The sequence below is a fragment of the Cygnus atratus genome, chromosome 23 (assembly GCF_013377495.2).
Source record: "Cygnus atratus isolate AKBS03 ecotype Queensland, Australia chromosome 23, CAtr_DNAZoo_HiC_assembly, whole genome shotgun sequence".
NCBI classification, from domain to species: domain Eukaryota; kingdom Metazoa; phylum Chordata; class Aves; order Anseriformes; family Anatidae; genus Cygnus; species Cygnus atratus.
The window spans coordinates 4,562,894-4,629,462 of NC_066384.1; the positions used below are offsets into that span (position 1 = coordinate 4,562,894).

The 66,569-nt window shown below is 57.5% G+C and overlaps 6 protein-coding genes, 1 long non-coding RNA gene and 5 other non-coding genes across 17 annotated transcripts in view; 2 read left to right on the top strand and 10 right to left on the bottom strand.

Moving 5' to 3' along the window:
• Positions 1–5,936, bottom strand: part of YTHDF2 (YTH N6-methyladenosine RNA binding protein F2) — a 19,586-nt gene extending 13,650 nt beyond the window's left edge. Inside the window, exons 1-4 of the mRNA XM_035562380.2 lie at positions 5,837–5,936; positions 5,664–5,688; positions 4,760–4,839; positions 1–441 (exon numbers count right to left, since the gene is read on the bottom strand). The exon at positions 1–441 is cut by the window's left edge and continues 1,152 nt beyond it. Coding sequence (XP_035418273.1) covers positions 1–441; positions 4,760–4,839; positions 5,664–5,688; positions 5,837–5,863 — 573 coding nt within the window. The 5' untranslated portion in view covers positions 5,864–5,936. The remainder of the gene's footprint in view (positions 442–4,759; positions 4,840–5,663; positions 5,689–5,836) is intronic.
• Positions 5,937–7,792: 1,856 nt separating this feature from the next.
• GMEB1 (glucocorticoid modulatory element binding protein 1) lies at positions 7,793–17,414 on the bottom strand. The gene is given in 11 exon segments (XM_050715256.1): positions 7,793–9,320; positions 10,323–10,445; positions 11,359–11,496; positions 12,210–12,338; positions 13,445–13,599; positions 14,052–14,155; positions 15,095–15,145; positions 15,147–15,229; positions 16,147–16,198; positions 16,200–16,231; positions 17,180–17,414. Coding segments are annotated over 11 exon segments (1,809 nt in total). The 3' UTR covers positions 7,793–8,613.
• Positions 17,415–19,721: 2,307 nt separating this feature from the next.
• LOC118257291 (discoidin, CUB and LCCL domain-containing protein 1-like) lies at positions 19,722–28,093 on the top strand (the record flags this gene model as incomplete). Its single annotated transcript, XM_035565084.2, has 15 exons — positions 19,722–19,806; positions 21,643–21,864; positions 23,615–23,752; positions 24,210–24,261; positions 24,492–24,564; positions 24,714–24,847; positions 24,989–25,026; positions 25,137–25,331; positions 25,870–25,988; positions 26,071–26,239; positions 26,321–26,407; positions 26,564–26,654; positions 26,789–26,826; positions 26,984–27,106; positions 27,528–28,093. Coding segments are annotated over 15 exons (1,995 nt in total), but the record flags the coding sequence as incomplete, so codon positions are not given.
• Positions 28,094–28,288: 195 nt separating this feature from the next.
• Positions 28,289–28,416, bottom strand: LOC118257327 (U11 spliceosomal RNA). The gene has a single exon (XR_004781519.1). It is a non-coding gene; the product is annotated as a U11 spliceosomal RNA (small nuclear RNA).
• Positions 28,417–28,684: 268 nt separating this feature from the next.
• TAF12 (TATA-box binding protein associated factor 12) lies at positions 28,685–35,289 on the top strand. The gene is made up of 6 exons (XM_035565152.2): positions 28,685–28,791; positions 31,186–31,437; positions 32,458–32,535; positions 32,826–32,940; positions 33,359–33,447; positions 34,820–35,289. The coding sequence occupies exons 2-6, from the start codon at positions 31,270–31,272 to the stop codon at positions 34,853–34,855; spliced, it is 486 nt and encodes a 161-aa protein (XP_035421045.1). The 5' UTR covers positions 28,685–28,791; positions 31,186–31,269; the 3' UTR covers positions 34,856–35,289.
• A 1,026-nt stretch (positions 35,290–36,315) lies between these two features.
• RAB42 (RAB42, member RAS oncogene family) lies at positions 36,316–39,317 on the bottom strand. Its single transcript, XM_050715257.1, is given in 5 exon segments — positions 36,316–36,748; positions 37,299–37,601; positions 38,045–38,452; positions 39,039–39,155; positions 39,157–39,317. Coding segments are annotated over 5 exon segments (1,422 nt in total).
• An 813-nt stretch (positions 39,318–40,130) lies between these two features.
• Positions 40,131–46,904, bottom strand: LOC126913558 (uncharacterized). Of its 4 annotated transcripts, XR_007709120.1 has the most exons (8): positions 46,794–46,904; positions 45,459–45,670; positions 45,157–45,225; positions 43,297–43,419; positions 42,159–42,235; positions 41,392–41,451; positions 40,907–41,016; positions 40,131–40,506 (listed from the first exon to the last, which is right to left on the bottom strand). It is a non-coding gene; the product is annotated as an uncharacterized LOC126913558 (long non-coding RNA). The 4 variants fall into 4 exon arrangements; XR_007709121.1 differs by lacking the exons at positions 43,297–43,419; positions 45,157–45,225; positions 45,459–45,670; positions 46,794–46,904 and adding an exon at positions 42,546–42,742; XR_007709119.1 differs by lacking the exons at positions 43,297–43,419; positions 45,157–45,225; positions 45,459–45,670; positions 46,794–46,904 and adding an exon at positions 42,541–42,742.
• Positions 40,584–40,654, bottom strand: LOC118257329 (small nucleolar RNA SNORD99). The gene has a single exon (XR_004781521.1). It is a non-coding gene; the product is annotated as a small nucleolar RNA SNORD99 (small nucleolar RNA).
• LOC118257333 (small nucleolar RNA SNORA61) lies at positions 41,237–41,355 on the bottom strand. The gene has a single exon (XR_004781525.1). It is a non-coding gene; the product is annotated as a small nucleolar RNA SNORA61 (small nucleolar RNA).
• On the bottom strand, positions 41,589–41,717 carry LOC118257332 (small nucleolar RNA SNORA44). Its single transcript, XR_004781524.1, has one exon. It is a non-coding gene; the product is annotated as a small nucleolar RNA SNORA44 (small nucleolar RNA).
• LOC118257331 (small nucleolar RNA SNORA16B/SNORA16A family) lies at positions 42,357–42,500 on the bottom strand. The gene has a single exon (XR_004781523.1). It is a non-coding gene; the product is annotated as a small nucleolar RNA SNORA16B/SNORA16A family (small nucleolar RNA).
• A 138-nt stretch (positions 46,905–47,042) lies between the features above and the next one.
• Positions 47,043–63,550, bottom strand: TRNAU1AP (tRNA selenocysteine 1 associated protein 1). Of its 3 annotated transcripts, XM_035565140.2 has the most exons (11): positions 63,452–63,550; positions 61,060–61,136; positions 60,852–60,949; positions 59,971–60,070; positions 57,120–57,172; positions 55,758–55,889; positions 54,999–55,079; positions 52,606–52,725; positions 51,022–51,184; positions 50,416–50,449; positions 47,044–48,627 (listed from the first exon to the last, which is right to left on the bottom strand). In XM_035565140.2, exons 3-11 carry the CDS (start codon positions 60,935–60,937, stop codon positions 48,491–48,493), a joined length of 906 nt encoding a protein of 301 aa, XP_035421033.1. In that variant the 5' UTR covers positions 60,938–60,949; positions 61,060–61,136; positions 63,452–63,550; the 3' UTR covers positions 47,044–48,490. The 3 variants fall into 3 exon arrangements, with proteins under 3 accessions (XP_035421032.1, XP_035421033.1, XP_035421034.1); XM_035565139.2 differs by lacking the exon at positions 61,060–61,136 and having other exon boundaries at positions 47,043–48,627; positions 63,452–63,536; XM_035565141.2 differs by lacking the exons at positions 54,999–55,079; positions 61,060–61,136 and having other exon boundaries at positions 47,048–48,627; positions 63,452–63,528.
• Between the last annotated feature and the right edge of the window lie 3,019 nt (positions 63,551–66,569).

The window sequence follows — 66,569 nt, forward strand, 5'->3', positions numbered from 1 at the left end:
GGCCGCCATCCCCTGGTCGATGGTGTTCATGCCCGGAGCCTTGTTCAGGGTCTCGCTGGCGAAGGCGGACTGGCCGTCGATCATGGCTCCACCCAGCGAGCTCGGGGCGTAGGCGTAATTGCTGCTGTAGCCGGAGCTCTGAGTGGATTGTCCCTGAGAACTGTTATTCCCCCAAGCCGAGAAGTCGATCCCGCTCGGGAAGAAGTTAAAGCCGTGCTGCCCGAGGAACGGGGTGCTGCCGAGGGCCCCCGGCTGCCCGAACATGGCGTCGGGGAGGAAGTGGGGCTCCCCGTTGCTCAGCTGTCCGTACGAGGTCAGGTAGGGCATGGGGGGGTCGCCCCCCGTGGACCAGGCAGCCTCGCCCAGGGAGTAGGAGAACCCGATGGAGGGGCTGTAGTAGTTGGGTAGGTAGGAATCGGACATTGCAGTGTACGCATTGTTCTGCGAAACAAAAAACAAGCACTGAACGGTTAGGATGAGCAGAACAAGTTTCCAGGGACCAGGACTAAAAGCCGTTCCGCCTTCCCGCGCCCGACCCTCCCTGCCCTGGGGCCGGGCAGGCAAACAGGCCCGGCCCCAGAGCACCTCCAGCAGCAGCTTCGCTGCCAGACAGATTAAGCACGAAGGCTTCGCCAGCTCCTGCCAGGACGAGAGCGCACAGTGCTCCCGATGCACGGTACGGACAGGACGCTGGGCTGCCTCAGAGCTCCTGCGCGGGCTGTGAAAGCAGTACCTTACCTAGCATACGAGTGTTACCTTCTGCTTCTCCTATCTGCTCGGAAAGAGGGATTTTCTCACCTGGGAACACACGTGTCTGAGCTTATTCTGCCGCTTGTTTGATGCGGGGTTTGGGGGAAGGAGACAGAAGTGGAATACACAGGGTGAAGGGTGCTGCTGAAATCACAAACGTCCCTCGCTGCTTCTAGCACAAGTCCCTTCCTTAAACATACCGCCCAGGAGAAGCGCTTTATCCCAACAATTCAAACTGCTAAGAGTTTGAAACATTCCAACAACTTGCAAACAAACCAGGATTTAATGCCTCATCTTCGAAATACCAGCTGCTCCGGTGCTGCGAGCACATACTAAAAAACACCTGGAGATGGGGAGTGATCAATAACACCTCATCGGGAGCCCTTCGTGGCGTGGTGACCACAACGAGCGAGCAGGCTGCAGAGCAGAAAAAAGCAGCTCTGTGCTCTGGTCTCCCTTTTAACATCCAAACAGCCTTTAGGTTATGAAAACAAATGCTTAATTTTACAATTAGGAAACTCTCAGACATGACTAAGATTTGCTTACACGAACAACATCTGTCATTTCGTATTCAAAGCCGCGTGTCCGTCCCCCCCCCCCCCTCGGGGAGCTGTTAAAGCCACGCTAATGGACATTATCAGCTGGTAATCTGAACCTGGGTGCAGACGGCCTGGTGCTACGCAGCAGCTCACATGCCAACCCAACGCAGACGAGATGAGAAGCTCAGTTCCCATTTAAAAGCTTGGCTTGCAGCAGGCTCTACTCCGTTTTTCGTTGAATCATGTTTCCGTGTGCCAAGCGGCTCCCCCAGGACTTCATGCCGTGCCCAAATCCACGGAGGCTCTCAAGATGGCTCTGGCATCCCCCAGAAACAGCAGCTTCGCCGCTGCACCTTCCGCGGAGTTGAACGGAAGCAACAGGTTTGGGGCTAACCGGCTCAGCCCCAACTTCCCCCAAATCGACAGGAATTAAACTACCCCTGCTTTCACAGTGTTTGGGGTGGAAGGGGCCTCTGAAGGTCCCCGGTTCCAGCCCCTGCCGTGGGCAGGGACCCCTCCCACCAGCCCAGGTGCCCGAAGCCCCATCCAGCCCGGCCTCGAGCTCTTCCAGGGACGGGGCAGCCACAGCTCCTCTGAGCAGCCTGCTCAGCGCCTCACAAACCTGCTAGTGAGGAATTGCTTCCTGGTGCCTGATCTGCACCTCCCCTCTTTTAGTTTAAAGCCATTTGCAGAGACAAAGTTTGTTTCGCTGTGTAAAACTAGAAAACTTTCCGTGCTGCCTCACAGTGTGACCGCACGGAAGCTCAGAGACAGTCACTCCTGCCTGTTCGCCCGGAAAGGCGGGAAAGGACATTAATACCGAAATTAACTCCTATCCCAGGTACAGCTTTAATAATTGGGGAACTCAGTCCTGCTAAACCAAACCACCCAACGGTCTCGAAGGCTCAATCTGTCCAAAAACACAGACGGCAGCACTGACTCTAAGGGGCAGTTTGCAAGGCAAATGAAGGAACTTCACAAATAATTATTTTGAACCGGCGAAGTGCCTTGCCCTCACCTAAAACCTGCAGCCAGCAGGCAGAGCACAGCTCCCTCTCTGCAGGCTCCTCCTTCAGCTGCCACATGGACACCCGGCCCCTTGTCCCCTCAAAACATTTCCTCGTGTGCCGCTCGACGTTGAACTTGAAGGCAGCCCGCTCCAGCCTAGGTTGGAACAGCACCTGCAGAATATTCACCAGCCGGCCTCACGCAGCACGGCTGGAGCAGAGGAGTTAATTACCTCCTAATTAGCAGGTGAGAGCTGGCAGCTCGGTGCATTTGCGACAGGCCCGCTGCTGCTCACTGCCTCGATTTCCACAGCCGTGCTTCGCCATCAAGCAGCACCTCGCTCGGCTGCACTGCACTTGCACAACTGACACTGATTAGCATGCAAATAAAGCCTCATCAGCTTTTAATTCTCTCCGATGACTAAGACTTCGTGTACAGTTATTTCCTCAAATTCGCTATCCCTCTGCATCCCCACCTCAGACCAGAGGCAGGGCTAGAGCTTATTTACTGCTGCTGCTCAGCTTTCGGGGCTGGTTTTTGAAATGAAGTCACCGACCACGTACCTGAGCTCTAAAACACGCAGTAACATCACGTACCAGGCTGACAAGGCAGCAACGGTCGCACCTGAAACAGCAGCTCCGCAGTTACAGGCCAGGAAACTTTACAACGTGGTTACCTCGTGCTGGTGGGGAGGGCTCAGAAAGCAGAGCGCCCGTGCTGCGCTGCAGCAGCTGGCTGAATTTGATTCGTTTCTCAGCCTCAGCTCCCTTCCCACCTTCAGAGGAGGGGCGCACACGTTCCTGCTTCTCTATCAGGAGCCTGGCTCAGCAGCTCCAGTCGCCTCCAGACTCACCCCCGGGTTCTGGATTTTTATTATAAGGAGCATCACGACACAGGTGAGAGGCGACAAGAGGTGACAAGCATCACAGCACAGCAAAAAAAAAAAAAAGAACCAACAACTTAAACTCGCCTAAAGTTTCATTCAAAATTAACACAGAGGCTTTACCTCACTCCTGCTGAGTGTCTAGGACAACAGCTCTGGTTCAGCTCCCCACTTTTAAAAAATAACTTTACCAGTTTGTGACACAAGAGGGACTTTCAGATAGGTACCAAGCACACAAAATAGAGTAAAATATCACTTTGCTTCTAATATTACAGTATCTGTCATGCTTTTTAGGAAAGTTAAATAAAACTGTGCTCTGTAGGGAATACTCCCATGTCCAGAAAGTCAGAAATTGGTGATGCTGGTTTTGGGGCCAAAAAAAAAAAAAAAAGACTACCACCATTAAATGACAGGGCAAGGAAAATAGCTAATTTTAGTCAAGGCTTGAAAAAGTCACCGCACTCCCTCACCCTACGCAGTTCAAATTCAGGCTTGTAACTTTTTAGGGAGCTGAACGCAGCGAGTTACCTTCACGGACAGGCCGAGTGCTGAAGGGGACTTACAGGGAGTTTGGCCTCATGTTTTTAGAGCAACTAGGAAAATACCTGTTGAATATTTAACTGGGCTAGAAACCTGTTCCTGTGTTCCAACAAAACATGTGGCACCTTTATCTGAAAAAAAAACACACTGACTAGTAAATATGATTAGAAAAACAGAGAAAGGGAGAACCGAAGCAGCTTATTTTCACTAATCACAACAGGAGAGGGAAAAGAAGCCAAGGGAACGAACTCAGGGCTCCGGCCTTACTACAGATGTTTATCCGTAATGCTCACGTCTAATCAGCTGAACTCCATCTGCTGTGTGTCACTCCCCTCCTGCTCCTAAGACAGACCAGTTCACAACGGAGCTAATCTGAAGGAACAAGGGAAGAGGAGAAGTATCGGGAAGGCCGACTTTCCAAAGCCGGTCACAGAGTCTGGAGCCCAACTTTAACTCAAGCTCTAACAAAGTCTTCACAGCTTTTATCACAAGAAGGTTCTGCGGGCTTTTTTTTTGGTGAAAATTTAAAAAAAAAAAACAAAAACCCTTGACGTGCATTTTCAGTTTACTTGGCAGAGATAAGAGCACCGATAGTATCCTCCCAAAGCCTTCAGAGCACAGCAGCGTTTTGTGAAGCAGTTTCACAATGCAGCAGAGTGCATCTGCTCGTAGGGGATAAAGAGCCACACACAAGCAAGGAAACAAGGTCAAAACAGTAAAACTGAAAGATCAGAAACGCTAACTTGGAGACAGTTGATCACTGCTGTTAAAAAAAAAAAAAGAGCTGAATCCAACCGTAGGGGGTCCCAACACCCCGAAATATTGCTATCACCTTTATTCCTCGCCCACCGTGGGCTATTTTTTTATTTTTTATTTTTTTGCCTGGCGAGCTGCAGGTATAAAAACCGCGTTATCTGGCGAGCAGAACGCGGCGGGGACGGCAGACACGAGGATGCCAGCTCTGCCTCGGCAGCCAGGCAGCAGCAGGAAACCGCCAGGCTCCCGGCGCTTCCTGCCCGCTGCAGGTACTCTTACTCACCGGCCTGGCCTGGGGGCTCAAGTAGGGCTCAAAGTCATCATCGTTTAAGCCATCCTTCTGGTGCACGGAGCCGTTTTGCACTGGGGGAGAGATTCAGGGCGTTACGGAGCTCTGCCAGCGGCCCCGCCGGGCGCTACGAGGCCGCCCTGCTGCCACAGCACCGGCTGGGAGCTTCCCCACCTCACAACCCCTGCCTGAGAACTTCCCCCAGCCCCACACACAGCGACCGCCTTCACGCTTCTGCAGCAGGCCAGCTCTTCTGTCATTCATTTTTACTCGTTCAACAGCACTTTTTTCCTTTCCCGGGGGGTTTTCCTCCTCCCCCCAACCCTTCAGCTCACGGCCACGCTGCCCGGGGCTGTTTTGGCCGAACGCTTCCCATCCACGCCGCCCCCCCCCGAGCCCCAAGTCTCCCATGGGACGCCCGCTCCCGAGTGGACCCCGGTACCCCCCCGGTGTCCCCCTGCACCCCCCGGTGTCCCGGGTACCCCCCGCACCCCCAGCATCCCCCCATAACGGCAGTACCACCGGGTGCCCCCCGTACTCTCAGTACCCCCCCCGGCGTTCCCAGTACCCCCCATGCCCCTGGTACCCCCGGTACCCCCCGGTGCCCCGGGTCCCCCCCAGCGCTCCCAGTACCCCCACAGCCCCGGTACCCTCGGGTCCCCCCGGTTCTCCCCATACCCCCCCGTACCCTCCGGTGTCCCCCCATGCCCCCGGTACCCCCCCGTACCCCCCGGTGCCCCAGGCCCCCCCCCCCCCACTACTCCCAGCAGCCCCACGGCCCCGTCACTCCCCCGGTGCTCCCCCACGGCCCCGTTCCCCTCCGGTGCCCCCGGTGCTCCCCTTCCCCCCCGTACCCCCCGGTGCCCCCCGTTTCCCACCTCCCCCCCCCCCCCCTCACCTTTATTCCCCTGGCCCTTGGGTCTCTGCGGGAAAGAAGAGAGCAGCGCAGCCCGGTGAGCGGGGCCGGGCCGGGCCGCACCACGCCGCGGGGAGGCCGCCGCTAGGCCCCACCGGGCCGCGGCCTCCTACGGGGGAAAGGGGGGAAAGGGGGGGGGTCGGCGAGGCCCCTACCTGCTCCAGGAGGCTGCTGGCCGACATGGCGGCTCCGCGGCGGGGCTGCGGGCGGGGCGGGGCGGGGCGGCGGCGGCTTTGTCCGGGAGCGGGGCTCGGGGCGCGGCCGCCTTGGAGGACTCCGGGCCGGCGGCGGCGGGGGCTGCTGGGGGCGACGCTCTAGGCGAGCAGCCCCCTCCTCGCCTGCCCTCCCCGCCCTCCCCCCCCCTGCCCCTCTGGCCTCTCTCTTCCGGTCCCCGTCTCTATGGCCCCGGGCCCGCCGCGCTCGCGCCCACACACGCGCGCGCGCGCGCGCTCCCTCCTCCTCCTCCTCCTCCCTCCCCCCCCCCCCAACCCGGCGTCACGCGGCACCGCGCGCGCAGGCACAATGGCGGGAGGGGAGGGGAGGGGAGGGGAGGGGGGAGGAGGGGGGCGTGGTGCATGCCGGGCCGGCGGCGGACCGCAGGGCGGGAGGACCCAGCGCCCCCTGGCGGGAGGGGGGCGCTCTTAAAGGGCCACGCGCCCCGTTAGCGAGCTGGGTTTTTTTTATTTTTTATTTTTTTTAGGTGAAAAACGGCGAATTTTAGGCCCGCCCCGCCCCCCCCCCCCCCCCCCGACAGCGATACGCTGCGGCTCGCCGCTGTTTGAGCCCCCCACGGTTTGGCTCGCTCCCGGGGGCGAGGGGATCGCCCCCAGCCCCGATGCCCCCCGGTGTCCCCCATAGGGATCAATGGGGCCGGGGTCCCCGCAGGGCCGGGGGCTGCGGGACGAGGCCCCGGGGGGCCGTGTTGGGGTGGTGGTGTAGGGCTGGGGGCTGCACGAGGCCGGCAGAGCCCCCACGGACGCAGTGTTTGCACCCAAGGGGGGCACAGTGCGGGCACGCAGGCTCCAACCCCAAAACGAACCCCCCAAACCAACCCCAACACCAAAACCAGCCCCCAAAATCACCCCAAAACCACCCCCAAAACAACCCAAAAACCAGCCCCAAAACCACCCCCAAAACAACCCAAAAAACAGCCCCAAAACCACCCCCAAAACAACCCAAAAACCAGCCCCAAACCAGCCCCAAAACCACCCCAAAACCACCCTGAAAACCAGCCCCCAAAACAGCCCCAAAACCACCCCAAAACCAGCCCCCAAAACAATCCCAACCCCAAAACCACCCCAAAGCCAAACCCAGCGGTGCTAGAGCTTCAGCCCCCAGCCCCTGTGTTTTTGGGGCCGTCAGCCGGGGCAGGGAGCCCTGGCAGGACGGGGAGCACCGCCAGGATGGCTCATGGGGGAAAGGAGGCGCTGACAGGGGCCAGGCCTCAGAGCCGGGGTGGCTGCCCCAAAACCTGGCCCCGTACCCCCCCAGCCCAGGCCCGGCTCCTGGGGGGGCTCCGGTGAAAAGCAGCGGGGTCCCCGCTCGCCCTGCGCTGCCCCTCACCCCCCTGTGAAGAAACCCTTCAAGGCCGGTCCGATTTTTTTTTTTTTCCTTTTAATGCAAAAAATAGCCAAACACATCTGCCGCCCCCCCGCCCACCCCCCTCCCCAGGTGTGTTTCCTTTGCTGTTGTTTTTTTGCTTAATATTTCCAGCCAAGCAGCTCCCCCCCCACCCCCCCCAAACCTCCCAAACCTCCGCAGCTCTACCGGCGCCCCCCCCGGCTCCCCCCTTTTTTTTCCCCCCGGGGGTCCCCGAGGGCAGGAGGGACCCCGGAGGGGCGCTCGATGACTTCAGCGCCCGTGCCAGCTCTAATCCTGCGGAGAGATCCTAGGAAGAAAGAAGAAGAAACAATAGAAAAATAAAACCACCAGACGAGTAGCGACAAGCAGGGAGCAGCCCCGGCACGCAGTGTAAACGGGAGGCGCCCCCGATCCGGAGTCCGGCTCTCCTGGGAAGCGACAGCACGACATGCTTTGTACACCCCGCCGGCACGCGGGGAGGCTGCGGGACGAAGCTCGAGCTGCTCTTTTTTTTTTTTTTTTTTTGTCTTTACGCACCAGGCTGAAGGGATCTCGGAGTCTCCAAGCGGCGGCGGTTGCGGCACCGAGCCCGGCCAGGCGGGGAAAAGGGAAGGGGGAAAAGTGCTGCGGGGAGAGAGCGGGTCCGGGGCTTGGCAGCTGGCAAACGGGGACACGGGAAGGGAGAGCAAAAGAAATACAAAAAAAAAAATTAGAGATATAAAAACCAACTGGTGTGGAGGAGGAGGAGAATACGGACAGCGAAGTCGGGGTTGCTGTCTTCTTCCCCAAAGCAAAAATAAGAATTAAAAAAAAAATCCCAGTTGCGGTGACAGTGAAGAGTCCAGCAGAATTCCCTTCCCTGGGCAAAAAAAAAATAAAAATACAAATGAGGTACCTGTTCCACCCCATAGCCATCGCCCCTTCCCACAGTCCCATCAAGCTCCAGCCACTGGTTATTGTCTCTCTGAAATAAAACCGCCCGGGCCGCGGCAGGCCCGGGGGGGAAGCACCATGCCCGCGGCGGGGCCGCAGCGCGCTCAGCGTCGGGAGCCCCGGCCCGGTTCCTCCCGGCCGGGTTGTTCAGCAGAGATCCAGTCTCTCCTCGGCCCTGCAGACAGGCAGGATTGTTCAGTGCTCCACGGAGACGGAGCCTTTTCCAGGTCTCGCGTGTTTCTCCAGCTTTTTTTGTTTGTTTGTTTTAAAAAAAAAATTATATATATATATATTTTATATACAGTACAATGCAAATATCCATGGAAACAAATGGGGTGGCCGGTAAGGATGCTTAACCAAAAAGCCCAAAAGAAAACGGATTCCCAGCTCTTCCCCAAACCGACGCTCGCCTTCCCCGCTAGTCCTCCAGGACCACAATCTCCACGTTATGGACCTGGTGCTGGTGGTCCTCCACGTCTCCCACCACCTTCTCCTCAGTCCTCAGCTCCGTCTCCAGGATCACCGCCTTGCCCTCCGCCTCGTCCGCGTCCGCCTCGGGGTCCGGCGCCGGGTCGATCTCTATGATGGTCTGCCCGTCGTCCGAGGTGCCCTCCACGGCTTGGATGGTGGAGGTGAGGCCCGACTCCATGGCCACCAGTTCCACGGGGTTCACCACGGCCGCCACGTTGGCCAAGGCGCCGCTGTCCTGCATGGCCGCCGAGCTGAGCAGCGCCAGGCTGGAGGACGGGTGGAGGGTCACCGTGTCGGAGGAGCTGGTCTTGGACGAGGACACCACGGTGGCGTATCGGAAGAGCTGGGAGCCGGACGGCAAGGTGTGGACGGTCACCGGGCTGGAGCCTTGGCTAATGGTGGCCACCGGGATGTTGCCCACGGAGAACTGCTGTCCGACGGGCGCGATAGCGATGGGCGAGATGACGGTGAACTGAGGCTGCTGGATGGGGGTGGAGGGGCTGAGGACGGTGGCGGAGGCCGGGCGCTGCAGCCGGGGTCTCTTGGGGGGTTTGGGGGCGCTGACGGGCATCAGCACCACGTTCTGGATGGTTTGGGACTTCGCCTTCTGGTCCTTGGCGAGTTTCTTCTGCTCCTCCAGCTGCCGCTCCAGGTCTGCAAAGAGAGGGTGTAAGCGGTGCGCGGGGCTGGGGGCAGCGGGCTGGGAGCTCCCAGGACTCGAGGGCTCCACGAGCAGCCGCTACAGCCCACGTCTGCGGCAGCAGGACCCCAACCGCTCCCTCTAGCACTGCGCTCAGGACCAAATTGTGCCAAGGGAACAGACCCGGGTCCTTGTTCTGCACCTTTGCCAGCAGGCAGCGCCCGCACGAGGAACACGCAGTGCCCTACAGCACTCGGCTGCTTCCTTTATCCTCCCGCTGCCGAGAAGATGGGAACTTTGCTCCCCGGGTGAAACCTGCCTACAAGGAGAGGACGGAGCCCCTCCGGGCAGCAGGAACAGGTTCCGGAGCCTGGCTGGGTCCCGGGAGCCTTGGACACGTGGGACAGGGACAGGACCGCCTGGGGCAGCACAAACGTCTGCCTCGACCCTCGTCCGCGTCAACGCGGGAAGCCAGAAGCAGCGCGGTAATCCCATTTACCCAGGGCAGTAGGGGACTAGGGCAGCCCAGCTAAGAGCAGGTCCTACGGGGCGTGGAGAGGAGGGAGCTGCATCCAGGTCGGGTTGTTGGCTTCAGCTCAGGGGAAGCCACACGAGGCACTGGGTAGCTCGGCACCAGGACCACACAGACAGACAAGTTCATCAGCTCGGGCACAGCACCACGCTGCCAGCAGCTCAGATGGCTGCAGCACAGCTCTCAGCCAGCAGCAGCACCGATTTGCTGACACCAACTGGATCGGGCCCCCAGCGCCAGGACCTTGGCTGCTGCAAAGGGCTTAGCCCCACTCTGGGCTGCTGAACGCCCCCGAGCAGCTGCTCTGGGGACACGGGCGATTCCACTCAAGCCCTGGGATGGAAAGGGATCGGTGGAGGTTTGTTTTGGGGCAATCTGGAGCGAAGAAGAACCCCAATATGGTTCATTGGGGGTTACGTTGAGGGAAGGTCGCGTTGGTTCCCCAGAGCAGCAACGGGACGAGGAGCCGAGGCACTGACTCTACCTGCCAGCGCGTAAAGGAACTGCTCTTCTCCTTGCTCCGTCTGGTTTTTCCTGTTGTCCAGAACCTTCTTGACTGTGTCCATCAGGCCAAATGTGTGAGCAACGTTGTTCAAGACCGCGGCATCTGCAAGGAATGTGCAAAGGGATGAGTGCCTGGTCCCGCAGGGGGCAAGGGTCTCCGTCAGGTACTCAGAAGGTGCTGTAATTACACCAGATTTTGTCTTTTGTTTTTTATAAAACCATCCATTTTCTTCCACAAGGGCTGGCTGACAAGGGCAGACCCAGCTCCCTCATCCTTCTGACATCCAAGAACTAAATAATCCCATTCACATGATAAAGAAAATGAAACAGAGATGTGTCACCCAAGCAGCTCAAAATTGCTGCAAATGAAAGCACAATTTGCAATCACAGAGATACAAACGAGATCTCCACCTACAAATCATCACCCCATGCTGCTGACAGTGTCATTAACATGCCAGCTCCACTGAAAGCTGTGCAAAATTTCTATTATAATCCACTGACTTCAATCACTCACAGCTTCCAAAAGCTGCCACCTACCAGACACAAAGATTTGCCAGCCCAAAGCTACTTTAGGGGGGAAAAAAAAATAAAAAAATCCTGGGTAAAACGGAGTTTGTGGTTACATGGGTGTTCTCTCAGCACGAGCATCGACAAGAAGTGCTCTCAAGCCCTGTGCTCACGGGGCCGTGTGCTGAACTGGATTAGGGCACTGATCCAAGGTAAAAATAAGCCTCAGAAAGGGAGGGGAGCTATTTTTAACCCAGATCAGTTCCTTCATCTGGTTCAGCCCCAAAACCAGTTTTTTTTGGCACAAGCGAGGCCAGAACAAGAAGTGAGGGGGTAGGACCCGTTTACCGTCCACTGTCATGGAAAAAAAGTGTTTGAATGGCTCTGGTCCGCTGGGAGAATCTGCTCCAACGAGCACCAGGAGCTGGGGACGGTCGCCCCGTGGCCTCGGCACGCGGCTCCCTTTGGAGCATCCTTCCCCACCGCAGAGGCTCCGGCTCACGACCCACCTGTCATTTGGAAGGGAGACTGGCCCAGCCTCTGCTGGACGCCTCTCAGCACTTCTTCTATCTCCTTCTGGATGTTGCACACAACCTCCTCCATCAGCCCCACGTCAGCGATTCCCTTCCAGAACATCAGCGTGTCCTCTGGCACGGGGAGAGGGAAGAAGAAGTCAGCAGGCGCGAGCATCAGTGGGCATTTCCCCACAAGGCGACCTTAAACCTACGCCATGTGCAGCAAGAGAAACTTTGCAAGATGACTTCTGATTTGGCCGTTGGGGTGGATGTGACATACAAAAAAAACCAACACACCAAACCAAACCAAACCAAACCCCAAAGAAACAAAAATAGATCCAGGAAGCAAGGCAGCAACAAGTTTTCAAGCAGCACCATGACCTCCAAGGCAACGTTTCGCTGTTTCTCTTCATCCTCCCGAGACACAGAGCTTAAAATCTTTGAGGAAATTCTGCCTGAGCTTCTGTACTGACCCTGGGAGGGAAAGCAAGGCGCCACAGCCAGAGAAACACAGCCCAGAGGGCTGCCAGGGTACTGACACGGGCTGCTAACCACGCTGATGGTTTCAGCCTAGCTCCAGGCTGGCGGACATTTACGTACTTCAAATAAACTAAAAACCAAACAGCCCTCACCGTAACTAGTAGCAACTCGTTACTAGCTCCAAGGAATCAGCCCCAAGGCCAGGGCTGAAGCCCCCAGCAGCAGCAGGGAGCTCTGCACGCCTGCGAAATGCTGGGATGGCTCCGGGGCTGTGGGGCAGTGCCGCCACTGCCTCTGCTCCTGGGTTTTCCATCTTCGCGTCGTAGCAGGCGGGCAGAGGGGGAGAAGACGCCCGAGGAGCTTACCCGAGATCTCGTCTGTGTCCTTTTTCATGCCTTCCTCAGTGGCCATGGTGACGGCGGCTGTCAGCGCCGAGTTCCACTCGATCCCCTCCTCCATGCTCTCCTCCGACAGCGCGATCTGGGTGATGCTCCCTGCCAGACAGACGGCGTCAGCCCTCCCCGCAGTGCCAGCCCCGGATCCCTGCCTTACTTTCCGCCCCCTCACCCCTCCCCGGCTCTCTTCCACTCTCATGGTCAGGCTGTTTTTGCCTGGCTTCTTTAAAGAAAATCAGCTAAGAGCAAACGATGCTGCTTCTCGTCGGGGCCGTGATGGGCTCTGGGGCTTCTGGAGGGAGAACCACGTACCCTCCAAAAACCAAACCAGAGCTCTGGCCTAAAATTAAAAGAAAGGGATCAGAATAAAGAAGTGGGGAGCAAACAAGTCTCAGCCCAGCCACCTTTTTCCCCCTGTATCACCATCATCAGAGATGCTCTAAGCTCTCAGGAAGCGACACGATCCAGGTCCATGCTAAATGGAAACAAATGCAACTTGATCCTAATTTTCTGGATCCAACTTGGGACACCTAAGCCAATGTTCAGCCACTGTAAGGTTTTCTCATGTAGCCATGGTGCTTTCCAGAAGATTCTCCTTAGCCTACGGACACCTCTGCCATCTCACCCGCCCAGGCCTTATAGAGAAGTAACGTGCCCGGCTGAACGATGGGGTACAACCGGGAGCATTCTTCTCCTTTGCCCTCTGCAAAGAGATCGCTCTCTGCTCTGAAGCATGGGATTAGCTGAGAATTTGTAGCTGGAGTGACCGTCAAATCACGCCTTCAGCCATCGTGCCCCATCTGCTGACGTCCAGGTGGCGCGGAACAGAGGAAGAGGTCAGCATGCCTGGACCCGTTACTATTAGCCTTTGTTATAGACCCTCTGACAGGAAACACATCAGAAAGCACTGCCCAAGCTCACACGGGGCTCCCAGCCAAGAGGGATCCCTTCAAAGCAAGCTCCCCTGGCTCCCCAGGCTGCCTCCAGCCACTGCTGCCCACCCCGAGCTCCCTGCCCGATGCTGCGGGCAGCTCTCCGAGAGGACACGGGAAGCACCTTCCTTCCAGAAAACCGGGGCAGCCTCCTGAACTGCCCTGCTACACCTGGGGAGAAGGTGGTGAGCGATGTGGGAAACCTGATTTAGTAAGCCCAGGGAGGAGGCAGCATCAGGGGGAAGCTCGTGCCGCTGCTACCTGCCTTCTTACCGTCAGCGGAGGTGGGAGTCTGCACCACGCTCTGCTGGCCCGGCACCGGCGCTCGGGCGCTGCTGATCAGCAGGTCGAACTTGGTGCTCCGGCAGGTGTTGGTGCAAACTTTGTCGTGCTGGTAGAAGTCGATTTGCCCCGAGTCCATCATCTTCCTGCGCAGGGAGGAGGGAGAGAAGCAGGCTCAGCTCAAGTCTCGGACGGGAGATGAAAGGGAGCGATCCACGTGGGAATACTGCGGCCATGGGAAGGACGGGGGAAGGGGAACCCAGCGGCACTCTTCGCACAAAACATCTGCGGAGCTTTCAAATGGCAAGCACAAACCAACCCCCAGCTTCACACACGCGTCTCCAGCTGGGGACCAGCCCCGTTCCACCTCCACCAAGTACCTACGACCCCCAGGTGAGGCCATTTCTACACAGGATGAGGAATCCTGCCCTGTACACCGGGATCTCTGCCCCACGGGTGCTGCAGGCTGCTGGCCAGGTAATGAGAGCCCCCAGGAGATCTTTTGGGGACTGCAAGGCAGACAAAATGCCTGCTGGGGGTCCTGCAGCTGCAGCGATGAAGCCTGGAAGCTGGACACGGCGGTGGGCAGGTCACATACCTCAGCATGATTCCTCCGAGGCGAATGGCTCTCTTCCAGTCCTTTAGGGTTGACTTCCCAGCCAGGTGAACAAAATGCTTCGGGCTGATCAGCTGGTCATTGAACTGGCAAGGAGATAAGCACGGGCTCAGCAAACACAGGGGGGGGCAACGCTTCAGGAGGCTGGGTGAGGACACAGTCCCAGCCAGGCCAGCTCACCTAAGCCCCCAGTTCTTCCCCAGAAGAGGAGCTGCTTCCCAAACCCCTACCAGCTCCGAACCCCTCAGCACAGAGCGCTTACAACCCAGCAGGGACAGTTTGCAGGACGCCAGCCAGCAGCACTCAAACCACACAGCCCCAGGCAGGAACAGCCCCAGGCAGGAACAGCTCCGAAGGCTTTTGTACAGGTCGTGAACCAAATCAGCTCCTTGCGTGAGCTGCAGTCATCTCAGAGGACCATTTTGGGAGGCTCCCAGTACATGAACGAGCCGAGCAGCATGCCGCTGACGCAGGTGAGCACTCGGACGTCCTCCTGCCCTGCCCCAGTGACCGAGCTCCCGCTGAGGGTCTCAGCAGAGCGCTCTCGCCGCAGCAGCGCCCGGGACGCAGCCTCAGAGCACCAGCTGTTGCTTTAGCACATTGTCAAGTGGAAAAAGGTAACGGCAACATCCCCCTTCTCGATGCAGCCTGCTCCCTGAGGAAGTGACAGGCGCGGAACACCAGGACGCCGAGGGAAAGAGACAGGGAAGATCTCACTACGCATCCCTGCCTGCCTTCAGCTCCACGTCCCTCGCCGTGTGCCAAACACGGCTCTGCTTTAGGCAGCAACCAAGAGCAGCGCTGAAATGTAAGGTGGGTGAGAGGCCTTCCCCTTAACCCACTCTTCCCTTCCTTCTCCCCATGCTAAAACCAACGCCAGCATTAACAGTCCGGCACGCTGCAAAGATGAAGTCACTCAGCTCCAGGACAGGGCTCAGACGAAACACAACAAGTAAGGAAGTCCTGCGGAGGTAAAGCGCCAGACCCGGGAGCGGAGAAGAAATCTGCTGTGAAAACTCTCCTACCTTCACACACTTGACATTAATTCCCGGACAGACAAACTTCTTCCAGAGCAGGGATGGCTTTGCTCTCCCCGCAGGTGATGGGGTAGGCAGGCGATCTGCGATTTCCTCCGTTTGTTTTTCAATGGTGCTTGGGGTCTGAGGGAGAAACGGCAAAAATGAAATTTTGGTCGCCGAGAGGCTCAGATTCTACGCAAGCGCGAGCTGAGAGCTCACAATCTGAAGACCTACGCTCAGGAAACCACAAGAAGGGCCGTTCCTAGCTCAGGACCTGACCTCTTTTCAAGCCTTTTCCAGTTTCTGCTCTAGCCCTATATGCTCCTACCCAGAAAAGCAAATCTGCTTTTTTAATAGAGCATCACTCAGAACGAAGCTCATCGTTTAGGAGAACGTGGGATCGGAAACCCAACCACATCTCTAAGGGGGGGGCAAGGAGAACAACCACCACTTTGTGGAAAAATAAATTCAGGAACACATTTCACAGCTTTTTCTTGGAGCTCTGGCGTCTCCTCTAGCAGAGAGAATCGCGCATTTACTCCCCATATATTCTCTGCGACGTGCCTAGTTTTTGCTAATATTGCAAAAGACCCGCGCCTCCACGCAGGAAGCAGAACACTAGTTACGATTTTAGTGGCAGCACCTTAACTATAGGACACTTTATGAGCCCTCTGTATTGCTCAGTGGTTGGCAGGGAGCACGTGGGGCCAGCCCGCTCATCCTTCTGAACGTCTCAGGTCCAAATCTCGAAAGGGTTTTGGATCACCAAGAGACCAGCAGCCGGAGCCCGACGTTCAGGAACCTCCGTTGGGAGCCCTTCCCGCTCGCGTGCAGGAGAACGCAGGACCTCACCTCCAGGCCTCTGAGCCCGAGCAGACTTAGTCCGGAAGCACCCCCAGCCCCGCAGCACCCACACCCCGTGACGACAGCCCGGGGTGGACGGCAACCCCTTGGGGCAGAGCCGGATGGAAGCCCCCCCAGCCCACAGACACCAGCTCCGGCGGCGACCGGCCCTGCGGATGGGGAAATAACGCCCCCGCCGAGCAGTCAACTCATACCGAGCCCTTATTCCAGCTTGTGGATGTGTGGCGTTTCGACGGCCACCACGGCGGGCGCTGGCCTCCGAGCCCTCTTGTGTAAATCCTGTTAGTGAAAGTGCCCGCTGTTTAAATAACCGCAGGCGGCACGGCGGATTAAGCTTCACGGAGCGGTGTTAAAATCCCCCGCGTTCCTTTCTCGCCCGTCCTCGAGGGACGCCGCGCGTTCCGCTTGACAGCTGAGCCGCGGACATTTTTTTTGGCACGTACAAAATCTGATAAAAACGGTCCCGGGGGCTGGAGCAGGGCAGAGGCGCTGCCATCGCAGCACGAGGCTGAACGGTGCCCACCGGAGCGAGCCTCCGCAGGACCGCTTCCCCCATCCTCCTCTCTCCTATTATTATCATGACAAAACCCAGCAGCCGCCCGCACACACAGGAAGCGGAGCTCAATGACGCCACGGATTTCCCTCCCCTCCTGCGTGGACATTCTGCAGCATCGGCGACTTCCCGGGCGATCGGGCAGGGAAGAGCCGTTTGTCAGGCCTGCAGCAACCCCCTGCAAACATCGCCGAGCCGGAGCCGCCACGTTTTACACCCCCGCAGCTGTTCAGTGATGAAGCGCCCACGGCAGCTGCTGCTTCGGGGGACCGCGAGGCTTCTCCCTCCAACATCCAGGCATGGATTTGGGAGGATAACTAAAAACCCCGGGTGCCTGCAGGCACGAAGGCAGCCTCGCAGGCTGTGTGGCGCAGCCCCTCAGGGGAATCGGCTGCGGTTTGACAAAATCCACCCGGGAAGGGCGGCGGGGTGCTCGCCCCACGTCCTCCCCGCGTGGCGCAGGGCACAGCGACAGGGCATCCTGCGGCTCCGCAGGACGGCTCCGGCACTCGGGAGCCCCGTGACGGCGACACACACAAAAGCTTCCCCGAGTTACGCCCGGGCAGGCTTCAGCCGGGGTTATTTGCCTCAAATAAAACCGCCGCGGGGCTGCGAGGCGCAGCCCCCAGACCCCCCCCCCCCCCCCGCCCGCCGCCCCTCGGTGTCCGACTCACCCCTGCTGCACGGCTGGAGCTGCAGGATCACTTGGGTCTTGGTATCCTCCGGGTTCTCCCCTTCGTTGCCGTCACTTGGTACAACCACCACATCGCCCACAGGGACGCTCACCTCGGCGTTTCGCCATCTTCTCACATGAAGCCCGGCCGGCGGGGTGCCGGGGCGCTGCAGAGGGCAAGCAGAGGCATGGCTGCACCGCGGGAGGGGGAGAACGCCGCGGCAGCGCGCGGGCATCGTCCCCCCGGTCCCCGCTGCAGCAAACGGCACGGCTCCGGGCTGCCGAGCGGCTCTCGGGCTCCCGAGGCGGCCAGCAGGCGGTTTAAATTCGCCACCAGGGAGGCGGCAGGTGCCCGCACGTCCTCCCCCAGAGCGGATCTCGCTCCTCGCCTGCCGATCGCGGCGGCTACGAGCACCTCGTCCTGGTGACGCCGTGCCGGCAGGCTCAGGTCCCCCCCCCCTCAGCGCCATCTCGCTGGTAACTTTCCGAGCCGGCACAGCCAGAGGGCCGAGTGAGGCCGTGTGTGAGGTTGTGGCAGCACAAGAGGGCGCGGGGAGGAAGGATCCCGAGGCAGAGCTTCTCCCCCCCGGCCGGGGCAGGCTCCAATCGCCCCCTGACACGAACCTGCCTGGGACGGATCCTTCTTCCGCAGCCCCCGAGCCGCAGAGCGGCCGTGCTGGAGGCACAGGGCCACGGAGGGCGCGCAGTGCTGCTGTGAGCGGCGCGGGTACCGCCGTGCCCCTAGGGCTGGTTTCACAGGCTATGCAGGGGAGCACAGAGGTGGTTCTGTCCGCAAAAGCGCGGGATGAAATCGCCCCGGGTGCGGGATGAATCGGCCCCAGGATGGACCCGGCGCCTGGCCCTGGGACGGGCTCGGCCCGGGTGCCAGGCGCTCGGCCCAGGCTCATCCTCGCAGCCCTGCAAAAGCGCCCCGAGCCCCCGCCGGCCTCCCCAGCCCCGTCCAGCTCCTGCCCGGGTGTGAGGCGGCGCCTGGGGAAGCGGCTGCGGTGAGCACGGACCCGTTGGAGGCCAGCGGGACAAGCGAGGCCGGAGCGAGGCCAGAACCGGGAGTGAGTAGCGGGGTGAGGCTGGAGCCAGAGTGAGACCAGAGCGAGGCCAGAACCAGAGCGAGGCCAGAGCAGAAAGGAGTGAGAGCGGGGTGAGGCCGGAGCGAGGCCGGAGCGAGGCGAGGCCTGAACCGGAGTGAGACCCAGAACCAGAGCAAGATACAGAACCGGAGTGAGGCCAGAACCGCGGCGACGCCAGAACAGAGCGAGGCCAGAACCGGAGCGAAGGCCAGAACCGCTGAGCGAGGCTGCCCATGGGACGTGGTGCAGGGGGCACCTCCCCGGCCTGGGGGCCACTCCTCGCCCCTGTCCCCATCCCCTTGCCCTGTTCCCGTCCCCTCGCCCCCATCCCAAGCCCAGGGGGGCTGCCAAGGCCTGGGGGGGCTGACCGGGGTGGGGGGGGCAGCGAGCAGAGCCCGGTGCTGCAGAGCCACGACCCCAACGGTCCCGGGGGGGGCTTCCCCGGGGTAACGGGGGCTCGGGGGCCGAGCACCGGGCCAGGCCCCGGGGGGTGACAGCGGGGGGGTCCACCCCCCCCCCCCCCCCCCTCCCCTCAGGCCCCACCCGGGGGGGGCCGAGCCCGGTGCCCCCGCGGCGCGCGGCGGGGGCGTGGCCGCCCCGGGGGATGGGGCGTGGCCTCCGCGCTCCCCCCTCCCTCCCCGCTCCCCCCCCCCCCGCATGCGGACGCAGCAGCGCAATCCCCCCCCCGCCCCCCCCGCCCCCCCCCCGCGGTCGCGCGCGGCCCGTACGGCGGCACGCTTCGCCGCGCGCTGAGGTAGGGGGGGGGGAGCGTCCCCCCTTCCCCGCCCCGCCCCCCCGTCGGCCGCGCCGCCGCCGCCTCCGCCGCCGCCGCCGCCTCCGCCGCCGCCGCCGCCGGGGCCTGGCCCCCTGCCGGCTCCCGTAGCGCGGCGCCGGGCCCGGGCACCTTAAACCGTCGCCGAGCGGCCGAGTCCGGGGGCTTGGGAGAGCGGGGGGGGAGGGGAGCCGGGGGTGGGGGGAAAAGAGCGGGGCCGGGCAGGAGCCGGCATGCGCAAGTGCCCGCCCGCGCGCAGTGCCCGCCGCGGCCTCGGCCGCCAGCACTTCCGGCCGCCGCCTGGCTTAAAGGGGCCGCAGCCTCCCCGCAGCTTCGGTTGCCTTCACCGGGAGGGGGCCGCACCGCGGAGCAGCTCCCCCGCCCCCCTCCCCCGCCGGTGGCGGCGGGCGGCTCCGTGCCCGCCGCCCTCAGCCACCCCCCCCCCCACCCCCACCCCCGGCTCCGTTTCGTTTTCCCCCCCTTCGGCGAAACCCCGCGGGGCATCCGCGGCTGAGCGGCGGCGCGGCCGGCCAATAGCGGCGCGGGGCCGGGCGGCGGCAAGCCAATGGGAGCGGCGCGGGGGCGGGGCGGAGGCGGGCCCCGGCGGCGGGGCCGGACCGGTGGCGGCGGCGGGGCCGGGGCCGTGCCGAGGATGCGGGCGGGCGGCGGCGGCGGCGGGGGGGGGGGCGCTGGGGCTGGCGCTGGCGCTGCTCCGCCGCTGCCTCCTGCTGGGGCCCGCTGGGCTGCGGCCGGCCGGCGGCCAGGACGGTGAGTGCGGGGCGCCGGGACCGGGATGGGCGCCGGGACCGGCACCGGGAACCCCCCCCTCACCCCCCCCCCGGTTCTGTGCACGCAACGGGGCCGCGGCACCGCTGTGCCCGCGCGGCCCCCCCCCCCCCCCGGGCCCTTCGGGTTTTGGGGGGGAAACCGGGGTTTTGGGGGGAGAAAGTGCCTTTTTGGGGGGCGAAAGTGAGGTTTTGGGCAAAAAACGGGGTTTGGGGGGTTTTTAGTGGGGTTTTTTTTGTTTTTTTTTTTTTGGGGGGGGGGGGGGGTGACGGCACCCGTCGGTGTCCCCGGCACCGGCTTCACCCTTAGGGGCAGCGGTGGCCCTAAGGGGTTTGGGCTCCCGGTCCCCTCCCTGCGACGTGCCCGGGATGCTCCGAGGGGGCTTTGGGTAACGGGACGGGGCCCCCGGTGTCCCCGTCCCCCCCCCCCCCCCCGGTGTCTGTCCCCCCCCCGCGTCCCCCCCGTCCCATCTTCCCGAATCTCCCTGGCTCCACAGGCGGGACGTCACGGAGCCGAAGTTCCCGGACACCCCCGGGCGTCCCGAGTCCTTTATTTTTTTTATTAATTCCTATTAATTGAATGAAAATCAGCACAAAAACGGCACCGGGGGGGGGAGGCACCCAAGCCCCTGTGTCCCGTCCCCCCCCCCCCCCGAACTCGGCTGCCAGCATCCTCCCCGCGGATCCCAACCACCCCGCCTGTCCCTCGCCCCAAACTCCCCCAAAACACCCCAAAATCCCACAGCAGCTCGGGGGGGGGGGGGGGACACGGGACGGGGACACCGGGGGGGGCACAGATTTCCCGGCGGGTCGGATCCTGCCCAGCCCCGGGAGGCTGCCAGAGGGCCCTGCACACCCCCCCCCCCATCCCCCCGGTGGCCCCGCTTTGGCCACCGTCCCGTCCCCGGGGGGGTCCGGAGCTTCCGCCATCCGGTGCCCCCCCCGTCCCCCCCCCCCTTGTCCTTTCCTTCCCTTTCCCCACGGGATTTTTCCCCGGCGCCGCTTTGTGCCGTCTCCTGGTGACGGAGCCAAGGCAGGGGCGGTGATGCTGTGACCCCCCCCCCCCCCCCCATTCTTTTCACGTCCCCCCCCCTCCTCCTGGTGGGGTTTCGCTTGGGGTCTTTGCACTGCCGGCCACGGCCGTGGCTTCGCTGGCTTTTTGGGGCAAGATTCCTGCAGTTTGGTTAACCCCCTCGGACAACCCCCCCCCCCCCGCCAAACCCTTTAAAATCTGCATTTTTGGGATATTGCCCCGTATCCGGGGGCGGCGAGGCCAGAAAAAAGCCCCCTTTGTGGCGGGTGCCCACCGTGACCCCCCCCCCCCCCCCCGGGGACATGGGGGGCACGCAGCTGCTCGGTGCTGTGCGCCCCTGCGGGGTTCTTCCCCCAAATCCCCCCCCCCCCCAAATTGGCCTGGGCTAGCGAAGGGGTGGTGTGGGTGTCTGGGGGGGGGGTCACGGGGGAAACTGAGGCTGCCGTGACCCTGGGGCCTGTCCCCGGGGAATTTGCTGCTTTTTATATGGCTGGAAAATCGACAAAAACAGTGATTTTTTTTTTTTTTTCCAAAAAGGAAAACATTTTGGGGGGGGGGGGGGGGGGGGGGCGCGGGTACCGGCGGGGCGTCCCCGGCCCCAGGGAGCCGGTGCTGGGCTGCGCTTGGTGGGGAACCTTGGGGAAAACTGAGGCACGGGGCCCCGGAGAGCACAGCTCCCCCTGTTTTGGGGCTCGCGGTGATCCCTGGGGGGGGGATTCTTTTGGCTCTGGGGGGGGGGGGGGCCCCGCTGAGCTCTCCCCCCCCCCCCTTTTCCTCTCTCCGCAGGGGACGGCTGCGGCCACACGGTGCTGACGGCGCGCAGCGGGACGCTGAGCTCCAGGAACTACCCGGGCACGTACCCCAACCACACGGCCTGTCGCTGGCGGCTGCGCGCCCCCCCCGGCACCTCCCTCATCCTCGTCTTCGGGGACGTCGACCTGGAGCCCTCGGAGAGCTGCGCCCGCAGCTCCCTGCTGCTCGCCGACCCCGAGAGCGGAGCCACCTACGGTACGGGACGGGGGGGACGCCGAGGCGGCGCCGCCCCGGGGGCTGGGGGGGGGGGGGGCACGGACGGCAGATTTGGGAAGTCCCGGTTAAGGAGGAGATGGGGGAAATTGGGCTTTTTGCCCCGTTTTCGTGCCGAGGAAGGGGGTGGCCGAGGCGGCGCGCCGGGGGAGGGGGGGTCGTGGCCCCACTGGGGTGCGACCACAGCTGTGGGGCGGGAAGGAGCCGGTGTAAATCCCACCCCCACCCCCCCCCCCCCATGTTCCCGGGGCTGGGATTTTTGCCCGTTTTCCCCAATTTCTCACTCTTTTCACCCGCATCCCCCAGGGTTGGCACCCACGGGGGTGGCACCGCGTGAGCTCCCCAGTCCCCAACCCCTCCACTGCCCGGCGTGGCCTCGGGGACGCGTCCATCCCTGGTCCCCAAAGCCCGTGTGCCCCGAGGTGGGGGACCCCCAGCCCCCGGCGTTTTGGGGTTTGCGCTCTGTGTTCCCCCCCCCCCCCCCCCGCCCGGCAGGCTGCCCCCGAGCCGCTCCCCTTGGCCGCCTGCGCCCTGCTGGGCTGTGCCCGAGCCCTGTAAATATTTAGGGGATGGTGCCGCCCCCCCAACGAGGCTTCTGCAACCCCCGGGACCGCAGCCCCTTGCTGCTTCCCCCCCCACACACACCCCGTGCGCACCCCAAAACCCCTTTTGGGCCTCGCTGGGGTAGGAACCGCTCGCGGCCGCCCCTGCGGGGGGAAACCGAGGCACGGGGAGGGTGCTGGGTCTGCGCCCAGCTCCCTGCTGAAGCACCCAGGGGTGTGCGCCCGTGGGTGCCAGCTCCCTTCGGGCCACCCGCAGCCCCTTGGGGTGCCTTTGCCGTCGGGATGGGGCCGGCGCAGGGTCCCGCTGGCGTCCCCGTCCCTCGCCTGCTGGAGCCCCGGGTGCTTTTCGGGAAGAGGCTGACTCAGAGCCCGCTCCCGGCGCCCGACCGGCCCCGCGGCGAGCCCCGGCCTGACCCTGCCGCCCTCCCCCGGGGCCGCGCCGGGGTCCTGGGGACCCCTCCCCATGGGCGCTTGGTGGGGGGGAGGCGGCACGGGGCCGGAGGGGACCGGACCGGGGACCCCCCTCGTCCCCGTCGGGGCTCAGCGATGCCCCAAGGACCCCTCCCGCACCCGGAGCTGCGCTTTTAACCCGGGAGATGGGGCCTGCGAGTTCGCGTGGGTCACACGTGGGCGCTCCGCGGGATTTAGGGGGCGGCTTCGGCGGCGCCCGTGGAAAGGGCGGGGGGGGGACAGGAACGAGGACAAGGACAAGGACCCGTTCCTGGGGCCGTGTGGGGCCGAGCCGTGCGTGCCAGCCCCGGCAGCGCTGACCGGCGCCCACAAGGGCCGTTGGCCTCGGCGGCTGCTCGCTGCGTCCCAGCTGGGTGTAATTAGGCAATTAAGAGTCTCCTTGTCAGACGTTTTCCAGGAAGCAGCAGGGGATTACGCAGCTGGCCGAGGTGGCGTCACCACGGGGGTGGGGGGGCCTGGTCCAGCCCTGATCCCAAACCAGGGGCTTTGTGTCCCCCCCACCCCCTTCCCCGGTGCCTGCGGGGATGATGACGGGGGCCCCCCCCCCCCCCAGCCCCGAGCATCCTTCCCGGGGCACAGCCCCCCTGCCCGAGCCCCCCCCCCCCCCCGGGGGAGGCGAAGCCCCCAGGTCCGGGTGCCCGTGCCCCCACCCCGGGGGAACCCCGATCGCCCCCCCACGGCGCTGTCCCTCCCGGCAGGGCCCTACTGCAGGAACGCCGGCCCCGCCGCCTCGCGCCTGGTGACCAACTGGAGCGCCGCCACCGTCCTGTTCCGCAGCAGCAGCCACCGCTCGGGCCGAGGCCTCCTCCTGTCCTACGCCAGCTCGCAGCACCCAGGTGGGGGGGGGGGGGCTCCTTGCCCACCCCAGGGTGGCTCCCATTGCTCCGAGCTCCCAAAATAATGCCCCCCCCCCCCGGGGATCCTTAGGTGTTTTTTTTGTTTTGATTTGTTTTGTTTTTTTTTCCCCTGCCTGGGGGCACGGTGGAGGCTGGGGGTGCGGGGGAGGTGATTGGGGCGGGGGGGGGGGGGGGGGTGGCAGCACGAGCTGGGGGCCCCCGGATCTGGGACCCCCCAGGGCAGCTGGGACCCCAGCCCGGGGCTCACTGCGGCAGCAGGACGGGCTGCGGGGAGCCAGGAGACGTCGCCGCCCGTCCCCCTGACGTGGGGACCCGGGGGTGGGGGACAAAACCCGTACCAGGAGCAGGGGTTGGGAAGGGGATGGGGTGCTCCGGGTGCCGGGGGGGGGGGGCGGGCCCCCGCAGCCCCTCACCCAGGGGTGTCCCTGCCTTGCAGACGTGGTCTCCTGCTTGAAGAGAGGCACCCACCTGTCCCAGGAGCACACCAGGTGCGTGCCCCTCCCCGCTTGGTGCCCCCCAGCCCGTCCCCAGCAGCGCCGCCTTGTCCCCAGCCCTCTCCCGGGGCTCGGGCTGGGCTTGCCGGGGGGGCCCTTGGGGTGCAGCCCCAGCTCCTCTGCTGCGGGGGGGGGGGGACACGACGACACACATCTCGGGGCACAAAACCACCCTGGGGTGTACGCGGGGTGGCAGCCCTGATCCTCCCCCCCCCGTGTTGCAGCGTGTACTGCCCTGCCGGCTGCAAGGACATCGAGGGGGACATCTGGGGCAACGTCCGCCAGGGCTACCGGGACGTACGTACAGCGCCCCGCTCCCCCCGCGGGGTGACACCCGGGTGTCCCCAGCGCGTGGCTGGCGCCTGTCACCCCCGTCCTGCCGCCAGCGGAGGGGAGGGGACCCGGCTGCTCTGATCCCCACCCCCCCCCCCCGCGGGTCCCCGCAGACCTCGGTGCTGTGCAAGGCGGCCGTGCACGCCGGGGTGATCGCGGACGAGACGGGCGGGCAGGTCACCCTGTCCCAGGAGAAGGGGATCACGCTCTACGAGTCCGCCTTCGCCAACGGGCTCCACTCCAAGAGGTGGGTGCGGGGGCTGCCACCCCTCAATTTCAGAGCCCCCCCCCCCCCCACTCCGGGTGGCGGTGCCAGGTTTTCGTCCCCCAAGAGCAGGAGCAGCCCCTGACGTCCCTCCCTTCCCTTCCCTCCCTTCCCTTCCCGCAGGGGCTCCCTGTCAGAGAAGCGTCTCCTGTTCCACAAAGGTATCTTTCCCATAAATTAAGCCACTCCTTTCGCCCGAAGTGGTGCCGCTGCCACCCCGCGTGGGGTCCCCAGCGTCGGCCGGGTCCCCAGCTGCCACCTGCCCTTGCAGCCTGCGGCGATGCCCTGGAGGTGGCCGCCTTCAACGCCTCGTCCTGGTGGCAGGAGGTGGACGCGCTGGGGCAGGAGCGGGGCTGGGCGGCCGAGCGGGCGGCCCTGGGCACCCCCGGCCCCTCCTGGGCGGCCGAACCCGGCGCCGAGGCCGCCTGGCTGGAGCTGGACCTGGGCACCCGCAGGAACGTCACAGGTCGGTGTCCGTGGGCCGCTGGAGGGGGACAGCCGCCGTCCCCATCCCTGTCCCTGCGCCACCCTGGTCACTGCCTCTGTGGGACCCCCCCCCCCCCCCCGCCCCGAGTGGCTGCGAATCCCCCTAAAGCTCCCAGGAGCTTTTAGGACTCCTTGGGCCACCTCCTGCTCCAGTTACCCCGGTGCAGACGCATCCAGGCAGCGCCCAGCCTCCCTCGCGGCTCCTTCCCGTCCCCGTTTTGTCGTCCCCCCCCCCGGCCCCCCGCAGCCGTCTGTGGGACGAACAAGCCCCCGTTCTGCTCCCGCATCTGGTGCCAGCGGGCGCCTTTTGTTCGGCCGAGCCCGCCGCGAGCGGGGGGGGCTTTGTGCGGCGGCCGGCGGGAGGAAAATGGGGACATTGTGAGGCCGGGGGAGGAGGGAGGAATGCAGCCGGGGGGTCATCGGCTCCTCGGGGCACAGCGGGGGCCGCGGGTGTTCCGGGGCGGGGGGGGGGTTGGGGGGGTGGGTTGGTGACACGCAGGGCGCATCCTGCCCGCCAGGGATCGTCACGAAGGGCTCCGAGATGTACGACTACTACGTGACGTCCTACCGCGTGTCCTCCAGCCGCGACGGGAAGAACTGGAGACCCTACAGGGGCAGCGGAGGCCGGGAGGACAAGGTGGGCGCTGGGGCGCGGGCGGCAGGGTGGGCGCGCAAGCCCCCGCCCGCAGCTCCGGGGCCATCCCTGCCGCCTCCGCCAGGTGTTTGAAGGAAACGTGGACGGCCGCGGGGAGGTCTCCAACGCCTTCATCCCCCCGATCGTGACCCGCTACCTGCGCGTCGCGCCCCGCAGCTGGCACCGGCGCGTCGCCATGAAGGTGGCCCTGCTGGGCTGCCAGATGGAGCGGGTCCGCGCCCCGCGGCCCTACGGTGAGCGTCCCACGGCCCGCACGTCCCCGTGGTGCACCCACGGGTGGCCCCGGCCCTGATGGCACCCGCTCTGCCCCGCAGTGCCCAGCGTCCCCGAGGAGGTCCCGCTCCCCGTCCCCACCGGCCGCACGCCCGTGCCCGGTGTCGCCCTGGACCCCGAGAAGGCCGGTGGGTGCCCCGCGGGGCTGTCCCCGCTCTCGTGGGTGCCTGCGGGCACGCGCCTTCGTCTCCCAGCTCTGGCTGCCCGCCGTGGGCTCCTGGCACCCACGGGAGCCCCGTGGGCGTGGGACGTGGCACGGTGCCGACGCCGCCCTCCCTCCCCAGGCTCCACGCTGCTGGTGATGCTGCTCGTCGGCGGCTTCGTCCTCCTCTGCTCCAGCCTCCTGCTGCTGGCCTTCCTCTGCCGCAGGAGGAGGTGGGTCCCGGCCGGCAGCCCCCTCCCCAAAAGCTGCGTCAGGCTGCTGGCCGTGTCCCGGGGCCAGAAGGGACGCGGCCAGCACAGGGGGGCGCGGGGCAGCCCCTCACCCTCGTCCCGCTCTCCCCTCGCAGGAAGCCAGCGGCCGAGCTGAACTGCGGGCTCGCGAAAGGTAACGGCCCCCACCCGCGGGTGGGGGGCCCAAAGGCAGGAGGGGGGCGGCTGATTTAAGGCCCGAGCTGTCGGGCTCCTTCCTGCTCAGCCCCGGAGGCACCTCCGTCCCCGAGGGTGGCGGTGTGTGAGAGCTGGGGGCTCTGCTCTCCGCGCAGGGTACCCCAAGCTGGAGTCGAGCCCGGGGTGCTCCCTGGGGAGCCTGCCGCCCCCCGGCTCCACGCCGCCCTCCTTCCCCGCAGCGGCCCCGCTGGGAGACCTGAGCCAGCCCCCTTCGCCAGGTAACGGGGACGAGGGCGTGTGGAGGGGTCCTACAGCCTGGAGGAGAGGCAGAACTAAGCTGTGTACCCCCACGCTGCACCCCGGGGAGCCATCCCCCCCCCCCCCCGCACCACCCCTGTGCAGCCCCCGTCCTGCGTCCTGAACCCCCCGCAAAGGGAGAAATTACTGCACTCAATACACAGGCGGTACTGGAGGGCGCTGGGCTCCCCCAGGGACGTGCTGTCCCCATGGGGTGGGTGCCGTGCCCTGAGAGGTTCTGACAGCCCTTGCGGGCGGTGCTGGTGCCCTCAGCCCCTCTGTAACCACGCACCTGAGCCCACCACCGCATGGGGCGGCCGGGGGGGCAGGGGGCCCCCGCTCCTCTGCGGGGCCGTTCCTTCCCCGCTGTCCCCAGCTGATTTGCGGGTGTCCCCGGGGCAGAGTACGCCGAGCCGGACGTGGTGCAGGTGAGCCCCAGCAGCCAGACGGGGCCCTCCACCTTCAAACCGGCCCCGGACGAGGCTTACACGCTGCCGCTGGTCGTGAGCCACTACGCCGTGCCGGGACAGTCCCACGAGTACGCCGAGCCGCTGCCGCCCGAGCCAGAATACGCCACGCCGTTCGGCGACCCCGAGCCCGTCGGCACCCGCCGGAGCCCCTGCGGCATCACGGGGCTCCCCGGTGCCCCGAGCCGCACCGGCTCCCCGGAATGGCCCCCGGCAGGGTACGATGCGCCCGCCCTGCCGCCCGGGGAGCCCCGGGGATGCGACGGGGCGAACGCAGCCCCCCGAGGGGAGCTGCCCCCCGGCCCCCGTGGGGACAGCCCCTCGCCCGAGCGTCCCCTCTCGCACGTGTACCACGAAGCCTGGTGAGGGAGCGGGGGTGTGGGGGAGCGCTGGTGGAGGGGAGGCTCGAGGCGCTGGGCTGGCGAGCCTCAAGGGAGGATTTTTTAAGAAAAACGCTATTTTATTTAAATATATATTATATATATATATGTATATATAAAACGGTCCTCCGGATCGCGTGCCGGGGGGGTGTGGACACATGAAGGGCGCAGAGAGCTGCGGGAACGTGAAGTGGGGACAAAAGGGGGGGGGGGGTAGGAATCGAAGTGGAACCGAATCACCCCGCCCGCCGCTCTTACGGGTGCTGGAGCTCACCCCCCCTCCCACTCCCCGCGCTCTGTCCTTCACGTCAGGCCCAGGGGCGCCGGAACAGGCGGTTACCGGCGGGCCCCGCGCGCAAAAATTGTGCTCCCGAAATCTCTTGATGTCGATTCCGCGGGGGCGGCCGAGGCCCCCCCGTGCCACGCACGGCAGAAGCCCTTTTTGGGGTCGCGCCCCGCGCCGCCGCCTCCGGAAAGCGCCCGCACCCCGTCTAGGTCACGGCGAGGCCACCCTCCCCTCTGACAACAGAGACAATTCCCTCCTCCTTTCCTCTTTCCTCTTCCATTTTTCCGCCTTATCTTCGTTCATTTTTAACGATTTCTGCCTTTTTTCCCCTCAAAACCCCACGCTCCGCAGCCGCGCGGCGATATGCAAATCGCGCGGGGCATGACGGGCCTCCCCCTCCCCGCGCACGCGCGGCCCGCTCGGCGGCACAGGGAAGCGCTTCCGGGTGCTGCCCCCGGAAGGGCTCCGGGTGCGCGGCGGTGGGAGCGGAGCCGGCGGCGGCGGGGCCGGGTCCGGCCGCGGGGCATGGGGAGGTACGGGGGGGACCGGGGGGGGCACGGGGAGGACCGGGGGGACTGAGGGGGCACCGGGGGGGTTGGGGAGCGACGAGCGCGGTGCCCCGGGGCCGGCGTGTCCGGTACCGCCCGGGTGAACGGGGCCGGGCCGGAGCTGCGGGGCCCCTTCAGGCCCTGGGGGGCCGCAGCGAGGCGGCCCCGGAGCCTTCTGCGGGCCGAGCGGCCCCAGCTCGCGGCCGTGCCTTGCAGAGAGCTGCTGCGGCCGCCGAGCAGCCTCGTGGCCTCCTCCGGACCTGGTCTAACCCCGGCACCCCGCAGTTAGCGGGGGGAGCGCGGGGGAGCGGCGCTTCCCCGGGCGGTGCGTTGGCCTCCGGCAGCGTGACCGGCAGCTGGGCCTCCAGAGCTGCCGCCCCGGCGCGATGGGTAACCCTCTGACGTCCAGGGCTAGCGGTCCGACGGGGTAACCAGCAACCGGACGGCCACAAGGAGCGGTCCGACGCGGTGACCGCCTGACGGCCGGAACCAGCGCCCCGCCACGACAAGTACGGAGCCGCCGTTCGCGCCTAGCCCAGGGGGCAGCGAGTGGGGACAGGGGTCCTGCCGGGCTCCGCAACCCCCCGTGAGCCCGTTTAATGTCCTCGGGGAGTCCTGGCGGGGCTCAGAGCCCCCGGAGCGCCCCGAGAGCTCGCTTCGGGCTTCACGCGGGTGTTCGTTAGGGCTGCGAGGGGCCCTGCACTGCAGAGCCGGTGCTTAACGAACTGCAGCGGGTCTTCAGGGAGCCGGTGGTGTTAATTGAGGCCGCAGGACCTGCTCCTGCAGGGGGTGCCGGGAGCCCTTCTGCGTTCCGACCGGAGAAGGAAACGTGGCCGAGTTTCCGCTCCCGCTTCAGGACCTCATGCGAAGCCTCATCTCGTGCCGCAGCGGCAGCACCGCGCTGCTCACCGCTGCCCCACGCAGCCTCTCGCGCCCTGGGAAGGGCACCAGCGGCTCCCCGGCCTGCTGAAACCCCCGGCACCTCACGAGCGAGAGTGGGTGACGCGAGAACTATCCGGTGTTCCCGTAGGAACGGGAGAGAGATGGAAGAGGAGGAAGAGAGAGTAGGTTAACGCTGGCTGCTGACGGACCGGGAAGGCTCTGGGGATGGCCTCTCCGTTCGCTGGGCCCACAGCAGTGGCGGACATAATAAAAGATGTAGAGACACAGATAGCTGTAAGTAAACGGGGGCTCGCCCCCAGCCAGCATGCAGGCGTGCGGTAGCACCTCCGCGTCCCGTCGGTTTTGCCTCTGGCGATCTCGCGGGTGCCGCAAGAGCGAGAAATAAACGAGCAAAACCACCTCAGGCTGAGGGAGCGTGTCTCGCCCCGGGATCCTGGGGGCGAAAATCGCCTCCTCCCCTGCATGGCGGGCGAGGACTGCCTGGGGGGGGGGGTTGTAAACGGGGGGCAAACAGACGCAGCCAGCCGGCGCGAAAGCTGAGGTGCGTGAACAGAACGCGCCTGGTGCTGAGCTCCTTGCCCAGAAATGACGTCGGTGCGAGCGTAAGGGACGTTTGGTTAAACCGGAGCGGGCCGGAAACTTGCTGAGGGCTCTGCGGGACTTGGTTGCGATGTGAACTCCTCAGGAGGAGCTCCACGGCCGTAGGGTGCGGCAGAGCGTGAGCCTGCGGGGGACGCAGCCCTAGAACAGCCCCGGCTAAGCGGGAGTGCCGCCTTGCTTTCCGGCGTGGATTAATCCCAGCTAACCGGGCTTGCTCGGAGGAGGGGAAGACGCCGGCTGGTGGCCGAGGCGGAGGGCGCTGGCGCTGGGTTCGTTACGCGGAGGTGCTTCGGAGCTGCTAAATGACCTGTCGGGGTGGGGATAACGGCGCCCCGAGTCGTGGCCTCGAGCGGCCGCCTCTCCCCGGCCTCTTTTCCCAAACCGCCTCCGGCGCTCGCGGCGCGCGGCGGCGACGGGAGGCCGAGGGTCGGCCGGGCGTCCTAGCGCGGAATTTCACGTGGCACTGCCAGAAACGAGACCTCCACCTCGGGGAGCCTGAACCCTGCGGGCTTCCGGCTCGGGCTTCTGCGTCGCAGCCTTGCGGAGGACGAAGACCCGAACGCTGCGGTGCTGAGCGCTTCTGGCCGTGTCCGTGGGCTCAGTCTCGGCTCTGAGCACGGCCTCGCCCTCGAAGCCGCCTGCGGGACGAGCGGCGTGCGCGCAGACAGCCCCGTGGGCTTCTCGTGGCAAACTCCTCACAGACCGGGGAACGTTTTCTCTTCTTCTGAGCATCCTCCTGCCTTCTTTTTGTGTCCAGAGAGAGCCAATCCGTAAACCTCCGGGCCCTCCAGGCCGCCGTGGCTTCCTGTGGGCAAGGGCCAAAGCGCCCCTTTGGATTCTGTCTGCTAACTCCGACAATTCTGTTTCTTCCTCCAGCTGATCGGTTTGGGTCCCCACAACCCCAAGAAGAAGCGGGACCTAGACAAGCTTTATGGTCTAAAAGCTAAAGCCCAGCAGATTATGAACCAGTTTGGCCCTTCTGCCCTGATCAACCTCTCCAACTTCTCCTCGATAAAGCCGGAACCAGCCAGCACCCCCCCGCAGAGCTCCATGGCCAACAGCACCACCGTGGCGAAGATGCCGGGGACGCCCAGCGGAGGAGGGCGGCTCAGTCCCGAAAGCAACCAGGTAACTTCACCCCCGACTCGAGGAGAGCAGGGGAGAAGCTCAGACCTGCCTGTGGCTTCGCCCCTCTCCTTCCTTAAATTACTAACAACAACCCGAGATCCGGTAAGGTGTCGGTTGCTGCCCCGAGTGAGCGAACACCCTCGCGTGGTTCTTCCAGCTTTCAGGCTGGGTTGGGGACGGACGTTGGAGGTGCGGAGGCTTCGTCGGTCTCCAGAAAATCTGTATGGGGCCACGACTGGGAAGGTCTTTTTCAGCGTGGTTTAGGTCAGGGAAACAAGGCTGCAGATTTGTAGCCCCGGTCTTACTGGCGTGGTGCGGGAGGCTGCCCAAAGGAAAAGGAACGGGTCCCCAGCACGCACGCAGGCACCGCAGTTCCCCCCCCGGAGCCGTGCAAGGGCACCGGGAGCGGGTTCAGCTTCTCCTGGGGCTCCAGAGAGCCGGAGAGGTGGAGCTGGGATGTGCCGGGGCCGGGGGCGGCACACCAGAGCAGCCCCAGCTCTCGCCTTGCTCCTGTAAGGCCCGGCGTCTCGCCGCGGCTCAGCGGCAGCACAGTTCCTGCTCCCCTGCCCTGTTTGGGCTGCGAGGGTGCTGCCGTCTGCCCCGCGGTAACCCAGCACTCACCTGTGTGCCTGCGTTCCCCCTGAAACACTGAAGGGGATGAGCACTAGAGCACTGGAAATGCTTCCTTTGTGTCCCGGGCACAAATTCAGGCGCTGCGTTCGCCTTTTAAGACTTCTCGTTGTGCCTTTGTCCTCTCGCCAGCAGCCTCGCTTCAGCCGGTGGCATTTCGGTGCCAGCTTAGCGCAGGAGGTTTTCTTCTCCTGGGCTGCTGCACTCTGCTTTCGGTCCGGAGCAGGCGCTCGTGCTCGAAAATGACTCCTTAACGCCTGATGTGTCTTATCTCTGCCGTTCCGGGGCTGATACGGTGTGTCAACGTGGGGGCCTCGGGGTAGTGGGGGAGGCGGGGGGGCGGCTGCTTTGCTGAAGGAGCAGCAAATAATTCTTCTCTCACCCTCTCAGGTTTTAACCAAGAAGAAGCTGCAGGACCTGGTGCGTGAGGTGGACCCAAACGAGCAGCTGGATGAAGATGTGGAGGAAGTAGGTACCAAAGCCATGGCGGGGGCTGCACAAAGAGCTGATGGAGGACTTTTCACGGACCAGTGGCCCTTTGTCCCAGGCGGGGGGGGGAATTGGTTCGTGTTACGCTGCTGTATGCTCCAGCCATCCGTGTCTGTCTGCTTCCCGGTGCTGAGAAAGGTTTTAAAGAGCAGCAACCGTAGCGTACGCCTTTGAAACGTTAGCTTCTGAGGGCTCGTTCTCATGTTTTCCACCTAGTTTCAGCTGCTCAGCGCTGACAGGGCCTGGTTGTTGTCCTTGTTCCGTGGCAGATGCTGTTGCAGATCGCCGATGATTTCATAGAGAGCGTGGTGACGGCTGCCTGCCAGCTCGCCCGGCATCGCAAGTCCAACACCCTGGAGGTGAAGGACGTCCAGTTGCACCTCGGTAAGGAGCCTGCCCTCGCCGGAGAGCTGGGAACACGCCCTGCGGCCACGGTGTTGGGGTGGAAAACCCACGAGCAGCTACAGATTCATTGCTACCGGGTAGCACCCTCCTAAGTGGGCAATAAGCGGGGTGCCTGCCCCAGCCTCACCCTCTCCAAGTTTTGTTTGCAGTTGTGCAGTTTGTAGCTGCCCTTCAGCCTCTGCTGGGGGTCCCAAGCACAGGGGCTGCATCTTCAGCGTGCTTTAATGCCGTGCAGCCCTCCGGAAAGGCTTTTATAGCTGGCCTGAGGATCACCACCACACATCTGCGTGTAGCACCAGCTGCAGGCGGGCGTGCCGGCGCTGTGGGAGTTACGAGGGGGCTCCTCGTGCAGCGGGCAGCTGGGGAGGAGCGTGCTGATCCGTGCTCTCTCTTCCAGAGCGTCAGTGGAACATGTGGATCCCAGGCTTTGGTTCTGAAGAAATCAGACCCTACAAAAAAGCCTGCACTACAGAAGCTCACAAACAGGTAAGGGGCCCTCAGGAGCGCACCGAGAGTCGCGTGGTAGAAGCCTGCTGTGCGTAGCGTGCTCTTGGGCTCCTGGCACTACGTGAATCTGTCGCCTCTTCCAAGTGGTTTGGACTTGAAATCGCTTCCAGAGCCTTCTCGTCGGTTTGTGCAGAGGATGGAGCTTGCTCTGCCTCCTTTGCTGGTGGTGCCGTGCTGGCCGTGCCCTGGCAGAAGCCGTAGCACTCGCCATCTGAACCGCAGCTCAGGTTGGAAGGGTTAAAAAGCAACTGAGAGCTGCAGGCAGCAGCTCCTCAGCTGTCCCCTTGGAAATCTTGAGCTCCGAAGGGAGGGAGAACACCCTGCGAACTCCTCGGGCTCGACAGGAAATCCGTACCCACGTGCGGTGGGTTAAATTCCCGTGCAGCCCCTCGGACCACCTCCCTGCACCTGCCCTGGCCTCACGGCAGCTGCAGTTCGGGCCCGTGAGAGTCTTCTGCTTGCAGATCTGCAGACACTGGAGGACTAATTGTAGGTCTGCAAAGGCCGTGAATGAGCACGGCGCTGAGAGCAGCTCTCGCCTTGCCTTCCCAGGCCTGGTGCTTCCCCTGCAGGCAGTTCAGAATCAAGGCAGGGCCTGGGGCTTCCTCCCTCGAACACTACAGAAGGGCTGGAGGAGGCAGAAACACAACTGAGGGGCCCCGAGGGGCCGCCTGAGCGAGGTCCTGCGGCTGGTTCTGTCTGGGACTCAGACTGCCCGCGAGTAACCAGAGCCCCACGCTACGTTTGCAGACCCACGTCGTGTGCTGCAGCGTCCCAGGAGGCTGCCTGTGGTGCTCCACGCCGATTCGCAGAGCGCTTTGGCAGGCTTTGGCTCGGGTTCCTCGGGCTCCTTTCTGTCTGCAGCCCAAGGCAGTGCTCGGCTGTGCTGTGAGCAAGGCAGGGCGCCTGCTGCGTCTGCACACAGCTCTCTGGGTTTCCAGCTGGGGGACGGAGCTGGGCAGCTCCGTTTCTTCGCCTGAATTTTGCTTTAATGATTCGGGGGATGGATTTTAAGTGTAAGGTCAGGGTCGGGGAAGGAGGTGCCCTGCAGGAGCCATTCAAGAGCAGGGACGTTATCGCAGCTCCCCTCCTGAAGGTGGGTTTTGGGCCACTGTTCATCCAACCACCCCCAGGGTGCTGAGCAGGGGAGCACAGGCGCTTCCTTCTCCTCTGGCTCCGGCTGGGACCTCTCTGAGATTCAAATGGACTTGAAAGACCTGTGTGGAAACGAGTCGGGCGGTGTCCTGAGAGAACCCGGGATAACGCCGCTGCTGCACGGCCGCGTTTCGAGTTGCTTTGCAGTACCCTTGTCTGGGGCTGGCTTCCCACGTTTTTCTCTTTCTTGTTGCAGAGAATGGCACTGATTCGCAAAACTACCAAGAAATAGCCCCTGGGAAGAGCTGGGAGATGACGCCAGTGCATTTTGGGATATCTGCCTCTCCACTGAACCCTCCACGATGCCATCCATGGGATATTTTTTTTAATGCTTTACAGAGAAGCATATATTTTTTATTAACGGTGCAGCAATATCTGACTTTATGAGATCTGCCAAAAACATTCTACGCCCCCGTCCTCATTCCCTGTAAGAGCGCAACATATCTCAAAAACAAAGACTTTTATTTGTGACTTGAAAGTGGTTTATCGTATAAGTGATTATCCAAGGGACAGAGCATTTGATCTTGTGTGGGACAGTATTAGAAGCACCTGTAGAGGTTTTTGTTTCCTCCTTCCTGCCCCTACCTGCTCCAGTACTTTGTAATGTCAGTGTTTATATAAATACTTGCGTTTGTTTTACATGAATAAAGAAATTATTAATCTAAAGCCGTGGCACAGGCTTGTGCTCTTCAGACGGCGTGCAGAGGAATTGCCAGGGAGATAACCACCAGGTTAGCTTGATTTTCTCGTGTGGTGCTGGTCCTGGGAGAGCTTTCCTGGGCTCTGAAGCGAGCGGAAGGGTTTGCCTGGGCTCTGGGCAGGCGCTAACAGGGCTGGGCGGGCGCCTTGCCCCCTGCCTTGGGCTCCTTGCGTCCAGCCCGGGCTGAGCGGTTCGCCGCCGCTCGGACACCGGCACCGTTAGGAGTGGTGTGGTGGCTGAGGATGGGAAATGAAGGCGATCTGCTGCTTCGTTGGCCTGGGACGTGAGGAAAGGCCACGTCCCGCTGCCTGCCCTGCTCACCAGGGACGTGGTGAGGAGGGTGCCGGCAGAAAAAGGAGGCCGGCGTGTGCCGAGCTCGCTGCTGGGGCTCTCGGCCTCTGGGGCTGCCAGCACCCCACCCCCAGGGGAAGCCCCCTTGGCTGAAGGAAGGGCTCTGTCCTCCCCGGGGCTGCCACCTCGGGAGCCCCGGGCCTGCACCAGGCAAGCGCAGCCCCAGACGAGGTCGGTCTGGGTGGCGCTCGGGGAGGGGAGAAGCTGCTCCCGCATCGCTGCGGGGCTGGGACCGGGGGCACGGAGCTGCTCAGCACCACGCAGCCGGGCTGCACGCTCCTGGTGAGCACGGAGCACGGTGAGCTGGATGGCACGAGGGGTTTGGGATCAGTCCTGGAGCTGTGCTGCTGAGAGCTTCGGGACCTGAGGGCACGGGGAGGGCTGCGGTTCCTGTTTGGGTGTGGAGACAGCTTTGTAGGAGAGGAGAGAAGAGGAACGGTGAACGCTGCCCCTCTGTGCTCCCGCTCCCATCGGCAGCCTCGGCCCGAACCGCCTCCCCTTCCCCAGGAAAACACGGGCAGGCAGCGAGGTGACCACGGGGTGTTTAATGTTCTCTTGCTGCCCCTCCCCGCCCCTGGCTGCCCGATTTCTGCTTCACCTCTCACACAGCAGCAGAACCGGGCGGCTCGGAGCCCCCGGCCCTAGCACGAGCACTTCTTCCTCTTCTCCTCCTTCCCCGCCGCGTGAGCCAGGAGCGGCGCGGGCAGCGGGCCGCTGCTCTTCACCCCGTCCCACGCCTCGCAGGGGGCGAGCAGCCCGCTCTGCAGCGCCCGGTAGATGGCCAGCGTCAGCATCTGGAAGGCCTGGGCCACGTTGCTGGCGTCCTTGGCCGAGGTCTCGACGTACTGGGCGCCCAGCGAGGCCGCCAGCCGCTCGGCCTCCCTCCTGCCCACCCTGCGCTCGGCCGCCAGGTCGCTCTTGTGGCCCACCAGCAGGAAGACGACGCGGAAGGGCTGCACCGTGTCCGTCACCTCGCGGTGCCACCGCCGGACGCTCTCGAAGGAGGCGCGGTTGGTGAGGTCGAAGAGCAGCATCCCCCCCGCCGAGTTGCGGTAATAGGAGCGAGTCACGGACCTTGGGGTGCGAGCAGAAGCGGGGTGAGCGGTGCCCGGGGCTCCCCTGTGTGCTGCCCTGGGGGGGGTGGGGGGGGGGGTGGGAGGGCATCGCCCCTCCTGTCCCTGCGTCTCGCCTGAGCATCCTCAGCCCAGCTCCTGCCCCAGGGGAACCAGCGTGGGGCTCTTGAGGCACCGTAAGAGCAGGGAGAACCTTTTGCTGTACCAACGAGCGGCTCTGTCCCCTGGTGCGCTCCCGTCCCCAGCAAAGGGGCATGGAGGTGCCCAGCAGCGGGGGGAAGCCGCTTTGCCCCGCTCCCAGCAGGAGCACCCCAGTCCCATGCAGTTTTGGGGGTCTCACAGCCCCTTCGGAGCTGGAGCCAGGGCTTACGAGGCAGCCCCAAAGGGCTCCTCGTCATCGGGCAGGGGTGTGGAGAGTGCACAGCCCTACCCAAGCAGCCCCCAGGGCTGGGCTCACAGCCCCCCCACCCCAAACCTGGCTCCCGATGCCTCCCCACCTCCATCCCCCCCCAATCTCCGGAGCCAGACCCCACGGCCGGATCGGGACCTACCTGAACCGCTCCTGCCCGGCAGTGTCCCAGAACTGCAGCTTGACGCGGAGCCCCGGCTCCAGCTCCACGAACTGAACGTAGAAATCCACCCCCACCGTCTGGTTGACGGCGTCCAGGAAGACGCCCTCGGTGTAGCGCCGCAGCAGCGAGGATTTGCCCACCGTGGAGTCCCCCAGCATGATCACCCGGAACTGGTAGTGCCACCGCGGCTCCATGGGCGCTCGGCGGCACCGCTGCGACCCGCCGGCACCCACCGCCCCCGCGCCCGCTGCGTGCTCGGGCAGGGTGCTGCCGCTCCTCCCGCTGCGCCCGGGGCGCGGGAGGCGTTCCTGGCCCGGCAGGGGGTGCTGGGTGCTGGGTGTGTGTACGTGGGGGTCCCTTCACCTCCTTTTTTTGCTCCTCTCCATCCAGCTGGAGGCACTGGGGGGGTATTGGCGGGGTGGGTGGGGGCGACCCCCAGCAGTGCCCCCCCCCCCCCCCCCATCACAGAGGCAGGGCTCCACGCCGGTGCTCTAGCACTCAGAAGAGCTTTTTTAATGCGGAAGGCATCTGGTTTATTAAAAACACCCCTGGAGGGGGGGGGAATTATTGTTTTCACAACCCCCAGACCAAGGCTGGAAGCGCAAACCAACGTGGGAACTCAGCCCCAAGCCCCCCCAGGGGGGTGGGCTCCGGGCAAAGGGCAGGGCAGCAGCTCCCCAGCTCCATCCCCGTTTCTGGGGGGGGGGTCCCATCCCCATCAGCACTGGCAGCGCCCCTGGGGCTCGCCCCGCGCCGGGGGCCGGGGGCGGCTGGGGCTGGGGATGAGCCTGACGGCGCCGCAGCCCTGGGGGGGGGCGAGGGCCCCGCGGCCCAGCGCCCGCAGGATGCCCACCGCCAGCGTCTCGAAGGCCAGCTCCACGTTGAGGTTGCTGCGGGCCGAGGTCTCCACGAAGGCCATGCCCAGGGAGGCCGCCAGGCGCCCGGCCTCCTCGGCCGACACGGCTCGCTCGGCCGCCAGGTCGCTCTTGTGGCCCACCAGGACGAAGGCGGTGGCGCGGTCGCCGGCGGCCTCGCGGTACCACTCGGGGACGCGCTCGAAGGACGCCCGGTTGGTGAGGTCGAAGACCAGCAGCACGCCCGCGGCGCTCCGGTAGAAGGACCTGGTGATGGACCTGGGCACAGCGGGGACGGGGGTGCTGAGCACCCCCTGTGCCTGCACCGGGCCGAATGGGGACGGGGGGACCTCCCGCAGCGCCCCGAAAGGCTCCCGGGGACGGGGCAGAGCAGGACCCCTGATGAACCCAGCCCTTTCGCACCCCTTTTGAGCCTCCTTGGCTGTCCGCAGGCTGATGCAATCAGGGAGGCGATCGCCCAGCCCCAGCCCGGTCCCCTCGGCTGCCCCCTGAGCCCAGCTGTGGCTTCGCTGCCAGCTCAGCGAGGAGCTGCCACGGCCCCAAAAAGCGTCACCGTCGCGCCGAGCCCTCGCTGCCCGTCCCCGTCCACCCCGGCCTTTCCCAACGGGGACTTTGCACCCGCTGCTGCCTCCTCGAGCAAAACCCGAAGCAAAACACCGCAGACCCCAGGCACCGGGACGGGGGGACAGGGACGCGCCTCTTGGGGGGGGGCTGCTGGGGTGGAGAGGTCCCAGGATCCGTCCCTGGGTGCGTTTCTGGGGGATTTGTCTGATCGCACCGGGGTGCCCCAGCTCCCCGGGGCGGGGGCGAGCCAGTTGGGTCCCCGTCCCCGTCCCCACCTCACCTGAACCTCTCCTGGCCGGCCGTGTCCCACAGCTGCAGCTTGGCCTTGCCGGCGGGCGGCAGCGGGACGGTGCGGCTGTAGAAATCCACGCCGACGGTGGGGCAGGGCACGGCCCCCCCCCGGCCCCTCCGCGTAGCAGCGCAGCAGCGACGACTTCCCCACGGCCGCGTCCCCCAGCACGATGACACGGAACTGGTAGTGGCCCCCCGCGTCGGGGCCGTGGGGGGGACCCGCTGCCGTCCCCGTCCCGGCAGCTGGGCTGGGGGAGAAGAGATCCATCGGCCCCAGGCTGAACAGATCCTGGCCCTAGGGGCTTTGCTGCGCTGGTGGGACCGGGGCCAGGTCTCCACCCTTGTCCCCACCCCGCAGCGTTGTCCCTGGGGACAGGGACGGAGCCGTCCTCTCCTCACACCCACCCAGGCGGACAAACAAAGCAGACGAGGAGGAGGGAGAGGCCGCCGGCCCGTCCTCGCAGCCAGCGGCCCCAGGGGCACAGCCCGGGGGGTGTTTGGATGTTTGCTCCCTGCAGCCGCCCTTGTCACCTGCCAGCTCCTTGTCACCGCCACCGAGGACAGCCCGGAGGTGGCAGAGGCTGCAGCCAGGAGCCGGGGCAGTGCCCCAGGAAAAGGACCCCAGGGCTGGGCTGAGGGGCTGGAGCCTCTCCTGCGCCCCCACTGCTCAGGTCACTCACACACCACCCCCTGCACCAGGCCACTGCTGTCCCCGCCCTGCTGCTCCCTGTTGAGCAGGAGGAACAGCTCTGTTTTCATCCCCAAATTGCTCTCCACAGAGCACACAACTGGAGGCAGCAGCGCTCCAGCACCGCCTTTTACTGGCGCCTTTGCTACCCCTTGCCTCAAAGCAGGCGGCTCCCCCCCCCTCTGGCACCCCAGCAGCTGGAGGAAGGGCGAGCAAAGCCCGGCTCCTGCTGCACACAGCGCCGCTGGGCTGCTGCCTCAGCTCCCCCGGGCCTTCACCTTCTCCACCCAGAGGCGTTTTGAGGACCCCAGACTTGTGCTCCCCAGCACCACACCGGGTTAAGGGCACTCAGCAGGCGTCACAAACCCCGGACACAAACACAGGAGACAGAGCAAGAGCTTCAAGTGACCGCCTTTATTCACCCCTCCCAATATTCCACACATTCTCAAATATTCACGTATTTTAAGTATTTCAAATATTCCAGCCCCTCCCCCCAAAGCTCTTTTTCTGCAAAAACTCCCTGGGAGGGATCAGTCCTCCACAGTGAGCACACGAACGGAAGCTTCAGCAGCACCCAGAACCCACGAGGTTCCCACTGCCTGCGGCGCTCAGTGGCTGGTGCACAGCAGCAGCTCTCCCACCTGGGGGAGCTCACAGCTCACCGAGGAGCCAGGATCCCGCTACACACAACTGCGGCTGCTTTGGGAGTAGGATACTGAAGTCTCAGACACTGAAACCCTCACTCAGCTGCTCCTCGTTCCACGTACACCTGGGGAGGGAAGGAAAAGCCCGGTCAGAACGAAGCTCAGCCTGACACAACACGCGGGGGTTCCAGTTCCTGCTGGAGCCTGGCCTCAGCCCCATATCCGCAGGATTCATCCAGCAGTCTCCCAACAAAGGCATCATCACCGACCAGGCCGTGCTCAGAGGAACGGTGACAGAGAAACTGACAGCTCATCTCACTGGGACTCTGCCCTGAAGGTGTCAGGCCACCCAATTACAGACCTTACTAACGAATCTGATCGTTCCCACCTGCAGAGCCCCAGCAGGCTGCCGCCTCCAGCACAGGCAGTCACCTCGCAGCCAGGCCGAGCTGCCCCTCGGCTAGCACTGTCAAGATCCCCCTCAAAACCACCAAATGTCTGCTGACCACTCACAAAGACACTTACCCAATCCACTTCACACTTTCCTCGTGATTTCGGCCTTCAGCAAACTGATTCCCTTCACGGGGGAAGAGGGGCTCACGAGCTCTCAGCCTCTTCCACTAAGGGAGTAATTCCTGAAAGAGACAATGGAGCCGCAGGTGGGCACCTGAAGTTGGTGGGCTGCTGCGTGCAGAAAATCAATGCTTCAAATCCAGGCCCAGTAAACACCGGCCCAGAAACCCTCACTGCATCTCTGGTCTCTACGCCAGACACGTTTCCTCAGTCTCCTGACTTCCATTCCCACCCCAGCCCCCGCCAGGGGAACAAGCTGACACAGACTGTCATCAAACTGGCCCCTCTCAGAGCTGGGCTGTACCAGCAAAAAGGCCAAGACCAGTTTGAATTTTTCCTTTTCCTCCTTTTTTGACCACAAGACCGGTATTCGGATCCGATGGGAAAGGGATCTGGAGGGATAGGCTGCCGAGCTCTGACAAGGCACACGCTCTCACCTCGTGTCCATCCCGGCAGGCAGGCCATCAGCTGAGCGAGCTCGGAAACGCCAAGGAACCCTGAAACACATTGCAACAACACCCCGAGTCAGCAACGGGCTGCAGACGCTGCTTCGTGAGCACGCGCCGCTGACACAGCCAGCCCACAGACCGAAGCCCCTGTGAGGGGGAAGCCCCCTCAAAAATGTCGTCTGAAAAGATATAGGAGGGGCGAGTGACAGCAACAGGCAGAAGAGGCCCAGCAGTCAAAGACCTTCCTCTTGCTCTCGCATGTTGTTGGAGACCTGCAGCTATTTCAGAGCCACAGCTCTTGGATTAACATGCGCAGGAGGTAAAAACCAACCTGTTTCGGCAAAGCCTGCTATAGCTGGAGAAAAAAGGGGCAGATGCATCAAAAGCAAAGTCATCTACTGGCTTTTGATCAAATTTGATTCTCAGTTCTGCCACTAGGGCCAAGGGATGCTGGAGAAATCCTCCTTCTACCCCAACTAAGCATGATTTTGGTAAGAGCGGGAAATAAGGGGAGTTCACAGAGCTTAACGACTGGAGGGAATATTTTAACAGGCCCACCAGGCAGAAATCCTCCCCTGCAGGGCTTGTTCCTTTGATGAGGCCCTGCAGGGGATCTGTAGCACCTGGAACAGGAACCGCCTTCAGAAATACCTGCAAGCGGAGGGCTGCAGAGTACTGCTGCCCTGAGGAAGGGAGGCAGCGAGCCCCACTCCCAGCACTGATGGCAGCCTGCAGGGTGTGCTCACACCACTCACCTGCCTGGTGCTGCGGGGCCACCTCCCACGCCAGGACGACGCTGGGGACTGCAGCAGTCTTGAACTCCAGGTAGTTTCTTACAGTGAAAAAAAGACATTTTAAAGCAGCAGAACAGCAGCAACACCCCCCACGCCTCCCCTTCCCCCTCGCAGCGAGGCCCCTGGAGCGCCCCTCCCGGACCCCCGCTCCCCCTCAGGCCTTGTATTTCCCCCTAATGTTGCCGGGCAGCTACGGAGGCTCCAGCTGCTCGGCGACCGTCGAGGAAAACGGGTGGCTCTGGGCTCCTTTTTGACTGCATCTGCCACAGCACCGAGGCAGAGGCAGCTTCGATAGGGCCGGCCAGGCTCCAGCTCCCCCCCTCCTCCCCGGCCCAGTTTTTACCTCACCCAGGGGCAGGGAGGCGGCCATGTCACCCCGCAGCCGCGCTGCCCGCCATCCGAGCGCCCCCAGCCGCCGCCGCCCGGTAGCCGAGCCCCCGAGGCACCGATGCGGCGGGGCCGGACGGAGGGAAGGCGCCGGGAGCGGGCGGATGGCGGCGGATAGCGCCCGGGCCGCAGACCTCACCGCTGACCGCCATTATAAGGAGAGAATGAAGGCGGGCGGCCGCGGGTCTTTTATAGGGAGAGAGCACGGGCGCTGATTGGCTGCTGCGGCCAGGCCCTGCCGCTGCGCCTTCTGGGAATTGTAGTCCGGGCAGCCCCCCCCCGGCCGCCATGACAGGCCATGCTGCTCCCCCAAATCAACGTGCCCTCCACCGACAGCAGCCGGGAAGGAAGGGGAAAACCTCACCCCAGCGCGGCAGGAGCTGTGTTTGCAAGCCCTTAATTGCACAGGGGGCGAGCTGTGCTGTGCCACCCGCCTCCTACACAACCCCCCATCTCCCTGGCACTGACACGACAAATTTCTGCCTCCTCCGCCCCGTGAGGGGTGTGTCAGGGGCTGCTCGTTGAAAGGTGAAGGCAGCCGCTGTATTTCTCCTGCTCCATCTTTCTGGAAGGCAGGGGGAACACCCCACCCTCGGGGAATGGAAGAAAAGGTTCTTGGAAGCAGAAGTCTGTCTGCCAAGACAATCCCTCTGTCATGTTCCTGGCTCGTAATCTGTAATTAGTGGAAAGGATTTAAAATGAGAGCACCTACCAACTGATTGGAAGGGACTGCTCAAGTTTCTGCTGATACTGATGCTGAAGGCACGGCCACCATGAGAAATCCGGTCGAAAAGCTGGATCTTAAAGCGAAAGCTTTGCGTCCTGCCCCTGAGCCCTGGAGAAAGCGCAAAAAAAGATGACAGGGAACAATAGTTAGGTTTTTAACCTGTTCTGAGCAAAATTCACAGATCAGAAATTCCCATCGCCCTTTCCAACTGGTAACCCCGCACCACAAACATGCCAGACTACTGCCAAAATAAGCCTGGCACCCATTTAAAGCAGAAGTCTGGAAACGAGCCCCAAACCTTCCATGAGCAAGCTCTTCTAAAAACAGTCCTTGTCAAAGCTGCTGGGACAGGTTACGAGCAGGTGGCCCCATCATCCACAGCCCCTGCAGCTGTTCTGCTAAGTCACAAGGCGTTCCCTGGGGGCCCAAATTCATCTGGGGACAACAGCTCACAAAAACTGAAGCTAGAAACTCCCCACTCAAATCCTAAGACATGAGAGAAACTGGGAGTTCATCGTAGCAAAAAAAAAAAACAAAAAAAAAGACAACATTGGTAAACATCAAGTGTTTGGGAAGTAAATGGGGAAAATCCCCAAAGATCAGTATGGAATCCAGACATCGCTCAGTAGACCTCTGCTCATCACAGTCTGAGCACGAAGACAGATGGAGGAACAAAGCAGAGCAGTGAAAATCCTGCTGCAGTGCTCGACTGTATGGTCAGCACCACTCCGATGGAACCTCCACTTGTGGTTTGGAGCCTTACATCAACCTGCAGGGGGAGAGCAGATGCTGGAAGAGGCTGCAGCTCCTTCACTGGACACCTGGGAGCAGAGTAACCCGCAGGGAAGCTCTCTGTGAAAAAGCAAGCACAACGTACTGGTGCAGTTAGCTTACTGGTCCTGAACGCAGAGGGACAAGACAAGCCCTGGCCATGCACAGATCTCAATCTGCAGCATTTTAACTGTTTTATCTACCATTGCTTCAACCCTGGCTATTCTGCAGCAGCAGCAGCATGATACTGGCTGAGAGAAATGGAGCACGTACCAAGCAGTACCCTCAAAGCCCCCCTTGCAACACTTACTGCACCTGTTAAAACCATCTGGACTGGGAAATGACTGCTAAGAAAGAAAAGAGCAGTAAAACTTGATGAAAAAAGGAGGTATCTTCTGAAGAAATGTTCTGAACAACCAAGAAGATAAAGAAAGCTTTGTCAGTGACTTTTTTTCTGAGCTAGTTTTATCCGTTTTCAAATGCAGCTATTGCATTTAAAACGTGCAGTCCATCCTGTCATAAAATTAATTTCGTGTCTACGTAAATCCCAAGTTAAATCCAGAAACTGGAGTATCCAGTATGGTTCACAAGCGGCACTGGGAGATTGCTAGTCTGGAAGGTAAAAATTCCTCTCTGATCTCATTTAGCAGAAGCTGGGGATTAGCAAACCAGTAATAAGGAAACCAACAGCACTTACAGATCAGAGTAAAACACCTCCATTTCTCAAAAGGGATTCCGAAGAATCCGAAAGGTGCTCATCACTTCTTGGCAGCGTGCGCGACATGAACCTGTCTCCTGAAACTGGTCCAAATAACAGGGATCTTCTCTAGGCAGGCACAGAGAAAACATCACTGCAGGTGCCTGGTCAGACCCCGTAACTTGTACACGCCTGTTAACCAAGAGGTTTCACGCCCCTCGCCTTCACACCACTGGAAGCCAGTCAGAATTTCCCCCAGGCCATCCCCGATGCTGGCTTTTGATTGACCACACGGTAATGGCAACAGGATACCCTGCAAGCCTGGCAGCTTATGGTTTGGCAATCGCCACTCAATGCCCGACAGGAGTAACACCCACCTCTGTGCAGCTCCACAGCTGGCTGAACTTCTTCCAGTCTCCGTGACTCAAATTGTCATCTGAGAGCCCCTGCAATTTAAAGAATAATCTACACTGGATCATCACAGCTCAGCCAAGTAATGTCATAAGAATGTTTAAGTCATTTTTGTGACTAAATGCTGCACGCTAAAAGGCAGAATACTTCAGAATCTAAATCACAGATTTTGATGCAATTTACAAGAATTACATAATCTCAGTGAGCTGTGCTATCATCTGCCTCGGATTCCTTGCCTTTAGCACATAAAGATAAAAGCAGAATTTACCTTACTACGTGGAGTCCTCATCTTTCATCTTGCATTACACCAAATGGTAATTAATCAGGGCTTTTCCTGTAGCCATCCACAAGAAACAGAATCCCACACTCTGTTTAACTTGGATTCCAAAACAAACCCTACACATCCAGGTGACTGGCTGTTTTGTAGCTCCACAAAAAAAGTCTCCTCTGCGCTCCAGGTGCTGCAATAGTGGCCAGGAGCTGAAAATGAACATTAAGATGAATAAGTGATACACGAAAAAAAAGTGCAGAGAGATTACCAGCTCAACAGAACATTGGCTGAGATTCACAAACAACCCCAAAAGACTGGCAGGGGTGATTAAAACCCCACGCCTACAAAGTAACGCGAGGGAGGATGCTTTCTCATCTCACCAGCCTGGTGCTGCACCTCTCCCATCCGTAACAAGGTAGGGAGAGGAAACTGCCTCCTGTCTCACTCACCCCAATTCCCTGGGTGGGGGAGCAGTTCGATTCTACCCTTGTCTCTTCAGGGTAATTCCCAGCTTTGACAGACAGCTGTTAGAATTTGATTTCCTCTCCTAATGCCCTGGGCTTTTCCTGACCCCCTTCCCTGTTGCTGGGGGCTGCCCTTCCCTTCTCTGCCAGCAGAGACGGATCGGCCTCACGCATTAAGGGAACGTGGCCCAAACACTCCCATCCACCTCCTTCCTAAAAGGAAATGCACGAGCTGTTTTAAGCCCTGTAGCACCCTTAAAGAGGCCTCAGTGGGTAGTCTCTGTTGGCCTCTGTACTCCCAAATTGTTCTCCCCATAGGGGCCCGAGGGTCTGTATATCAGAGCTATCCTGGAAGCTTGGGATGCCACTAATGACGGGTCAGACCATTACCAACTTTCTTTCTGTGACAAAACTAGAAGACAGCAAAATGATTTTGCCCCAGGGTCACTGTCCGTGAGGGGTGCTACTCTGTGATAACCTGTCCCACTGTCCTTTAGACAGTGCTGCTTCCCTTCATCCTCCACGTCCTGCAAATACCGGGTCTGTGACAGCTGTCTGGCAGCACCGTAGTTCATGAAGCTTAGATGGATGTGGCTTATCCATCCATTAGGGAGTATTAAACCGGACAGCAATGCTGGCCAGCCACAGAACAGCAACACAGATTTCTATTGATAAAGTAATCGTGGCTTCGGGTCACCTCCTGCAGCGAATGACGAGGGCTGCTTTATAAAAGCTAAAGTTTGGGGGGATAGAGAACAGCAGGTCAAAAAGAGAACGAAGGGCACGCAGAGTAGCACTCCTGTAGCACAGTAACAGAACCATCTAGAAACCATGTAACTGCAGAACACAAAAACCTTCTTTACATCACCTCCAGAACGCCACTCTATTGAGCAGACGCTTTCCAAGAAGAGGGGCATCATTTTGTTCAGTGCTCAGCACCGCCGACCAGCTACATCCGAAGAAAAAAGCACTCTGCTCTCTTCCACCTCTCCGCTGCCTTTGAAACACTGCACCGGGAACATTCATTTCCTTAAATTCAGAGTAACTCAAGGTTAGGACACTGTTAACAGCCCACAGCAGTCAAAAGAATAGCAGGAGGAAAAAAAATTCACAGCCGGTGAGAACGCAGGGGTCCAGCAGTCCTCTTAGCACTTGCTCAGAAGTTTGCTTAATCCAGCGTACGTTACCATCACCCTCATATTCACGGTATGTTTACCATCGCAGTTGATAAAAAGACCACAGACTGACAAATATATCATAATTATGGACACAAACAAAGGCGTAGTAGAAGTAGGTTTTATGAAAGTATTTAAATTTTGTGGCAAATCTCTGCATCAACATGGGGAGGGAGGCAACTTAATGCTTTGCAGTAGCAATTTCAGTTACCAAACTATTTCTTGGATAGACATTTATTACAGGTAGTTTATCTGTTCCTGTTTCTCAAAGAGTTTAAGGCACAAAAGCCTGAAAAGGGCTTATAACACATACATAAGTGCTATCATTTTCGCTGTCACCTCTAACGCAACATAATATTAGCTTAAATATATTGCTCGTCCATCCGGCTTATACAACATCCAGTAGAAAAATGCTTTCCAAGTTAGCAACAATTTGTTGCACAAAATATAGATTGCTCTGACCCGTTTTTGCTGCAAGATCTTCAGTTTCACCATATACACTCTGACAAGACAGTGGAAGACGCTGTGAAACCTTAACATCATCACGAGACCATCAAGGCCTGTCCACAGGGAAAAAGGCATGATACACAGAATAACATTTAAACAAGGTTGTTGGTAAAAGTGTTTTAAACTGCTTGACTGGTGAGGAGTTATTTCCTCACACATAGGTGGAGAGGCAAGCCAAACACGCTAGAGACCACCTGGTGGAAGGCATCGGTCTGTAGTAGTTATAAAACTCCTTTCTGTCTTTACTTTCCAAAATGCTCTTCAGGTAGATTGCTTAAGAACACCAAGCTATAAACTCACTAGCTCAAGATCACAGCTTAGATTAAGCAGAACACAAACTTTCATCTACACAGTTCTTTCCCGTACTCAGTTTACAGCAACCTTACCCAGTCACTAGAAAGCTTCTGAGACATTTTAGCAGTATCTGACAGTGACTCTTCAAAAAATAAACAAACACATTTATGAGAGTTGGATCAAATGACTGAAGACAGTTAAATGGGCATCAAAACAGAAAGGGGGGCAGGAACCAAAATGCAGAGTGTAATTTTACTTAAAAGACCAACTTTTTTATTGTACGTTGGAGTAGAGTCTTTCCCCTGTGCCATCTTGTTGAAAGTTTATAAATTACAAGAAGTATTACGAGTTCACTTCAAGACAAAAGGAATAAAACTGCTGCAGTTCTAACTTTCACCATGAATCAAAGTTACCATGATGCTCCTACGATACTCATGTCGTACAGGAAACGCCACAGGCCTCCTGTACTTCGAGTAACAGACCTGGGTGCACAAAGGGCCACCCCTCACTACTGCAGGATCCAGGTGCAGCGTAACAGTCCGGAGCGCACTGGCGGGTTTGTCACACAGACAGTGCCTCAGCAACGAGGCTATAACATAGCTGGAATCTCTGACGAGACAGTGTCCAAAGGCTGCCAATGACAGTCCATCAAGGCATCGTAGAGCTCTTCGCTCTGTTCCATAAACTGTTTATTTGCTTCATGGACGTCCAACTGAGGCGTCGGGTCTGAAGGAAGAAAGACAGACAAATAGGTCACATGCCAAATGCGTTAGAAAAAACCCCCACCCCATAAATATGTTAGTTTTATGAAAAAATGTGGAGGGAGTCCCAAAGCATTCCCATCGCTCACCCAGTCATGAACCTGACTAGAACAGCCCTGGTAAACCTTTGCGCAATGGGATAAGAGCTAACTAGGTGCAGATATGTCCCTCTTGTCAGTGGTGACTGCCCCCCTAGCAGAGCCAACAGAGAGAACGCATACCTGCACCTCGCAGCCCAGTGTAGCCACTTAAACTGCCAAAGAAGGTGGGTTGGCACTAAGGCACGGGACTGCAAAGTGGAGCAGCGGAGGCGCAGGCACACGTTCCCTTCTGCTCCCTCCGCTACGGGGTCAGAGTGGATGGCTGGGGACGGTAGCGTCTTACGCTGCTGCAACAAGAGTCACCAGAGCTCATCTGCCAAAGCCTCGAACATCTCAAAGCATTTCACAGTTAGTAACCAAAGAAGTGCCAGTGACAGCCAGTGAATTAAGCATGAACATGTGCCCTGTTTTACAGCTGGAAGAATTGTCTGTAAAGCATTTCGGGGCAGGAGAGTGACCCAGTGTCTACGATTCTGCTGCTACCAATGTATACTTAACAATTTGCAAAAATTGACTCATTGCATTACCCAAACCACCTGTAGGATTTAAAGCTCACCTAACAACACCCACAATCTAAAGGCTAGGTTACCAAACTAGCACAATCACTTAGGTCAGTAAGCAAGTACCAGAATGCAAAGAAACTAGCCAACTGAATGGAAAAACTAGAAAGCACATCTGGAATAAAATGTTTGTAAACATGTTTGGTTTCAGCTATATCATGTTGCAACACATCACAGGGAAACACAATTAAGAACAGAGTGATGCACTGGCAAAACATTATTTCAGCTTCCTACAAATTTCAACATATTAGTACATAGGAAATCTAATCAACAAGCAAAAGACACCCCAGAGATATTCTAATTCCAGCACTGGTGTTTTAGTTTCAGCAGAAAGGAAAGCTCTCGTGTAACGCTTTGAAAAGCCAGCGAGGGCTTTCTCATTGACATCATTGCTTATAGCCACAGATCATACACAGGATCTAGCTGCTTTCTACTTCTACCATTTTTTGGTTTTTGTTTTTAAGAGAATAGTAAGATACACTGTATAGCGCATATTCCATTCAAGACCGAAATTTTGAATTACTAGTACGAAATAAGTATTTCTTGCATGAATAAATGAAAACAGCTCATATATATATTTAAAACCACGATATTTTAGTGGTTCATTTCAACTAATGACTGCTAAAACAAATATTTTACCAGTATGCTAACTGATATTATTTCTTTCTAAAACAATAAGCCCAGTTTAAGTATCCTGGACTCTAAATAACAAGAATCTACAGAAAAACAGAATAACTACATTGTTTTTGTAGCCTACCAGAAAAGAAAAAAGGGATAAAATCTTGTATATTGTAGAAGACTAGTATCTGTATTTTCAGGGCAAAGGAGATGTGAACACTAAACCACAACTGGTCTCAATGCTAGTGAAGTCAATTCGTTTCAGCCCTGACAAGGTCTAGACTAAGAATAGCAACTGTAAAATAAGGATGCAAGCCAGGTGATAGGGACCAACAAATTTTCCCAGACCTCCAATTTACTCAAAGACAAAGGTATATTATACATTGAATTTAGGGGCCAATTTGAGAAAGACTCTCCATCTGCAATCAGTGCAAAGGAAATACACAACTTCAATAAAGAATTCAGGAAACATACCTTCCAATGCATCCTCACCAACTTCTTCATATGACTGCAAAGACAAAAAAAAGCCCTTAGGACAGCAGATACTATTTTTTTAAAAAACAAACATCACCTGTTGATTACTACTGTCATACACTGACTTTTATAACTGACTGATTACAACACAATTCTTCAGGCACAATCCCTCCGATCCACTCCCACAAGGCTCCAGGGGGAGATCTCACGCTAAACTTCTAACAGAGGCAGCAGTTCTTGAAATTCCTGTGGTGCAGTGGGTGGCTGTCTTGATCTGTTTTATCCTCTAAACCAAGGCCTATGAAGGATCCCAGAAGTCAGTCTCAGCACTGGCTGTCTGATTGCCCATATCAAGAAAAACCTTCTACCATGACAACTGTATTTAGAGCGCCCTTATGCCCCACAGACCTTTTTACCCACCCAGTCCTAGGAACAACCCCTACACATGACAACAGCGCAGGCCAGGGTCTTCTGAACGGTTTTGCTTCCTCATCAAGTAGCTATATGAAAACAGAAGAGCTTGAAGATAACGTGTGCCCATTAGAGTTTAGAAAGCTGTTTTGTGCTGCCAGATCACTGCAGAGTGAGCGCTTTGCCCGGTCCTACCTGCATTGTGCTCTGCGTGTAGCCGTACTGGGGGTAGCTGTAGCTGTAACTGCCCGTGTTCTGGTCGTAGCCCCACTGGGCGTAGTAGTTGTGATATTGTTGGTAATATTGGTTATAATTATAGCTGTACATCTGATTGTACTCCATTGGTTTCACACGATTACTTGAAAAAAAACAAAGCGGGAATAAGTTACAAATAATGCAGAGCAATTACGAAAAAGCAAAAGTGAAATAGCTTAAGGTACAGAGGGTTTATTCTAGCATGCAAATTTCATTCTTTACAATATATTCACTATTTATTGTGGTAATTTTTATCATTTGCATACGTGTGCAGAAAGAAAGAAGCGGTTTCTATTTAACCCCCTTTCCTGTATTCATATTCATCTTCATTAATAAAATAAACACTGCTTTCATTCTTTATGAGTAATTTAGTATCACCTCCTGGCTTTGGGAAGGGAAGAGTTTGGGACTACAGGTCTCAGCTTAGAATATCCTGAGCCATGATCCAGATTCTTGGGTCCCTTTTTCTTTCTGACAAATACGAAGTACTACTCTGCAGCCTCCTGAGACGAGATACTGAGTCTTGCTTTACATGAAGAGCTAAAGACTTAGAGCCTTGCAAAAGAACTGGGGTTTCTTTTCGTGAGAACGGTCCAAAATCTCTCCCTTCTGCCACTGTCACAAAGCCTAAGCAACAACGGGTTGTCCCCATTCTCACTGAATTGGATGGTCTTCAATGCAAATAGTTTAAAGAGCTCATAAGTAAAAAGGACTACGAGTAATTAAAAATGTATCTGTTTAACAGCCTGTGAGCTAATGAAAATTCTCATTCCTTGCCATACAGAGGCAGCATTCCCAAGAAATTGGGAATCCCACCTGATTATCAGGATTTGAAATAATGAGATGACAAATGTAGCTTGCAAATGAGAATGTCACACGCAAAGCTTTATCTAATGATGAAATCAGTGAGAAGTAGGAAGAGGGAAACATCAGTCTTCTTACCACAGTACATTCCCTTTTCCCTTCCTTATCCCCCCAAGACTTCTGAGGTCACTGAAAATCTAAATATTATTCAAATAGGGAGCAATTACTATTATTCGTATTACCCTAGTGCTACGAGCCCCAAGTCAGACCAGGATCTCATTGTATCAGGTTCTGAACAAACACAGAAAAAAAAGTTAATCCCTGCCCCAAAATCAGTAGACATTGTAATAGAATTAGCAAGGTAATTGAGCTTTGCTATCCAGAAGTCAATAAGCAGATTTAGATTATTTCAATTTAATGCAAAGGAACATATACTTTAAAAATAATCACATTTAAATACAGTGTGTGTATGTGTGTGCATTTAATAATGTATATAATTAAAAATAGTGTAAAATGTTTAGTCTTGATCTAACGTTATAATTTTTTTGATTCCTCTGCATTCTGATACTCTAGCTAGTTTACTATATGTATGTGTATTCCTTCACTTTGTGATGGAAACATCCAGGACACGCACCCAAATCACTAAAAGTTATTAAAAAATGCACGTGTTTTCATAAGATACTGCTCTTAAATATGACATCTGACTGCTCTTATACTCACGCTTTTGGTATAGCCACACTCAAGCGTACAGGTTTAGAGCCCAACCCCACGGCTCCTTGACACTCTGTCAGCGCTCTTTTCTGTTCCAGTTCATCCGTGAATTTCACAAACCCGTAACCTCTGCAGAGATACGGAATAATTTGTATCAAGCAAAAGCAAAAAAAGCCACGCTGCTTGTTTTGTAATATTTACAGTGAAGTCTAAATTGGTTTTGAAAAACACAGCAAATGAAACACTTGCGCTAGGGCTTTTAGGAGAGATTAAATGATTCCCTGTTCCAGTTGTTTTGCATTGTTTGCAGAACGTTTGACACGTCTGAACTTCGGGAGCACTTTCAAGAGCTTCAGAAAAGTAAACTAAATCTTGTGCCAGTGGATTCCGGGGAACTTGAAGTGAGCTGACACAAGACATGTTGAAATGCGTGAACAGACAGTAGCAAAGCCTCAAAATCTATATTGGGAGGATACCGATAATCTAAACGGCTGCAAGTCAGCACAGGATTGACAAGACACAGGCATCATCGCCATACCTAAAACTGCCCCACTCTGAAGGAAAACTTTGCTTTTCCATAGGATTGACCGAGATGCACTTTCTAATCAAGTCCTTTTTTCAACACAAAACTACTCAAACAGGCTTTCTGTCATTCCCAACAACCACACGATCCCATCAGCGTTCTCAAGAGTGGACCTGAAAAGAAGCTCTTAACATCAACTTGCTAAAACCTGCTGACAGCACAACTTGAGCAGGGTAACGTGCAGCCAGCATGCCCTCACCTCTGCAGCAATGCTCCCCTGCAGCACTGAGCAGAGCGTACATTAGCCAGAGAAAAAACATTAATTCCCCCCAACCCCAAAAGTCCTTTGCGTGGGATTTGATGCTGTAGTGAGTCAGAAGCAACACAACAGCATCCAAGAGGGCAGTGCCAGGATCCCAGGATGGGATGGGCCGCCTCACGCAGCAGAAAGATCAAAGACTTAGGTGTGGGAGGGAAAGAGGAATCCATCTAGGTGAAGGAAGGAGGTTGGGAGGGAAAGGGCTTGTCTACCCGGGGAAAAGAACGAGCCGTAAGCGAGGGTGTAAATTTACAGCGTATTATCTATTCTGTGGGAACAATTAAATGCAAAATAACACACTCAGAAATTCTGAAAGTGGCATCACCTAGCATTCACAGTACGGCCACACTGGAAGCTATTACAGAGCAGTCAGTGCCCCAGAAAATGCAACGTCTTGCACAGCAAGCTACGCATACGAGTCCAAGTATATATTTATATATACATATGTGCGTGTGTATATGTGTGCTCCCCACATACAGAAGCCTAAATCAAAGCTCAGACTTGTCTATATACAAACTAGATAATTAAGCAAGAGCAAAGCTCTACATGGGTACCCATTCTGTTTAAAATTGGTTATCTTAGTTTAACTTGCCCTCTCTGAAAGCACTGTGGTGAATTAAACCAGTGTAAATCAATATTTAAGTCAAATTCAGGTGTTCACACACAACAGTGTGTACGTTTCTAAGCTGCTACAAAAACTCCCGTAGCCTTTCAGACAGGACCAGGAGTGTTTAAGTGAAACCATGAATGTTGCCAGTTCCAAACTAGAGACGGATGGAGAGTTAGATGTAGTGCACAGGTGGCTGGGTGCAGCAAGGCAAAGAGCCATTCTTCCAACATTTTGGGATGCTTATTCTTTTTCCATATCAGTGGCTAAACCAGATTTTGTAAAGAAAAAAAAATAAAAAATCCCCTGCCAAAAATAACCCCAACAAAGAGTCATTTCTATGAGGTCAGGACCTCCCTGGCAGACATTCTGTCCTGTCCCAACAGTTAAGAGAAGGTCCTCTCTTGCCTGGACAGGAGGTGCTGGGAGGAGCCTTCCTGAGCCTGGAAGGGCCTGAGCTTCACCAGGCACGTCCACAAACCTCAAGATCCTCTCTCGCACCACACTAACACCTGCATTGCCTCAGCTTTGAGTAACTGCACAAGTCACAACAAAGCCCTGGCAGCAACAGCCCAGGGGAGACTGCTGTGCTCTTCCCAGCAATATGCAAACCCCTGTCCCTTCCCCAGCTACCACAGGTCCCCTTTCCTTGTGGTCTGCACCTAGGAACTGTTCCCAAAGCCACCTACTGGCCCAACGTCCATCACCCACCACCTCTTTTGCAGCACGTACAGCAAAACAGGAGCTGGAGGAGGCACCTGGGCACAGCTGGTCTCAGACGAGGTGGCAGAAACAGCACAGAGCGTGACAGAGCAGCTCTGCAAGAGGTTCAGGTTGGACGTAAGGGAGAACTTCATTACTAGAGAGCTGTTGCAGCACCGGAACAGGCTGCCCGGACAAGTTGCATTATCTCATCCTGGGAGATTTTCCAGGCTACACAATTCATGGCTGACCTGATCTTGTGTTGGCAGCAGCCCTGCTCAGAGTGGGAAGTTGGACAAGACACCTCCAGACATTCCTTCAGAGCAATGCATCTAAAGAGTGAGAAACCCTTACGTGAGACAGAGGGAGATCTACAGCCACAACACTCTCCTAGGCATTGGATCAGAATACTGTGTGTCACTGAAGCCATGTTCTGTTTTGAAAAATAAGGATGGTGACCAACTGGTGGACCAACGGCGTGGTCTCTCTTCTAAGAAAAGAGTTTCATTTTCTGCTCTTTAGAAAATGTTTGATTAAGAAAGCTAAGGCTTTGACATCTGTTTTTGATGAGACATTTCCAGTGAAGACGAACAATACAGCTACTAACTACATGACAATGAATCATAGCTTTGTTTGCCCTACCCTATGAGAAACAAAAAACTGTAAAGCTTCCCTAAGAATATACACTCAATAGCTGAAAGACTGCAAAAGCAAAATTCTATCTGAAAGTCCAGGAGCCAGTGTTTATAGATCACTTAGGCATTTTTCAGCATTTTCAGAAGTGCAGTAACATACTGCCAACACACAAGGAGCACGACAGAAGAGTGACAATATGCCATGGTGACCTACCAAAACCCAAACACTGCAGAGTGAATATCCAAGAACACTGTATTTTTAGCAGGTATGGGATCTACTAAACTTATATAACTAATATTTTTCCCTTGCTGCATTACATCTTTCCTATTGCTGCATGTGAAGTGAAAGAAAAGAATGAATAAAACATAACTTACTTGGATACTCCTGCCTGGTCCAAAACAACTTTTCCACCTCTACACGATGGATAAACTTTAACAAAAAACTCATATAACATGCCATCATCCACATCAGGGGTCAGATCTCCCACGAAAAGGGAATATTCTGGACTAAAGAAATCAAAAGAAAACTTCTTCAGCACAAATACACACACACAGACAACGTGTGCTGAGCGACAGCTAACATTGAGCCTACGAATTTGACTTCAGAGAGAAGTGATATTAAAGGACATCTACTTGATATTGCTTTGTATTTAAAGATAATTCCATTTTTTAGTTCTCAGAGGATATTGAACTGGGTACCATATATGAATTTCTAATACAGCAAGGAAACGTTGTATTGTTTATAGATTTGCTATTTCCTACATACTGATCTTAAATTATAGTATATAAATTAGATACTTTGATGTTAAAAAGTTTAAATATTTAAAAAGACACTCCTGACAAACCAGCTGAGCCACACAAAAGATAAAGCATAAAACTGACAGGTGATCTAAGTTAACCTCTCTCTGCTAAAGGCTCATGGAGCCAGAAAGGTTGTGTTATCCATCTGTAACACACAACTACTTCCAGAGCAAACAGAACCGCAAGAATTAGTTACCAGATGTAAATCTCATTCTCTGCCCCATCTGTAATGCCTTGATTCTAATCTAAAGTTATTTTTTTAAAAGATTCATAAATAATCATCTAAAATAAAAATACAATTGCAGAGATATGACTAACACTACCCTTGTAAATTGCAGGACTGTGTTGTTTTCACCCTAGTACACACCTGCCTGAACATCTCCTTGTGTTATTAACTCAACTGTGTAAGCGTTTCTGGGCAGGCATTATGAAAGGTATTCACACCACCCAACTTCAGAAGCCTAATTTAGCCCATTCGCCTCCTTCCACACCTTTCACTGTCAAGGGAGAAAGATGGGCTCCTCCAGAGGGCAATTCCGAGCGCCTCTCCCTCTCTGCTGACTGCGGTGGTACTCCAGCCAGTTAAGCCAGGTGGTGTGAAACCACTGCATCTATATCCAGGTGCCAAACACATTCATGGCATTATATGGTGCCAGCATGCTACAGCATCACAAATATTTCTAGTGTGTTCCAAGACGGTTTAATGTAATCCACATTATTAATTGTGGGATTTAGTTATCTGGCACTGCTCGACAAAATGGTACAAGACTCGGTTCTATGCATCCCATGAATTCTCTCCTGTCCAAATCTGCTAGCTGTACATCTTGTCCTGCAGCGATGAACTTGTGGGTTTACATATTTTGAGTACTCTTTGCAAGGTAATTGATAAGGAGACATTAAACAGGCAAAACTAATATTTGAATATTGAGTGTTTACCTGTTATCGGGCTGTTTTCCATACGTTGCATAATTCAATTTAAATCGCTTTGCCTGAAACAAGGCAAAAATGAATCCATACATTCAAACGTTTCCATGTGTATCCAAACAATTAGGAAAAAATACAATAAGCTAACTTTACGTACTTTTAAAAAATTTAATACTAACAGATGTTCAGTGCTGTCAGGCCAGTCAGTTAAGGTACCAAGAACAACATTTTTGTTTTACTTCGGTACAGCTATAATAATGAAAATCAGCAAACAACCTGCACCAAGAGGTTTGGACTGTCTTTACTTCAACAGTTTATAAAGCTAGTGAAAGACAGGTGGACCTTACATAGCATCAAATTTTTATTTCTTTACGGGAGGAAAGAAAACTGAGGTACTAACAGCAAGCATTACATGACTTCTAATTTTAAGGTCTTAAACTGAAATGATAGCACATATAGTTGGACATTTGTGAATTACAAGAATACTGACAGAGCAGAATCTGCCACACTGGAAAATGGAATTAATCCCTGATTCTAGAAGAATGCCTAAATATTTTGCTCTGGATGATGCACTCATTTATTTTGGGGAAAAAAAAAAAGGGGGCGGTCATCTGAAAGACTTACCTGTCGTTTGATAGTGGAGGCCTCCCTAAACTTTGCACTTGAGCTTTTTTTTAAAAAAAAAACATTCCCCAGGAGCCTAGATTTGTGTCACTGGCACATCTGAAACTCATAGCCCCCATCCTACCAGCTTTCATCCCACCTCACATTTAAATTTGACCAAGATCTAAGGAGCTGAAGATCTTCTGCCTCAAAATCCTGCGGGTCTCAATCCCAGAGGCACTCTTACGTGATGCTCAGCACACAGTGACCCAAGTAGGCTCACTGCAGAGTGCAATGGTAACTGCTATTTTCTTCCGAAACATGTCTGACAGAGGAAGAAGCAAAGGGTTGCACTCCTTTACAAGAATACTGGTTTCATAACTCACCCAGGCAGTGGAAGACCTAAGCTGGATTCCCTTGTCAGTATGAGGGGCTTCAAAACCATTTTTCTATCTCCCAACAGGCTTCCAAAGCAGACATCCCTCTGTACTACACAGTGGCATAGCATCAAAGAATTCAATTTGGTCAAAGAAAGCAAGCCTACTGTGAGTCCATAACCTAGAGATCAGAATGTTTGTTTAGTACAGCGGAGAGCCTAGAGTGCTCCTGTGCCTTGCACGATGTATTCCCTCCAAGATAGTGTAAATAATTCTTGGGAAATAGAGCAAAGACTTAACTCTAGGCTATAATCATGTTCCTTGCATGCTTGCATTCACTGGTGCACAGTGGTACACAACTCTTTCTGTGGACCATTTACAAGCTTAGTTTCCTAACATAAAATTGAGATTCCATTCTGAAACACTTTGATTTTTTTTTTTGATCTAGTTCTTCACTGCAATACTTTGGGTGTAAAATCAATGAGAAAACTGAGAGTATTTCCACTCTTACAGGAACTGGGGACACTAATTCTGTAAAAGAGAGACAATAAGAGCAACACAGCTCTCTGTTATTCCTTTGGCAGATTCAGGATTTAAAAGTAAATAAAAGAGTGAGCCACATTCAGTTTTCTGCAATCAAGAGAAAAAGTATCTAAACGCAAGAGACGAGCTGGACAGTTGCCTGCTGAGGGCACTGGTTTAGGCTGCCTACATTGGGGCTCTGTCTGACATCTGTAATTCCCTCCATGTATTATGGAAATCATCCCTCCAAAAACCACTACATTTTGAATTAAACTCTGGATAAACGCCAGTATTTCCAAAATCAAACTTCAATTATTATCTTCTCACAGGAGCTGTTCTCTTTCTCCCTCTGGTGACTACAGAAGGCATCTAGGAAGATCAGCTTCCCTTAGTCAGGGCCTCTGACTTGCAATATATGGGTTATTAAACGGGACAGGAGATGACCTCCAGACCTCTTATCTATCCCTTTCGATAGGGGATGTCATCCTCTTAGGAAGGCTGACCAAATAGTTCAAGGAACACCACCCGAACTTCCCAGTTTCCAACTCAGTGCATTAACTACTCTGAAATAGACGTCCATTTACCTTAATATATCACACTGTAATAGAGGTGATTCTAGAGCTGCTTTATGAACCAGTCATCCCAGCTACTGCAGCCAAATTCTGTGGGTACAACGGACAGCTGTGTCAGCCATCCCATTTTAATATCCTACACGTTCAAGTCAACACCCTAAAATTAGCCTCTATGACTATTCCTCCTCTTCTTCCTAACTACCTAGCTTTTAGGTACCCGAGACATTTGTTATGTATTGCAATTATAAAACGGACTAGCTCTTTCTCCACTGTAAATGGGTTTGAATAACTTTTCTTTGCTAAGGGCCAAGAATAATGCAAGGCTTAAAAGTCACTTTTCTCTTGCAAATCAATGTTACGCAAAACTCTGTAAACTTGTAAGTTCATCTTGTGCATATATCACAACGTGCAAACTATAGAAAATGCATATGGAACTACAAATGGAGAGAGACAGAAGGACTGTTGTACGTATACTCAACCTATTTTTTCCTTGTTCTTCTCTGGTTTCTCATCAGTCCAACTTTGGTAACAGTAGAAAGGCTCAGAAATAGAAAAACACACCACAACATTTCTATACCTGGATATTATCCAGACATTCAAACAAAAATTAACATTTTTCCAATAATTATCTGAGTAAGAACATAATAGCTTTATGTTCATTAACTTAAGTCTAAAGAAAAGAACAATCCCAGTTTGCTAACTACTTGTCTGTAATCATTATTCAAAATACAGTTTCTACTTCTATTTCTTCACAATTTGCTTTTTTACTGGCTGATTTGATTTACTTACCGGTGTAGCACCAGGAAGCGGTTTTCCATTGATTTTGTGTAAACACTTCTCTGCAGTAGCTAGATCTGCAAATTCTACAAAGCAATAGCCTGCTGGAATTCTGAACATAGACACAGGAGAGGAGAGAAAAGGATTTCAGATTTAAAACACTTGAGGAGGACTACTATATTTTCAGATAACTGCTAGGAAATTTACTATAGCAGCAATATATAGAACAATTTCCTTTTCGAAGTACAAACGTTAGCTACCAAGCAGAATCTAGCACAGTAATCTTGGATCTTCACTGAAGTGATAGCCCCTACTTACCATTAAGTCAGGTCAACATAAGGACACAGAAAATACTTTTGCTCAGTTATTCCACTTCCTCCTTTCACGGACTATAACTTTTCCCACCCAAATTTAAGCAACTGAAAAACGAAATTGCAGCATTTATAAAAACACAAGACTACGTTATCCTGTGTACAGTCACCCATTCTAAACGAACTCAGAAGGTCTTCACGTGGCTCTTTCTAAGTTAGACTTCCCACCTCTGCTAGCATCATGTAGCTGCACTAGTGCAATGATTAACAGACTTGTCACTGAAGTCTTCAGCCCAGAACACGTAATTCCCAGATGGACTGTATGCCATATGTGTGCCATTCTGAAGGAGTGCTGAAGCACTGCAGGATGGTTCACTGATGGGGAGGTCGAAGAGCCAGCAACTTCCTCCCCATTGCTATCATCAATACACTCATATTGTTGGCAGCAATGGTGAAAAGCTGAAAGGGAAAATCACGCTCGTACGGACAGGACCACAGCGATGCCACGTAAAGGGCAAACAGTTCAATCCAAATGTAGAGATGCAGTGGCAGAACGAATTGAGAACAAGCAGAAAGAGTTACCCTGTCAACCTGTTTCGAATGATTTTTACACTCAGTACAAGCTCTCCCATGGTGGCAAAGGCTCTTGAAACAAAGTTTTCATCCATATACGGCTCCAGCTACAAAAGCAAAAAAGTAAGTTAGATCAGGGCAACTACAAAAAGGAGAATATATGTGTCAATGTCACCCTAAGCAGTTAAAACATTATTGAGAAGTATTTTACCCTTACACTTCAAAAAGAAGACTCATTTAAGAGGGTCGATGCCACTCAAAACCAGCAGGCATGCATGAACCAGGCTCAACAGTCTGCAAAGTGGAACCCAAGAGACAGCATGAATTTCAGAGAACAGGGAGCTTTCACAGAAGGACAAAAGCCACTCAGAGACATACAGCAACAAACTGAGCGTTCACTACACAGGAGCAGGGGGTAAGGAGATGGCAAACTCCTTCTCTCTATGCAAACGGAGGTTGGCCCAGCACTGACAGTACACAGGTGTGGCGCAGCCCAGGGTGCTATGACGAACGGGTGGCGTGCGTCAGGTAACACAGCCTCCATCGAGCTAGGGTCGGGGTTTGCAGAGCCGTGCCAACCTCACGCAACCGCGGAGCTCCGTGGGGCAGCACTGGGAGTCCTCTAGTCGCAGCCCGCAGCGGGTCTGCCCGTGGGTGCACTGACCGTGTTGTGGGGTGTACGCGGGAAGGCAGCACGGTGTGTGTTAAGAGGGATGTGATGTGGCTGTGGTCCTGTGTGAATGACGACACCATGTGTGTGTGTGCGAGTGTCTGGATGGTGTAAGTGGCTGAAAAGTACGAAATGGCACTGCAAGTTGGACTGAATACACAATGAAGGTACTGGGACACAGTTTAGTGGGTGAGATTGCTGGTAGGGTGATGGTTGGACCAGATGATCTTGAAGGTCTTTTCCAACCTTAAGGATTCTAAAAGGATGCCTCCGTGTAATGCAAAGTGGCACGGTAAAGAAGAGAACTAACAGAAATGAGGATTGTGTGTAATGCACGTGCTGACAGGCAGCTGCACCGTCTGGGACAAGCAACAGGGGGTATGGTGGCTGCGTGTTTGCGAGTGAAAAGAGGGATTGTGCATGCATGGAGTTCGCACTGGCATCATGCGGGTGGTGTGGAAGAGATGAAGAGGTGTGGGGAAAATACAAATAGCTCCGTGTGAGTACAAATACCTATGGCCTTGTGGTGATAGCCCTGGAGCATGCCTGTGTGCCTGTCAGGTACCGGGTGTTTCCTACACTCGTGTGCACGAGGGAATGTGCAGACTCATGCGGTCTCTGTGTGCACCTGACAACGGGCGACCGTGCTGCCCTTGCACGTGCAAAAGTTGGCAGATGCCCTGCTGAGAAGCGAGTGTGAATCACCAATGACTTTTACACGTGCAAGTCGCTGGAGGTAGCCCTACTCTGTAGGGACGGGCCGTGTGGTATGTGTGTGTCCGTGAAAGGCAGGCTCATAGAGGCAACAGGTGGCGGCTGCTGGGGTCTGTACGTTGGTGTTCCACAGAGCAATGGGCTGCTTGTGAGAGAGGCGGCTGAAAAAGATGCTGTGGAGAGGTTGTAGGTGTCCCTTTGTGCGGGTAAGCATGGGAACACGAACATGAGTGCAGAGCTGTGAGTGTGTCAGTGCCGTGAGCGTGTCCCCTGAAGCACATGAGCACGCAGGTGCCTAGCAGCAAGTCAGCTACAGGCTTGTGAGTGTGTAAGTGCCTATGAGACCACAAACATGACAGCGTGAGTGCATGTAAGTGCCTGACACCAGCGCGAGTGACACTGGTGCAAGTGCCACGAGTGTGCCTGTGCCCACAGCTGCAGGCAGGCCACGAGGGTCCCCGCGCGGGTGTGCGCCTGCCCACGAGCCTGGCTGTGTGTGAGGTGCCTCCGGGTGTGTGTCAGCAGGGGCAGGTGTGTGTGTGTGTGTGTGCGCGAGCTAGTGTGTGCCTGGCAGTGTGTGCGTGACTGTGGCTGGCTTGGGAGCCTGTGTGTGTCAGAGTGCATGTGTCAGTCAGTGTGCCAGTGTGTGTGCCTGTGTGCGAGTGTGAGGGTGTCAGCGTGAGGGTGTCACTGTGGGTGTCACTGTGGGTGTCACGGAGCGTGCAAGTGTCAGGGAGTGTGCGAGTGTCACTGTGTCAGTCAGTGCAAGTGTGCGGGACTGAGTGTGTCCATCTGTCAGTCTGTGCGAGTGTGCGGGACTGCATGTGTCTGTCTGTCAGTCTGTCAGTGCGAGTGTGCGGGACTGCATGTGCCTGTCAGTCTGTCAGCGCAAGCCTGCGGGACTGCGTGTGTCTGTCAGTCAGTCAGTGCGAGTGTGCAGGACTGCATGTGTCTGTCTGTCTGTCTGTCAGTCAGTCAGAGCGTGCGGGACTGTGTCAGTCTGTGCCAGCGTGCGGGACTGCGTGTGTCAGTCAGTCAGTGCGAGCGTGCGGGACGGCGTGTGTCCGTCAGTCCGTCCGCCTGTCAGTCAGTCAGCCCGTCAGTGCTCCCCAGCCCCCGGCAGTGCCCGCAGCCCCGGCTGCCCTCCCTCCTCCTCCTCCTCCTCCTCCTCCTCCTCCTCCGCCCGCCGCACAAAGCCCCGCGCGGGTCCCGGCCGGACACTCACGTCCCCCATCCACAGGCTGGCGGCCATGCTGCTCCCGCAGGCCCCGGGGCGGGCTCGGCGGGGCCGCGGCTTCGCCCTCCCGGCTCGGCCCCGCCGCCGGCGCCGCCTCTCGCCGTGCCCGCGGCCCGCTCCGCCGCCGCGCTGCCCCGCCGCCGCCTCCTCCGCGGCGCCCGGCGGGCGGAGAGAGCGGCGCCCCCGCCGCCACGGGCGGCCCCGGCCCGCGGCAGCGGCCCCTGCCGGCAGGAGGAGCGAGAGAGGGCGGGCGGGGGGCGCAAGATGGAGGCGGGCGGCACGGAGCGGGGGAGGGAGGGAGGGAGGCAGCGGGGAGGGGTCGGGGCTACGGGGGAGGGATCGGGGGTCCGGGGGAGGGATCGGCTCCCGGGGGAGGGGTTGGGGTCGCCGGGGGAGGGATCGGCTTCAGGGGGAGGGAGCGGGGTCACCGGGAGGTGGGTTGAGGACACTGGGAGGTGGTTTTGGGGCTCTAGGGACAGGGTTGGGGCTCTAGAGGGAGGTTTGGGGATGCCGGGAGGTGGTTTTGGGGCACCGGGAGGAGGTTGGGGATACCAGGAGGTGTTTTTGGGGTGCTCTGAGGAGAGTTTGAGGCTCCAGGAGGAGGGTTTGGGACTCTAGGGGATGGTCTGGGATGCCGGCATGTGGTTTTGGGGTGCCAGGAGGAGGTTTTGGGACTCCAGGAGTAGCGTTGGGGATGCCAGGAGGGGTTTTGGGGCTCTAGGGGGAGGTTTTGGGGTAGTGAGAGGTTTTGTGGTGCTGAATTGAGGGTTTGAGGCTCCAGGAGGAGGTTTTGGGGCATCGTGAGGAGAGTTTGTGGTGCCAGGAGGAGGGTTTGGGATGCCAGGAGCAGGTTTGGGACATCAGGTGGGGGCCCAGCCCTGTGAGGAGCCCTGAGGTGAGGGGCAGGCCTGTATGGAAGGGGGCGAGATGGGGCCCAGGGCTGGAGATGAGGAGGAAGAGGAGGAAGAGAGGGCTGAGGGGGCCGGGAGATGGGGTGGTGGGGATGGGGCCTGGCGGTGGCAGGTCTGGGTGCAGAGCGGGGCCAGGAGGGCAGCTCAGGCCTGGGTGAGGCTGTGCTGGGATTGGGATGAGGGCAGGAGCGCAGGACAAAGGGCACGGCAGCAGGGGGTTGTCAGCCCCAGAAGGTTCTGTCAGAATGGAGCAAGCGACAGCCACACAGGCTGCCCGCCTGGCCTGGAGGTGGTACGGGACCGGCACTTGGGTCTCCGTCAGCAACTCTGTTCCTGCTGTCACCTCGTGCCCGAGGATCTCAGCTCTTTCTGCAAAGGGAACGTGAGTTTCCAGCCCCTTCAGTAGCAGAGCATAGCAAGAAAACGGGGCCTATTACAAACTCCAGAGTTTCATGTGTGAAGACAAATACAGCAAACCTCGAAATTTCCTAATTAAAAAATCAGTCTTTTTCTGAGATGGGGGTTGAATTCTTTTTAGCACTCTAAACTGTCAGCCCAGACCCCCATGCAACATGGGATTGCCTTAAAAAATTGTGAGGCTTTTAAATAGAAAAAAGAATTAATTACTTCATATAATACTAGATTGTGCTGTGCAAAGATATGGAAACTCATTGCATATCTCAAATAATTTGGTAGTAAAGGGGTAACATTCCTGCCATTGTGTTGTTTTAAAAGCACTTTGGTCAATTTTTCAAGGTTTTCTTGAAAGAGCCATGGGAGGTGTATGGAATAATAAACTGCGTGGAAGGCTTTCAGCTCTCTGTTGTGAGTGGGTGACTCAGACCACTTCTGTTGGTGCTGGTCCATGGTTTACAAAGCAGGACACTTGTTGGCAATGCCAGCAGGAGGCCAAAGGCTCGGTGTGGTTTATTGGGGTGAGGAGATGTATGAGCGGCCGTAGCCCCTGCTCCCTCCATCCTGCTGTAGGACTGGCAGTGCAGAATCTGTCCTCTGAATCCCATGTGGAGCAGCTGTCCTGGCCAAACGGGGGCTGCCACTGGGTGCAGTGTCTGTGAGGTCAAATGCTGCCTCTTCACTCAGCAGTTGCGAGATTTGGGCTTTGAAGTCATCACTCCAGCATGTGGGGTTGGATTGGGTATGGTGTGATCCTCCCTCTTCTCCAATTTACTTTGCCAGGCTTTCAGCATCAAAGGTGGCAGTTCCTGGAGCAAATAAGACCACTGGTTATGATGGAGCAGAGGTAAATGCACCCAGAGGACTGAGGGCTGCGTGCCAGTGAGCTGGTTGGTATTTTGGTGCTGCCAAACACAGCAATTGTAGTTGCAGAAGCTTTTTGTGAGCCTTGTACCCTCTTACGGAAAGGCAGGCATTGGGCATAGCTGCTGAAGCACTGGCTGTGGTTGTGCAGTCACTGCAGCATACTATAAATCGAGCTGATGATGACAGGGACAATCCAAACCCTCCGTACAATGCTTTTGAAGTTTCTGGGTCTCGGCAAGCAGAGGTGGTGTTGCTCTGTTGCTTGCAGCCCGTGAGAGGGCAGCACAGGACCACGGGTTGTTGGCTGAGGGTTTTAAGGTGGTGAAATTGGGCATGCTTAAGCCTGATGCAAGCAGCACAGAGCAGAGGAGCTAATCCTCTGAAACTTCTTGTAAAGCAAAGTGTGAATGTTCACTTAAACCTTGCCCCAGAACATTCTCATTCCAGAATAATGTGTGAAATCGACCAAGAGTAGAAAGAAAAGTTGATTATGATGGTTTTCCGTGCAGATGAAAGGTGTAATGAACGTTGACTCTTACTACATTTTTGCAGGAGACTTAAAATCCTTTATCTTCATTCTGGGTAGGATCTGTATCTCTGTCATTATTCTGTAGTATGGCCGGTACTGAATACTCCAGAATATTAGCTCTTTAGAAACCATGAGTGTGTACAAGTCAGATTAAAAACATGTTTACAGCTTGATTTATTTGTTTTCTGATTTTTGAACCTCTAGGGCATCGTCAGGTCGTGTTTCCAAACTCTTTCCTACAACATTGCAAAATCTGGCAGAAAATCAAGACAGCTAGCAAGACCCACCACGGCTGAAACTCTGTTGAATAAAGGCATTCAGTTTTGCCAAGTAGCACTTTTTGTGCCTAGGTGTCACTTGCAATCCCTTCACACACACATCCTCT

What these genes read in the sequence shown, in the direction of transcription:
- TAF12 (XM_035565152.2), top strand. Translation starts at nt 31,270, where the DNA reads ATGAACCAGTTTGGCCCTTCTGCCCTGATCAACCTCTCCAACTTCTCC. An exon ending in TGGATGAAGATGTGGAGGAA is followed by an intron (nt 32,536 to 32,825) that starts GTAGGTACCAAA and finishes GTTCCGTGGCAG; the next exon opens with ATGCTGTTGCAGATCGCCGA. An exon ending in CTACAGAAGCTCACAAACAG is followed by an intron (nt 33,448 to 34,819) that starts GTAAGGGGCCCT and finishes TTCTTGTTGCAG; the next exon opens with AGAATGGCACTGATTCGCAA.
- TRNAU1AP (XM_035565139.2), bottom strand. Translation starts at nt 63,478, where the DNA reads ATGGCCGCCAGCCTGTGGATGGGGGAC. An exon ending in AGTGTGGCTATACCAAAAGC is followed by an intron (nt 51,185 to 52,605) that starts GTGAGTATAAGA and finishes TTTTTTTTCAAG; the next exon opens with TAATCGTGTGAAACCAATGG. An exon ending in ACACGCAGAGCACAATGCAG is followed by an intron (nt 50,450 to 51,021) that starts GTAGGACCGGGC and finishes TTGTCTTTGCAG; the next exon opens with TCATATGAAGAAGTTGGTGA.